The sequence below is a fragment of the Pollicipes pollicipes genome, unplaced genomic scaffold, assembly GCF_011947565.3.
Source record: "Pollicipes pollicipes isolate AB1234 unplaced genomic scaffold, Ppol_2.1 Scaffold_7262;HRSCAF=8765_pilon_pilon_pilon, whole genome shotgun sequence".
Lineage (NCBI taxonomy): Eukaryota > Metazoa > Arthropoda > Thecostraca > Pollicipedomorpha > Pollicipedidae > Pollicipes > Pollicipes pollicipes.
In genome coordinates, this window is record NW_023597055.1 from 17,014,420 (window position 1) to 17,085,577 (window position 71,158).

Below are 71,158 nucleotides of genomic sequence, written 5' to 3' on the forward strand. Positions count from 1 at the left end.
CTTTATCGTAATAAACAGCAGAAGTCACAGTGACAGAAGTAAGAATAACCACTAATGCCATTTGTTTCTATATATATATATATATATATATATATATATATATATATATATATATATATATATATATGATATATTGCTAAAATATCAAACCATCTACATCTACATATTTCTGGTTTTCCCCCCGAAGAATAAGGCTATTACTATTGTTTTATTTATGTTTTGTAGGAGAGACCGTTTCCATATACCGTGCAATCCTGTGTGCCATACATCACTGTCATGGATGTAGATTGTGCACGCAGGGAAGCCCAAAGTCATGATTACCGCAGCATTCGGCCTTCGGCCACCGCAAGCCCTACAACAACTCTTAGAAGCACAGGGTGGTCCAGATAAAAATGAACGCATGTTTTCCCCAGCAGTGACAAGCGTATTTGTCGCATAATCGTGGCTGCGGTGGTTGTGCAACACGATCAGCGACAGTAATAGTTATCAGTGATCCCTTACTAGGATTTAATACGATGTGTCTCGGTGAATTACACCCAAATTACACCCTTTTCACAAAAAGTCAGCCAACACCAGCTTGAAATGGTATGTCATTCGTCCGCGGGAAAACAAACTATGAATATTAAGAGAAAGTTCACGTTTTTTTCACGAACGCAAATTTAAGAGGCCGAAAGCCGGGGAGAAACCAGGTTTTTGGGGCATGTCAGGTCGACCATTCCGGCTAAAGCCCCGACCAATTTTAGAAAATGACACTCCTACAGCGCTGCTTCTTTCTCCGGAATTTTGTTTTAGCACCCAGGGCGTGGTACTACCATGGGTCGCCTCCTCACACACCTACACTGCGAAACAACCATGAGAGAAAACAACCGTCACGAAGAGACGAGAGCGCCATGTACATGACACTTTCATCCATTGATCCTCATCTGGCGAGGTAGGTGCAAGGCGTCATACACTCCTCCGGGCTTCAAAACAGTACCATGTGCACCAATGGAAACGGCATAAGGAATTATTTGGTCCGTTCTACACTAGAGCAGCCTCGCTGTGCGTTCAGAGCTAGAGCGACCTCGCCGTCCGCTCTCCTCTGGAGCGACCCCGCTGTGCGTTCGAAGCTAGGGCGACCTCGCCGTCCGTTCTCCCCTGGAGCGACCCCGCTGTGCGTTCGAAGCCTGAGTGACCGCGCTGTGCGTTCGAAGCTAGAGCGACCCCGCTGTGCGTTCGAAGCTAGAGCGACCGCGCTGTGCGTTCAGAGCTAGAGCGACATTGCTCTCCATTCTCCTCTAGAGCGAGCCCGCTGTGCGTTCAGAGCTAGAGCGACCTCGCTGTCCGTTCTCCTCTAGAGCGACCTCGCTGTGCGTGCAGAGCTAGAGCGACCTCGTTATCCCCCCGGGTATCGAAGAGGCGCCAGCTGTAAAGCCGGACTGGAAAGTCGATTTGCCACCAATGACGTCGCTTATCCGATCTAAGGCGACTAAATCGGTGACCGTAAAAGGCAGCATCCGTTTACGTTTCAGTGAACATCTGCGTGATGCCAATAACCAGACCGCCGCACACTGTTCGGTAGCCATTCGTCCATCAGTCAACCAAAGGCACCGCTCACCAATGATATGCGCATCACCGTCCTGTACAGAGCAAGGATGGGCCGGCGGGAAATTTCTGAGGAATTTCTACAAAAAAGCGCTACCCGAAGACAAACATCGTCATTGACAGTTGGCCAGCGCCGCCCGGCAGCCTAAAACTGGGCACATTCTGCTGTCACTGTATCCAACCACCACGTTAGCAGTAGGAGCCGCGGTGCAGCATCGACCGTTGTAGGTGTAGGTGAACTGCGTCGTCCTGTTTTGATTGTTTTCCTTCCCTTTCTAACCACCTGATCATCGCAAACTTGGAAAATTCCTACCCGCAAGTAGGCTTACCCTGTTCTTCACGTATCTGTCGGCCTTCAAGTCTTTGGCATCAAACAGGTTAGTTCATTTGGGACTTAAAGGTCATCAGTCTTCTCTCTTAAGTCCGATGTGCTACATCACTGTAGCGATCCGACAGCTTCGCAACATTTCCGATGTTTGAAGCAAAGCGCGCAATCTATTTGCGAACCTTTTCCGAGTGAATCTACCATTTGTTATTCAATTGTTATGACGTCACTGGTGACCAGTCACGGATCGTGTTTACCTGCCGCCGTTGATTTGCGTCGGGCACGTGTTCATGATCTCATCTTCGTGAGGGCTACTGGGCGGCCCGGCGCATCTGGTGCGCCGTCGATCAGCGACTGTGCACGGTAGTTATGAGTTCGATTCACTGCAACAATCGGCGTAGAAAATAGCAGTTGTAAATCGCGAAAGAATCTGAACGCGTCATCATCCCCTCCCTTCCCTCAAAAACCCAGCGTGAATGCGGGAACACTACCAGATATGGCTGGAATCGTACGTCCAAATGGTATGCTAGTTAGACCGATGGTGGTGCATTGGGGCACGGCCGCGGCTCGTTGAGGTTATATCAAGCCGCTTGACGCCAACCTGCAGACGCAGCTTGGAGGCTCATTTGGGGGGCTCCGGGGCGTGTGGTGATCGTGCGGGGCCGTTTTAAGTGAGCGCGGGACCGTGCACCCTCGCAACCTCGAGCCGCCTTTGTCCTGGCTGGGCCCGGTGCAGAGCCTTGAAATAAGAAGGCCCACAGCTCACGGTGCAGTGCTATTGATTGGTTTGCAATGCACTTTGTGTCGTGTGTAGGAGTGTTATCAAGCTGCTGAGGTACGGAAATTGGTCACGACGTCGTCACGGGCCGTCGGGTGGTAGCAGTCGGACTCGTGAAACTTTTTGAACCGTTTGCAGCTGTAAATTTATGATCTTCGATAATACTCTGACTGTGCCGAGCAGAGATGCACATGACCTTCCTCATACAAGCCAGGAACTCCGACCCGCAGCTTTTTTCCAGCATTCAGAATGCAGGCTCGGCAGCCTGCTGGAAGAACAGAGCGACGTAGCAGGACTTCGGCGCTCGCCTGCAGCGCAGCACCTCCTCCCGCTCAAGGTGTACATAGGCCAGTCTGGAGCTTGAGGGGAGGATCAGAGAGGAGACAACATGGATCAGAGGGGAGACGACGTGGCTCCTAGGGTCACAAGCACGGCTGCACGCTGCAGCTCAACACGGCAAGCTGAGGGCTAAAAACGCAATTTAATATGTTTTTCTTTTGCGCATTCAGCGGGCAGCAGGGCCAGTTTCAGATAGAACTTGTGGTTACGCTAAACGTTATGTGACATGCGATGCGATTTACGCTTTCATTTTAGTTATTTTTGTAACAACTATGAAAGCCACTAAGCAACGCTCGCGGAGTGGCTCTCGGCTGACAATGTTCGCTGATAATTGATTTATTATCGATTATCGATATCGATATCGATAACCAGTCAATCGACTCAACACTATTTCTAGCACATAGTCGGTAAATCGAGGGTTCGGGCAGAAACACAGAACATCCTAAAGTCTAACGCACCCCAATCTGCCCTTTAGCATCACTGCCGTTCAAGGAACAGGTCTGGTGAGGACAAAACCTACAAGCTGGATTTTTATGTGTAAGCGCAATCTGTCGGTTATAAAATGAGCCTGAGTGAAAGGTAGTGGTTTAGAATATGCTTCAGATATGGAAACAGAGCCCAAAATACCTTGGAGATGGCACAAGGTCTAGTCGGTCATTTACAACCATCTCTGGCTGGGATGGGAAATTCTTCGCCATCTCCGGTTTTGCACCGCCATCCCTCGGATTTAAATTGAATTAAGTTCCAGGAATTTTCATCAGCGCTGAAGTCAACTGTGGCATTGCGAATCTCTCTGTTCCATCGTTTTGAAGTTAGAGCCTGCGGCGATTATAAGTCGCGTGGTTGTAAGGATACCATGGAAGGCGAGTTTGTCTACCTGCTTGGCAGATAACTTGGCAAAACTACACAGTTAACTGACCAGATAACTGTCCAGACTATTTGTACGTCATTCTTGAAAGCGTCATTGTACAAAAAAGAAAATGATTGGGGTATTATGTACTCGTGCAATGCACAAACAATATATTGTCCTGCCTACAATTTTTATATGCAAATGAGCCGCGCGATACGCACACATTCAAACATTTCACGTGGCATGCACTAATGCACATTTCACGTGGCATGCATGCATGCACGTGGCTAGGAGCTTTCACCACTGCCACGTGCGGAAGCAACAACCTTTGTAAAAAGTCCACAACATCACGCGCCGAACTTCATGGTAGATCGGTCACAGCCGGTCCACGCCACTTCCGTCCACGCCGCCGCGATGCTGGTGGCGCCACCTGGACCGTGTTTACGGTGCTGGCTGCTCATACGCAACGTACAGTTCATTGTCCACCACGTCCTGCACGGAAACGGGTTGATGCCAGAGAGCTGGTGGATATGGGGCTTCAGCCGAGGCCCTCGGCGACAGCGGCCAGCCTTCATGGGACACAGAGCCGGCTGCCGGCGATGGGATGAAACTGTCCCGGACTTCAGCGTACATGTCGTCATCCGCTGCAGCGTCACTTTGGTGATCTCGTGCTGTGGACGCGCCTCTCGCCTGGCCGTCAGACCCGCTTGAACACTCGTTACCACCTGAAAACGGCAAGGAGTATGACTCTCGAACCTCGGCGTACATGTCGTCACTCGTCGCCTCTCCAGAGCGGGGGATCACTCCTGACTGGTCAGCACCATGACCGCGGCCTTTGTCAGGATGTCCCTCAGCGGGTGGCGTGAGAAGGCTCTCCCCGATCTCCGCGGACGTGTTATCGCGTGCCGCTGTTTCACAGTGGCCGGCCACCTCCCTCCCTGATTCATCTCTTTTGTGTTCACTGATTGAGCTGAGAGAGACTGAGAGGGGCTTTGCACAGGCCGACATGGCGCGGTGTCTCTCGCGACGAACGACGACCGCCGCCACCAGCGCCAGCGCCAGCACCAGCGCCAGCAGCACTCCGAGACCGCCATACAGCGCCAGCCAGCGCAGGCTGTCCTCCCCCGCGGACCCGTGGAAGACGCCGACACAGCTGGGGTCGACGCTGGCAGTCGAGGAATGGTTTCCGTCGTCAGCTGGGCATTTGTCGTGGAGCTGCAGGAGCACCTGGCGCTGCGGCTGGCTGAGCTGGTCAGCTGGGCCCGCGCCCACCAGCTGCCGCGTCCACTCCTCTGCCGGACACATTGGCGACGAGCCGATGATGTCGAGACCTTCCATGCAGACCCTCAGGCCTGTCGCGAACTCCAGGGCTCTGTGCTCCGGTCTTGACGCAATGCGGAATTTACGGATGATCAGCGGACGAACTTGACCCACGGAGCTATTGCTGATGCGTAGACCTCTGAGTGCATGCCGGCGAAGCCTATCAACGCTCAGGCTCTCTAACCGGATTGATTGTTCAGCCGTTACACTCAGACCGTCGGTTGCTATATCCTTAAAGCTTGAGGAATGGATTTTCAGGTTCTTAACAGCCATATTGAAACCTGAACTCTGAATGTCTGTGAAGTTGGTGTTGGCAATGACTACTTCTCGGACATCCCCGCAGAAGGCCGATGAAGAGACGCTTAAAATCTCAACAGAGAGAATAGCAAGCTTTACCCACCCGCTTTCTGCGTCCACGCACTTCGCCTCAGCTTTGGGGATCTTCACGCGTACCATCTCGAGATCGGAGATGTTTCCACCAAAACAATTCGATGGGCACCAATCCACCATGCTAACATTCATCAGGGACAACTGGCCGATAGTTGCCGCAAACGTCTCTTCAGCCGCCTTGAGCTGGCCGACGCTCTTCAATTCTACACGGGGTCCGCGTTTGCTTGCCTGAAACCTGAAAGCCTTCCGTGAAATGATGAATCTGTCAATGGTTTGGATGGAAATAGTGGTTTCGCCGCACCAGTGCCCAGAAAAAGCCGAATCCTTTGCACGAAGACGTTTTACTCGTTCAATTCGAAGTTCGAGACAACTAGCATTGCTTTGCAGGTTGAATCCATCTGTCCATATTTCTAACCGCTCCAAATCCTTGAACTTCAGCGTCTTCAAATAGAGCATGCTATAGATGGCGTTTTTGAAGATGATGACCTGCGATGTGTTGGATACCGAAATGCGCTCAATCGACATTGGTATTTCGCCTTGCGATAGTAAGATCTGAAACAGAGGACAGTGTTACGGTGCATGCTATATTTGTCTTTAAAATAACATCCATCCAGATCGCAGCGCTTACCTTACCTCACCCAGCTCTGTGTCCAAACAAAAAAATGCGTTCGTCTTTCATGAGTTCACTACCATTTAATACATGAGAGAATGGTGCAGCTTTGGTTTGGGATAAAAATATTATTTGTTTATCTGTTAGCAAAAAAGCTTCTTTGTCTTGCTTTTTGCTGTAAGTGAGTCGCTTGCCATGACCACGTCTATGAGACAAACATAAAAGTAAATGAGCTACGAGTTGAACATGCTGTAAACGGCTGTTTTCTCCACGTTGCCCGGCGGCCTGCAACACGAGAGCCGGCATGGTTGTTGATTGGGGTCTTAGGACTCGCCGACCACTGAGGTCATTTTGCGCCCATAACAGCTAAGTGACTACGTAGATGTGAATGATTGAGAATAAGAGAGGACCAGCTCACGTACTGACAGGGCTGCTAAGCCTTGAACTGAATAGCTTACGCTGCCCACCCGTTACCGGAGCTGGGACCCGAAGCGGCGCTGCTCCACTGCACCGGCCGAAGCCGGTGTCCTGCGAGATAATTTGATCAACGGCAATTCGACGAGTATAACACCGCTAAGATCGAGTTCCACCTTTGCAAAATTCCTGAAAATGCCTAAAAACGGAAGAAGCAAAGGCTATGTGCTTGTGAATTTTGACTCGGCCACTTTGTTGGTCATGGATGGAATGGACGCCCCTAGACACAGCGCCGACCAATGCTGTTTTGCGGACAGTTTAAAAGGCTCGGAGCAGATGTCGTTTTTGGGGTCGGAGATGTGGGATTGTCGGGCCTAATAAAAATCTGTTAAGCCATATGCCACTCGAAACCGCTGCACCGGAAAATAAGGGCACGTCGCATTTTTAAACAGCAAATCACGGAGCAAAGTGGGCACTCTCGAGCATAAAATATCACGCCATAGTGCACGGAATATGGCATGATACTCACAAACTCTCCTGTTGTAACTTGACGATGTCGCCGCTGCAAAACACGGACATCCAGACGGATATGAGGCCACCGCAAGGTCAACTACCAGCCGGCGACACATGGCTGATACAGATCCCGGCCGGCGCCTAGTCACCAGGCACTGTCGCTCGACCGGCGCCTAGTCACCAGGCACTGTCACCCGACCGGCGCCTAGTCACCAGGCACTGTCGCTCGACCGGCGCCTGGTCACAGGGCACTGGCAGCCGACCGGCGCCTAGTCACCGGGCACTGGCAGCCGGCCGGCGCCTAGTCACCGGGTACTGGCAGCCGACCGGCGCCTGGACACCGGGCACTCTCGCTCGACCGGCGCCTAGTCACCAGGCACTGTCACCCGACCGGCGCCTAGTCACCAGGCACTGTCACCCGACCGGCGCCTAGTCACCAGGCACTGTCGCTCGACCGGCGCCTAGTCACCAGGCACTGTCACCCGACCGGCGCCTAGTCACCAGGCACTGTCGCTCGACCGGCGCCTAGTCACCAGGCACTGTCACCCGACCGGCGCCTAGTCACCAGGCACTGTCGCTCGACCGGCGCCTAGTCACCAGGCACTGTCGCTCGACCGGCGCCTAGTCACCAGGCACTGTCGCTCGACCGGCGCCTGGTCACAGGGCACTGGCAGCCGACCGGCGCCTAGTCACCGGGCACTGGCAGCCGACCGGCGCCTAGTCACCAGGCACTGTCACCCGACCGGCGCCTAGTCACCAGGCACTGTCACCTGACCGGCACCTGGTCACCATCCACTGGCAGCCGACCGGCGCCTGGTCACCAGGCGCTGTCGCTCGGCCGGCGCCTGGTCACCGGGCACTGTCGCTCGACCGGCGCCTAGTCACCAGGCACCGTCATTCGGCCGGCGCCTGGTCACCAGGCACTGTCCCCCGACGGGCGCCTGGTCACCAGGCACTGTCCCCCGACGGGCGCCTGGTCACCAGGCACTGTCCCCCGACGGGCGCCTGGTCATCAGACAGTCGCCCCGGAGACAGACCCGGTCATGGGAGGGACAGCACATAACCTGGTCCTGCCCGCGCACCGCTTACGAATGGAATTCAGTAATGAAGCATTGCAACAGCGTTGCGCGCTCCTTGCAACATCGAACGCAACGGTGGACCGTTTTCAGCGTAATATTTGAAGTATGTTGTGATGTACTTGGCGGCAAACGATGAATTACGCTTCCGATCATCCCGGTTTTCGTGCGCTTCAAGGTTTGGCACCAAATTACGACCCTGTCTAATAATACATATGAAAAGGGGACTAAGTTTCTTTAGTATGCCAATGCTGCCATATCCTATGCCAGCCTGCAAATGCTGGTAGACCTTTTAAGGCTGGAATTCTTAATCTTTAATTCCAAATCTTTCAAAGATTTTCCACTGGAATCGGGACAAGTAGTAAGACTGCAGCATCCCGCAGCTGTTTGACATTATAGAAACAAAGAAAGTTATAAGCAAACAAAAATATTGGGAATGATAGCATAGGGTACTCTAAATCTGACAGATCGGCAGATACTGGCTCATGTCATCATCAGCTAACACAAAAGAGCGGGGAAGAGACATGTACTGTGACATTCACACACTCCTTAAAATTGTAGAAACAAAGTACGTCAGTACACAAATCGCATTGGGAACGATAGCATTGGGAACAAAAAGCCTAGCTGCTAAGGATGTGTTGGTAAACGTCACCATTTAATAGGTCTGGCCACCGGAAATGCTTTCCTGCATTGTCATTCTTAATGTGGTATGCCTGCCATGTTTTAACGCTCCAAACTTTTTCAGAAATGCATAAATTATGCTGTACCGTCATCGGCACATTGCCCCTAATCAGATGTACGGGAAATTTCTCGTTTTGATAAAACACATTGGTATTACGGCATTCGTTTTGATGAGGGCATGTTGTCAAAATATAAACGCATCTGTCCCTCCATTTCCCTTGTTCTACGAAGAATAAGGCCATTACTACTGTCTAACCTATATGCACAACGCTCCTCGCAAATGCACTTAACAACTTAACCAAAATGTCGTACACTTCCGCTCGTCAAAAAGTGCAACAGACTTCCAGCTGCCATCGGGTCTGCGTATTAGCTTTTCACAAAGGGCTCGACTTCTTTTAAAATCAAGTTAAATGGGCTAGATATTCTCAAAGCGAGAGGACACCTCTTTACGAGAACGATCTCCATCCCTGCTCAGGTGTCAGATGGATGTCCGGCTAGAGGGGTGGGATCAGCACCGGTCGGACGGGGTGGGATCAGCACCGGTCGGACGGGGTGGGATCAGCACCGGTCGGACGGGGGCGGATCAGCACCGGTCGGACGGGGTGGGATCAGCACCGGTCGGACGGGGGCGGATCAGCACCGGTCGGACGGGGGCGTTTAGATACCTTATCGAAAATTCTGCGTTGAACTCTTTCCATCCGACAGTCTCGCTCGGTTTGTGCTTCAAGCTGTGCTTAGAAAGAACTGTACACGCAATGTAGCCCTTGTAAAGCGCTGAGGCATAATGCATGGAAAGTTTTTTTAAAAAAAGGTTCTTATACCACAGCACGAGCTTTCACTGAAGTTAAGAACAAACTCAAAGGCCCTTCAATCTTTCATTATGATGACATATCGAGTTATTCAAAGATTGCAGGACATAATATCTTACCGTCTCTCCTGGGCACTTGCAGTTCGCAGAGGATGCCTTGTTGCAGTTTGGTTTGAACGTGCAGCATTTGATTTCGCACATTTGAAACGTGTCGTCGCCATGGCTGACTTTGAACAGTATTGTGACGGAATACAATACCAGCCAGAGAGCGCTGCCACCGAGCTGCGCCATCGTTGGCTCAAATTTCCTGGATGTTCTTCCAGCGTTTGTCGAACCGGTCTCTCCGGGGGTTCACCGTCTGAAGAACCGGATCAGTGAATTCCTTACGCCCGGCCACCGGGCCTCTCTGGAGTTCCTCGTGTTGTCGACCCGCAGACTCTCGGCCAGCACCCTACGGTCTTCCGCCAGCCGCCACCTGTCACCTTAAGTTTGTCACCAGTCTCGCCGTTTGGACTCTTCCGACCGGTGCCCCGAGACACGCGGACGGCGAGCCGCTTAGTCACTGGCCGCCGGACGGCCGGCGTTTCGGCCCAGGCTTCGCCGCTTCCGCTGGCCGCCGCAGGAAGACTGGAGACGCCGCCCAGCCACTACCGCCGGAAGCGGTGCAGATGTCCACCCTCTCGTCCCAGGGGCGTGTCCCGAGGAGGGGCAAAATGAACAAATGTCGGGCGGAAAGGAAAAATTGCGAGTAACCCTACGCTTCTTTTCCAGCGTTTGTGTAAATGTCTGCCACAGTCAAAAATAGAGATACGCTGATATGTGGGCTGCCAGCCTTGCCACAATAGAACGTCGGTGTCCTGCTTTGGCGTTCGCTTGTAGCAAAAACATCAATGCACTCCCTGTCGTCATCCATCAACGAGGAATAAAGCCGAAAGTCCTGGCCATTCACACGCCATGTTCCTCGCTGTTGCACGATAAGCCATCGTAAATTTGTTGCTGCTTTTGGCGATACTATTCCCGAGTACCACACAAATCTCTGACCGGCTGCTTAAGCATCGACACTTGGATCCAGCTGATTTTACTTTTCTGTTCGTTTGCCCCCTCCCCAAACAATGCTGCCAGATCCGCCTCTGCCTCGGCCCACACCAACAGCAGATACTGGCGGGCGGCAAGCCTCTTGCGTGACCGCCGGAAGGCCTGCAAGCCGACAAAGTGCTGAGGCATCGGTGCAAGTCTTAACGATGGTTGTTGGAACCAGGCTGGGTCACTAAGCATCTCCCATGGCGTCATCAGGTACGGGTCAAGCACAACCATAACAGCCAACGCTTCGCTTATATATGCCCAACATTTCGGTACTGATGTAGACCACAAAATTTAAATATTGTCGCACAGCGTTGTCAAAAATCCCGACAAAGTCAACCATGTTCGTTGTTTATCGTTCATCTTTGCAAACCCCACTGGCTTCTTACTGCAATTGATTGATCAATACCGAGGCCGCATGGCAAGTGTTTCTTAAAGGGTCGCTCTCTCATGCGTGCGGGTGTGGGAGTGCGGGTAATGTGGAGGGAGCGGGCGGGACAAGGAGCAGGAGCTCACGTACCGGCAGGGTCGCTACGCCCTGAGAGGAACAGCTTGCGCTGTCCACCCGTTACCGGATCTGGGACCCGAGGGGGCGCTAGTCCCCTATCCCGACCGAAGCCGGTGTCCCTGCGGGGTCGTGGTGTTGCTGACCCACTGACCTGCTAGGGGTCTCGAAGACGCCGGCTGTGTCTTCTACCGGGGAAAACTTGCGCTGCACAGCGTGCATCAAACACCCATCATCCGCTCCAATGACGCTCAAAACACCGCGGATATATTCACATGCTGTTACGAGATCGACGAGGCCTTCCGCCGTGCTGAACATCTTCCGGCACCATCCAGGTCGCTGAAGGATACCATCAAGCGCCACTTTACCACTGACCGACACCTGAGAGCCCAGGAAGCCGCAAAGCGCCAGGCAGAGCATCAGGCCCTGCGAAAGGAGAATGGCGGCGTTGCCCAAAGCGTGCAAAGGACAGCGAGCTACGTCATCAGCAAGTCCCCTCCTCGTTTCAAGAGCTGATTATGCTCCAGCAAAAAAAATGGTTTTAACATGGGGGACTTTACCACTCAAAAATGTTCATGGATAGGACACGACAGGTGCCGTCCGAAGAAGTTCGGCAAAAACTGAGCCAACACACCGCTGCCCTGTATTGTCACCTGTATGGCTGACAGAGTAACCGGCCTGACCATGAACGTCAGAGCCGTCACTACAGGTGTGCCTGCGCCCCCGGCTGGGAAAATGAGGCAAGGTTTTGTGATTGGTGTCCCAGTGGTAGCGAACCGCAGAAGTGGCAGCGGACATGCGAAGCAGCTACGGGCCACCATAGGTAGGCTAAGCATCATCTACATGGGCCACCTGGCTGCAGTTGCGGCAGACGGGCAATTACACAATAACATTGCCGGAGAAACCGCCAACGGCTATGAGCAGTGCTGAAAACCTGCCGTCGTCATCAGCTTGTGTGCCGTGCGTGTTGGATAACCTTTATTTCCTGAAACTGGCCGATATGAGAGCGCGCAACGGTCCCAACAACAAAGGAGTGGACACTACCACTGGAGTTATCACACGCCTCACCAAGCGGTTCAAGTCCGCGAAAGATTGCAAAGATCAAGATTGCGAACGAAGCCCTGGTTGCTGGCGGCCGAAGGATCGGCAGGAAGGTGCTCTGTCACAAGCTGTCCATCTGCTCAGCCCGCGCTCACCGTCCTCCACACTTTTCCAGCAATGTGCCACCCATGGCGCACGCTCTGCACGAGCGGACCGACTCCCGAGGGACGCAAGAACGTCTTGCGGGAGCTCCGGAAGCACCTACGCACACTACAAGGTGATACTGGAAGAGATTCACGCCCAAAACGGATGTGAAATTACGCTATCGTGGCTAAACAACTTAATTCTAACTAAAACCGTCTTCAATAGTTCACGCACGTGTCCAACCTTTTTCGCACGGTGTGACCCATATTGTTAAGCATTTTCGCTTTCTTTGCATCTATGGGAGCTGTTTCGTGAGGAATGACGCTTAAACCCTATCAATATCCGTAACACATTAACAGTGAAAACGTAACTGTGAAAAACAGTGGAAACGAAAAAGTAACGTAACAGTGAAAAATTCTTTCTCGGTTTCCTACACCATACACCACTGTGCAACAGGTGCGACGTGCAACCTTCGTGACACGCAACCTGGTGACCTGGTGACCAGGCACCGCCTATTAGTTCAAAGCCAGCTCTGGTTTCGGGTAAGCGCGTTTGCACCAAAGCGTCAGGCCTGGTTCCAACACGGTGGTATAAGTTTGCACACCACCCTTGTCGTCCGGCCCTGCTACAAGAGAGGTTGCGCGTCCAGGACGGCACCAACACGGGGAACGCCGAGAAATACATCCCCAGGAACCAACACGGAGAATGATGAGAAATACACCGCTTGGAGCCAACCCGGAAATTCGCAAGGAATATATCGCTGGGAACAAACAGGCGGCTGTAGGAAGACAGCGCATTGCAAGACCGCAAGAAAGCAAGCATGTGCATTTCGCGCAACTAGTCCAGACATCGTGCTCCATCATCATGTGCGAAAGCTAAACTATATGGTCCCCGTCTATCCACATGCAGTGGGTGTCTTCCAAGTGCGCAGTACTATAGTAACGAAGAGCGTGTCCTTAGCATTTCCTTCCCACGCAGCCGGTCTCAGTAAACGACCCACGGCTCATCTCTGGGCAGCTCATTCGGTTCATGAACAGTAACGGCAAGCGGTACATCAGAGTCGCGTCGCACAACGGGAGCAGCAACGGGACGGGCGAGAGGGGTGTAAACGGCCAGGGATGGATGGAGGGCGGCGTGGCCCGTTGATGTGCCTTGGCAATTCGCGGTGACGGGACGTCGTCGTCGACGGGGACGTCGTGCACGAGCGTTGCTCAGACTGAGGCCTTACACGTCGACGTCGACGGTCTGTGTCCGCCCGTGAACAATCTGAACGCAGCCGATAGACAGGAACTTAAGTACTGCAGAAGGATCGCACGCGGCCTGACCTTGGGCGCGATCACAGCTGCCGTGACTGTGTCTGTCGTGCGGGGCCTCGCCAGCGCCTTGCTCTCATGGCATAGCTTTATCGCCCTCGGTATTCTGTCACCGGACTTCCCGGTCCAGACCGCAATCGTCGCGGCCGGCTCTGTCGCTGCTGCCCCCGCGCGGCCGGCGCGCGTGCCACCAGAGCCCCCCACTCCGGCCAGTGCGCACAACTGTGTGACGTCCACACCGTTCAAGGGGACGCGCTGCCACGGCCGACGGCCGGCGGCACCTCACCGAACACGCAGGGGGAGACGCAGGAACGTCCCCGTGTTGATAAGCACTGTGCAATGCCGCGCCGTGCTGCAGATAAGGCAACGCGCGGCAGGAAAACCTAATATGCCGCAGCATGATCGGCCGAGCTGGCCTCGGCTTTTTAAGGGCAGATCGCGGCCCTTCTGGCATGTCGATGGCAGGGGACAAACGTGTCGTCTGGTGCCGTTCCATCCTATTCGCTCTATCTCTGCCCCAATACTGATATTATGGAAAAATTATCTGTCTTGAACGATTTCTATTCCGTCGTTGTCGAGAACCAACAGCCCGCGCCAGCGCAGCAAGAACAAGCAACACTGCATCCCACACGTTCTCTCCAGGGACCCCGTTGATAACCCCTCTCCGGACGACGACGTCGTAGAGGAGGAAGTTGCTTATCAGCCCTACACTCACGTCCGAGGAGTCGAGGACTCAAGAGGCTTCCGTTCATATACGCCCGCTTCCGTAGTGAGATTCCTCGAACCAAGAGCAGCAAATGCAAAAATACATAGCGTGTGTGAGACAGCTGTACATGACAAAAGTTAAGTTCAGCGAAAACTCAGGCGGGGGATGCGGCACGTGACGTGTCGTCCATCTGAGATCATGGTAGCGAGGGCTAGGGTAACCTGACACCAGCTAACATGTGGCCGGCGCAGAGTGAGTGGTGGTGCGACTCGAGACGCTGAGGCGCCGAGGGGTATCGCCACGTATCCGCCAGTCTCCTCCGAGTTGTCGAGACATGAAGAGGCTCCCGCTCACCCGCGCCCGTTTCAGTGATGTGGTCCCTCGAACCAGCAGAAGCAGCTGCAACAATTACCAACAGATGAAACGCAAGCAGACGTGGTGGTGGCGTAGCCGTGCCCTAGTGCAAAAGGACGTCATTATTTGTCAACCACGCAATGCGTCATTTCACTCCTGCCCTCGCGTTCCCAGTTTGTTTATGCAACCTGATGCGCCTGACACAGCTGGTATTTGCCAGTCTCCGCCGATCTAGTGACGAGCAGGAACTGGGGCGGAACCTGAAAGAGTTGCCATTTTTTAGCCCGCAAGCCCGCAGCATGCGGGCTTGATGTACTGGATGACAATAATTACGCCCGGCCGAATTACCTCAGACACAACGGTGGACTGCAGCGCATGACGCCGACAGGGAGACTCCCCTCACGCACCCGAGCAGCAACTCTTAGACCCCTTCCAAAGACTCATACACACAATACGGCCCGCGTGCGACTGGCCGGCACCCCTATGTCCCACCCCTACATGTGTCAGCGTGTCTACAGGGTAGCACACCGCGCTAAGCCGTGACCCTTCACCTCACTCCAGGGCGCGAGTTATCGCCACACTCAGCTCACATGCTGACGCACCGTCCCGGGGCATGATCTACCGCCACACTTCAAAACGCGCGGAACTTTTGGCGCGTATTTCTGACAGATTGCTGAGACAAAACGTCAATCACGTTGCTGACAAAACGCACTGCTGGGACAAAGCCACAACGGCAGATCAAGCGTAGTCGCTCGTGGTGGAGTGGGGTCAACGCATTTCTTCACGGCAACAAGACATCGCACATGATCTTGAGCCTGAAACAGTGAGAGCCCGAAGGGTTCTTGATGCCAAAGAAGTCAAAAGACCAATGAAGTCGCGAAACCAGTTTCGCGAAACCCCAGTTTCACTCTTCGAGACGAGGAGAAGGGGAAAAGCAAAATGAGCGAGGTAGGGGCGAGTTCAAACGTGTGGCAGTCGAAGATGTTGAGGCACACTTCTGTGTGCCTCAACATCTTCGACTGCCGTCACACCTATCGCATGCCAGTGCATGCGATAGGTGTGACGACATCATTAAACATGTCCCCGGCCACGCAAAGTCTATGATCCATGCGTCTTCACAAAGACGCATGGACCGTCAAACCAAGGAGACGTGCCAGGCGACGGTGACTTCTTTCTTTGGAAAGGCAGCCCTATCGGGACAGAAGGGCGCGGCAAATGATGGGCTGTCGAAGACCATGACGATGTACTCGGTGCTAGACACGTGACCTAGGTCTGTGTTTGATGGTTAAATGTGTTGCATAGAGTAATAATATTTCCGTAGATGATGGGAGCACTGTCCCAATTACTTACAAAGGCCCACTCATCATTACATTTCAGCCTACCTAATATTTTTTCTTTTGATTTCTGGGTCTGGGTTTGGGATTTGGGGATTTGATTTTAATTTTTGGGGGTTTGGATTTCTGTGGTTAGTCCCGCTTCTCATGTCAACATTAAATACTGAAGACGTTTAATGAGACCTGACCAAGCGAGTGACATCATGTGCAGAAGCTCCACGATAATGCCATCATCGCAAAAGTAATCTAGCCTATGTCCTTCCTTTCACAAGCGAAGGCTTCAGCCCAGGCCTTTGTGCAGCGGGTGCAGCTCTCGGCAACGTTGTCTAGAGAGAGTCGCTCACCCCTGGAAGAAACACAGCCGCGGCGGCCGTCAAGACCGCCGGTAACAAAGTAAAGGATACCTTAAAAAAGTTAGGAGAGCCACGTGTCGGACGTCGATGGGTAAACGTGAATAATGATCGCCTAATGCGCAGTTGAAAGTAATTTTGGACAATATGCCAGTGCGGACAGCGACTACCGAAAGCTGTCTTTACGACAGCTCTTAATACCTGCGTCCCATGACTCGGCTCTACATGATGCGCTATTATTTTAGAACAGGGACCAATAGAAGGCTAGTTGAAAGGGAGCAAACCGGTCTGCGATGTACCAGTTCAGAACCGACAGTTCTGAGTTCAGAACCAGTTCAGATATATCAAGGTGATGATCTTTGAACGGCTCGGTTCTTACGCCCGTGATGCCAAAATTCATGCGAACCTGCTACTTAAATCGAACCTAAACGGCTAGTAATTTGAACCCGCACCCTGATGCAGGGGGACGGTACCATCCCCTTTGAGGTCTGTCAGGATGTTCTCCAGTATGTTCTGAATCGCACCCAAATTGGCAGAACCCTCTGAAATATCCATGGGGCGTGTTTCGAAAACAAAAGCGTGTCCTCAGTATTCCTGGTTTCCGAGAAGTCAAATTTTTAAGAGTACTCACGGCGATCCACGGCCGCCGCAGGCAGTGAGCGGAAACTGGTTATTCCGCAGAAAGTACGCGCCGGGCCGACGCTTTGGCGTCAATAGAGGTAACTGATTTTTTTTTAATGAGTGCCACACGTAGCGCTATGGGAAAAAAACTATCATCAAAATGTATGTGGCTGCTTACATTAAAATATGTGGTTGCTTACGTTATCTATAAAAGCAACCACATAATGAAGTGTAGCTGCTTTTATGAATAACAGATGTAACTTCTGCAGAAAACATGTCAGAGCTAAGCATCAGACGCGTGTTTTATGTTCCCAAACAACTCACCAGTCATGGCGGTAAAGCGATTAAAGATGTTAAGTGCAGTAAAACTGTCAATAAAAGGCCTAAATATTTATTTGATACCAAAATGGTGAATTCAATAAAAATTGTGGTTCAGCTGTTCATGTCGACATGCCCATTAAAATTCAAACTTTTCAAAATTTACGGTAAAATATTGTTAAAATGAATTATAGCTGCGTATTACGCACACGTTTTATGTCCTCAAACAATTTCCCAGTACCTAAGAAAATCATGCTTCAATATTTGTCAGGACCTAAGAAAAGCATGCTTCAATATTGAGCAGAGATAAACATGATCGGTTGTAGAAATATGCCTAGTTTCAATTCCTAAGTCAAGCAGTGCAAAAACTCTGATAATTTTCTTTTTAAATTCAAGGGTGAACATTTTTAATAAGACGCGTGGTGCGTGCGCATTCACGGGCGGCGGGACCGCGACTAGCTGGATTCCCAGCTGCTGTTCTTGGAGGCCCGTTGGGATCCCCAGCTGCGGTCTTTCGCGAAACGTACACTGAACGGCAGGCCTGGACAGAATCCCTCTCGCTCTCGTTTGCTGCTGTGTGCATCGTTTTCCACTGTATGTGTGCTGCGTTCCCACGATTCTCGAGTCAGCAATGTCACGAGGGCGGTACTTGCACTTCTCAAGCGCACCTGGAGCAGGAGTTTTCAGATAGCGAAGGCGAAGGAACAACACGCTGAAAAGTGATTTACTTTCCCCTGTGGCTCAGCGCGGCGAGGGACGTGACGCGGTCAATATTGAGAAAAGCGGACTCGAGGGCTCCAGCTGCCACAACTGGGCGGCTGACGAATCCTACCCGACTGATAGCCGCGCCCTGCGCCACAACCAGCGGCGTCGGGATGATTTCTCATGACATCATGATGATGACACACCGACCCCGACGATGACACACGCAGTCCCAGGCATCCGCACTGGACCCATCGGCAGGAAGTGACGGACAAACTGACTGACAAACTGACTCCCTGGTTGGCAGGGAGCGACGGACAACGTATCACGACCCTGATGCGCCGCGACGGCGCCACGGTGACGCTCTGCCGGCGTGGCGCCGTCGTACGCAAGGCGGACGCAGACAGGACGCTGGCGAGTCACCTTAGCCAGAACACGCGCTGCCCGGCCGCGGACAGGAGCGGCGTGCGACAGGAGATCTTCCACGCGAGCCACCAGTCGATGGCTATGGAGCATCCGGTCTTCCTGAAGCTCCGCCCGCCTCTCGTCGCAACGAAGGCAGAGACCCTCGGGGCTTCTTTGCTCACCGAGGGCACGTCGCGCGCTCAGGGGCTGGCGGCAGCGTGACCTGATGGTCGCGACCACGCCATCCTCCGCGACAGCCTCTTAATGTGCCCGTCGCCTGGCCCCCTGTTTTGTCCAGCGCGAGACTGCGCTTAGTTCAGGCCAGAAGCTAACGTGATAGGCATGATCAGATCGCTTGAGCGCCGTCTCGGCATCACGGTGCCAGGCTGGCGCTTTATCCTTGCCAGCACCGCCAACCGCCGCCGTGCCCGCCAGACCCTCAAAAACGTCTTTGAGACGTCGGCCGCTTCTGGCGCCGCCATGACGTGCAGCATCCGCAGCTTCCTGGCGTTCATGCTGAGCCGTCTTGGGAGGTCCCCAACGGCATAGCGTGGAAGCCTATCCCGGATGTCCTCATCGCAGTGCTGGCGTCAGTAGCCAAATGGAATCAGCCGCGGGTGAACGGGCGGCCTCAGAGGGTGTCGCGGGGCACATGAGTGAGCCCCAGCCGAGCCACTCGGAGTGGGTGCTCGTCAGAAGGCAGGTCGAGAGGGCGCTGATCGCGGTCGTCCACTCAGGTCCAAGCGCCTTGCCCACCAACCCACGAGCGCTGCGCGGCGTGGCGCTGCAGACGCGCCAAATACCATACGTGGCACCGGAGGTGACAAGCGGCTGCGGCAGCCGCTTCTTCAACGATAGCCGAGTACTGGGCAGCAAAGAAACCCGGCACTGACCGGGCCATCAGCCACGCCGGTGGCAATACCAAAAGTCAGTTTTTTATTAAGGCCGTGGTGATCTCGGGTAGACTCGTTCGAGCCATGGAGCTCCTTATGACGCACCTCCGGGCCGCACTCCTGGAGGGAGGAGTGCGAGGGGCACTTTCTGCCCCGAAAATATATGCATTACTCCGTTGCCCTGCGGTTCAACAACCCAGGGATCGAACACCTCGCCTACCATGAGCTGGTGCGCGGAAACCACGGCAGGAAACCGTACCACGTGCAACTGCCGTACCAACCCGAGGTGGCCGGCGCCCTCAAAGACACGACTAGCAAGGAAGCGGCGAAGATGCGCTGCCATACGTATGAAACGAAACGGCTGTCAGCTTTTATGATAAGGCGGCCACGGCTGAGTAGGCACACAAAGCACAGAGTGCCATCAAGCAGTCGGCAAAAAACAGCCTAAACCTAGGCTTCAGCAGCGAGTCATCGGAAGACGAGCGGGAGCCGGCCGTCGCTGAAGCGACAGGCTGAGGTGATGTGGCCTCTAGAAGCTCTGGCAGCGCCACCGGCGCGGCCACGCCGCCCCACAATCAAGACGTTCGGGGAGGGCAAGTGCTTTTCTGTAGTGGCCGAGCAACCGCCCACCGTCAGAGCCGCCCGCCGGTTACACCAGGCACGCCGCATCCGTGCAAGAAGCCAATTTCTACATGGCCCTTGACGTCGAGGAAACAAAAGGCGTTGTGATAGACGGGGTGCTCAGACTCTACTGGGTCTTGCGCCGGGCCCATGTGCACATAGAATCACAATGGGCGGCAGCCAAGTTGGCCGCGATTGACTTGCGGAGAGGTAGCCCGCGTCAGCTGCGACCGACACAGCACGCAGAATGTCCTGGATGAGGCCAGCCAGTGCTTCACACTCGCTAGCACCCACAGAGGGTTGATGGCGACGACAAGGTTGGTTTACAACAGCAGCACTGCTACTATTTTCCAAAGGTTGATGTAGACATTGTCCACCGGTATTGCAAGTATCGGTGTGTTCCTCGATGGCGTATGTATGACGAGGGCTGAGATGAAGAGCGTGCTCGCAATGTGGACGAGGTGCCGTGGCGCCTCGAGGCAGCGGGTCTGAAGGCAAGCCCGGTAAGTGCCAGTGGTTCTGAGAGGAGTGGCACCTGCGTCGCAGAGTGACGAGCCAAGAAATACACTACTGAGGAGAGAGTCCGAGCTGCGGTGGACGCGCCATATCAGTCCATGTGTGCACGCCACGATGTACGCACCATGGGTTTCCCAAACCGTAGCAAGTGGACCGCCCGACATCTAGTGGCCGGAGTGTAAGCTGGTGTGCGTGGGACGGGTAGCACGGGATACAGCGCGAGGAGTGTCATTCAGTGACTTACCTGCCAAACAATGAGTTGAAAATAACTAGATGTCACCGAACCCATGATTTTGAACTCAACAGCGAAAGCGTTGTTTTGGATTTTTAAGTGAAGTTAGAGACAAAAAGCAAGAAAATGCACAAAGACAACCAAACCGGGAGGTCTTCGAAGACTCTCGAGCTTCAAGGGACCGCCAGGGCGCAAAGTCTCGTGCCAGCGACGGCTGAGAGCCTCGGCCAAATCGTGCCTCGAGACACCATCGCAACGTATCAAGGACGCCATCCACTCTGTGTAACGACAGGACACCATGTGGAGATGACAAAGGTGTTGAGATTCGCCAACAAGCTACTCGCGAATTTCGAGCGGCGCCTCGGCGTAACCGTTCCAGACTGGCGCTATCTTCTGGCAAACTGAGGCCACCGCCGGACAATACGCACGACCATAACCAAGGGTTACATCCAGTAAGCCAACCTCGACGTGGGGCTAACATGCGCCCTACGACCCTCCTTCACGTTTGTCCACCAGAGGCTGGGGGAGATCGTGAACGGTGTTTCGTAGGAAGGCATGGCTGAGCTGGTCCTCTCCATGCTCTCATCAGTGCTGAAGGAGAACAGTGGTCTGATCAATTAGAAGGGCTCCGACCGAACAATGAAGCACATCAGCGAAAACAACATGGATCACCTCACTAGAACGTTCGTAAGGAGGGAGATAGAGACGACACTCATCCAGATCTTAGAGGATGGCCCAGAAGGCCTCCCACCAATCAAATGACACGCCGCCAGAAGGTCGCAAATATGCAGCAAATGGTATACGTTGCCGCCGGGAAAACGTCGGGAGTTCGCGCCGGATTCTTCCGCGCAAGGACGCCGGAGGAATTCGGCCAGGCGCAACAGAACGGAAAACACTACACGATAACACGCGTAAGGAAAAGCCAAAATGACCTACACGGCCATCAACGTTGGCATTACGGGAAAACTCCACAGAATTGTCTGCTTCTTTTGCAACAACCTGCACGACGACATCTTGGATAACGGACGGAAACCTTGCGACCTGCTACTCCCCATACTAAACCTGTATAGCAGCGATCAACTGAGATTCAACATCGACAGCATCGCACATCTTATCTATGACGAAGTTGTGAGAGCAAACCGAGACCGACGGCACCACGTGCATTTGACGTACAACCTGGAGGCTCAGGAGCGCGCTAATGGGCACCTCACACGAAGCGGCGCGGTACCGGTGTCATAGCTACACTACGGCGGTACGTTTTTGCGACGTGCAAGATGATGCGCGGCGGGCGCGTAAGACTCAGTCAGCCATCATCAAATCGGCCAACCGATGCTACAGTGTGACCAGTTCCAGCGAAGACAGCCGACGAAGAAACGCAAGGCCTCCTACTCGGCGCCCAGTGAGAGCCGACATCCTGGGAGCCCTGGATGCAGCAGAACGACGCAGGCAGTGCGTTCTGTTTTTTCGTGTTGGTGATCAAAGACGCTTTCACAAAGTGGATAGAAGTATTTGCTGTCACTAAAACGATGGCCGCAATGGTTGCGAAGAAGATCACGAAAAGTTCTCACCAGGTTCTCGCAGTGCAGCGAATTCCTGACTGACCAAGGCGCGAACTTCAAGAGCGAGCAGGCAAAAGAGCTGTGTGTTACTGGGCGTGACAAAGCTAAGGACTATACCGTAACAGCCCGCGGACAGCGGACAAACTGAACGGTTCAACACCACGCTACCTGCAATCCTGCGTGCTCGCTGCTGCGATGGGCAGTGGGACGAGGCACTGCCTTGTGTAGCCTTGGCTCTAAACAGCTCTGTGCATTTGACGGCGGGGTATTCGGCGTATGAGCTGATGTTTGGCTTCCAGCGTGATGGATCGGTTGTCCATGAGCTGCAGGGACCTGGAGACTAGGCCGGTCGTTGTTTCAAGTCAGACGCAGGGCTCGCGCCACGCCATGATCGATTCTCCGACATGAGATGACCTCGCGGGTGGATCTCTGGTTCTCATGAACGTCTCAGGAAGGGAAAGGCGGTAGAGGGCAGGTACGAGATTCTAGGTGAAATTGGCATTAACGGTTAGAGTCGCTCTCACAAAACAGGAACAGTGCCCACAGGACGTTGTGGATGGTGCGACCCGGCAAAGACGTCACAAGGTATTCGTAAAGATGTTTACGAAACATTCCACACCCGGCCGGCATGAGGATCTCAGCCATGAAATCGTAGAGTCGCTGGTATCTGGAAGGCAGATCCTCTGGGACAAGGACGCTGCCTGGGCGACACCAGGAATGGGAAATCACCCTGGTTGACAACACAATGTCGTTTTTACCGTACGCTTTTATCCCTGTACCTGAATGATCCCGAACCTTCGCGTGGAACAGCCTGGCGCTTCGAAAGGGGGGGGGACGCAATATGAGGTCTGCGGCTGCGGTTCTTAAATATCCGCGATTGACGGACCGCCAGGGACCAGTGCTTCACCCCGACCATGCACCTATGCATGAAACCGCAGGGAACTGTGGGGCCGAAATTGCTTTAGAGTATGAAGAATGATGAATGCAGAGTGCGCTTAGAAAGGAAAGCGAATGCGTGGAAAAGAGTGCCAGTCGGTGACTTATAAGCCCCAGTGGGGGCAGCGGCAGTTCAGCATCGGGAGGGATAAATAAACCAAAATTACGACCCCAATCACCCAACGCTTGAAGCCTTAGGCACAGTGACGGGGTGATAGCGAGATGTTCGGCGGGGGTCGTGATAAGAGGGCCCTCCGTGGCCAGCGAGGCAGGTAAGACTGACCCTCGCAGTTGAGCGCATGCCTCTAAACCATGTGCCGCCCGAATTGCTACCGGCGTTACTGCGCCCCGTCTGAACTGTGCCTCCCTTGTTCCTGTGCACTGTCTGCGTTCGAGATCGCTTTTAACTTTCCAGCTGAGAGCAGGGGGTGCTACAAGTTGCGGGCTGTACTGGCCAGTCAGCTAGGAAGTGCACATGATTTCCCCTTCATTTCAGTAATATTTGATATTGATTATGAGGCATGGTCCGTGTATAAAACATGAAAGTTAAAATGGAAATGAAATGGGGTGCAACTCAGCCGCACAACAGCAGCCAAGCACAGCATGCAGTTAATGGCCCACCTAACTACTCTCAAGTGAAATCAGGTAAAGCCTTAAAAACGTCGGTTGTCAATCTTGCGTTTTCAGCGAGCTGTTCACCTACGGTTCTTAAACCGTTGCAACTCGGTTTACAGGTGTCATGTGTGTCGTCGGTGTTCTGTTCCTGCTGCTCTTGCCATGTTTTTCATGTGTTTGGCAGCAAGCTCAGTTTTGAATGACTTTAAAGTTGGGTCCTGACAAAAATAGTATTTTTGTTATTAATATTTTGACATGCAAAAGCCGCAGTGTAACCGACAGCCCACCCATAAGCCTACGGGTTCCTGCGGGTCAAGTGTTGGCAGGTTGACGGGCTGAAAAGCTACGCCTCTATCTGCCATGATCGAGCATTTAAACGCATATGGTCAGAATCAACTGATAGTCCTTTCAACCATACGTGGACTTGCTTGAAACGTTCCTCACTGCGCAGACTTAGCTTACCTGTAGCAGCTTCGTGACGTCAAAGGTTGCTGCGTGAAGGCGCAGAACATTTGGCAGCCAGTGAAGAACCAGTCACTGAGCGGGACCGCCTGGTTGTGGTTGGGACCTGTAAATTTACCTAGTTAAGACAGAAGCGAATGGACATATCTGACTGCATTTCAAGCGCCTCCAGGAACGTTTATTTGTCCATATAACAATATTGTGGAGAAAACATCAGTGGTGGTCATGCTTTCCCCGTCCTTTAGGCCCGCTTTTCACGTTTGTTTCGACATAGATGGCTCTCGACAGAAAGATACCCTGGCTGCGCCTTTGGGAAACGCAGGCATTTTCGAACAAGCAGCGTCAAGTTCATCCGGCCAGTAATTTCCCGCCTTCGGCGGCCATACACCAACAGTTTCTTAAACATACTATGGATCGTCGTTAGTCATCTGTGTAAACTTTCATCACCTTTCTAAACATCATCAACTTTCCCTCGGCGTAGCCATGCAGAGATGAGGCGAGTACCACTTCGATCACCAAACAGAAGCAAACCACCTTGTACTGGAAGAAGCTGAATGTTATAATTTCGCGCCACAAAACCAGAAACTACCACCCTGATCAGGCCAAAAAAGCGTGGCCCCTTTGTTCATTCCATAGCATATCACAGGCACAAAGACTAGACAACATCTACGGTGTTGATCTTGTGAGGAGGCCAACGGTCCGCACGCCGGCCACTCGCGATAAGCCTTCACCTCTCCCGGACGGGACTGATTTTCCCCCACATCGATGAGGTGGGGGATGAAAAGGCCACTTTTATTGCCACGACAAAAATACAACTGAAAGCGATAAAAGACAATGTTCAGGCTACCTACAAACAGACATATGCCTGTAATTCGGTCCCTAAATGAAATGGTATCACGGGATGATAAAATCCATAAATGTGACCTAAAAAATATCAGTGGAGTCCCCTCAGATCCAATGAGCTCAACCAGTGACCTTTGTGGTTAGCTCACCGTAATACTTTTTTGCGGAGATAAAATCCGCATTTTTCGAGGCGCGCAGGTCTGGCATCACATTCATCATGTCAAGTGTCAGTATCGTTATACGCTCTGAGGCCACGGAAACATATACCACACATTATGCGACCCTCAAAAGGTCATTTATGTACGAGGAGTGACCTTATCGCACATGGACCAAGCATTGCGAAACAACAACGTGCCAATCACCTCTCGTGCATCCATGCATATTACTCTATAGGAGTTAAAAACCGACAACACAAAGTCATGGAGTTCAAACAACTAAACCGACGATCGGCGACAATATGGCCTAGCAGGCTCTCGGTATTGAAGTCATAGCTCCGTGTACTGCAGTGACTTTTTCAAACCATGTCCCATGAATGTATCCTCAGCCATACCCAATTTCATGACGCAGTCGCACGCCACTTTGCCGGCGTAATTAAGGGAATCTTCCACACCTGTATGTGGTTTTGAAATTATATAACCATTAAAAAAACATTCCGGACACTTCTCTTTGGTTTCCGACCATGACGCCCACGAACATTTTCGAACTACTTCAAGGTCATCCTGGCAAGCAGAACGCCCTTAGACGTCACGTGAGTGTTGCCGTCTCATTTATCATGTACAGCTGAAGGCCACGGTAAAATAACATCGTTGAATTATTCGTGTCTGGCATACGTCAACACGGTGTCTGGGTTCAACAGACAGTTGGCTCTTAACCAATGTGATGTACTTCATGCCAGCTTCGAACGTGAATCACGTCTTGTGTTCCATTATACAGGAGTATGTGAATGCAAACCCGAGCATGTGAATGCAAGTGCGCAAAATGAAACCATGAATACATATTCAAGAACATCGATAGAAAGGGGCAGAGCACGCACAGGTGACGATGCTTGAGTTTTGCCGACAACGAACCAGGACAGCACGCACGACACCTCGAGAGGCAGAAGTACAATAAGAGAGCCGGCCATTTTGTTTTTAGGAGCAAGCCGCCTGGCGTAATCCTTCACGCTTATTCAAGTTACAAACATGAAAGCAATCTTGCAAGGTTTTGGTCAAAATAACCTCCTGAAGGTCAAACAAGGTCACTGAGCTCAAAGGAACAATAGTGACCTTTTGCTTAGAATAGGTAACTAGGTTCAATGAGGTTGCATGAGGAGGTGAGGAAACATTTATAACCAGTCTGGACTTTTTTATTTCATACCGTTGCCTAAGAACAGGTAACCACGAATGTCCCTCCCTCTATCCTAGCGACGCAATAAACACCAGAAAACATGAATCAAGCCGCGGCTCTCCCAGCTAGGGAGAGGAAACAACATTAAGGAGCAGGCGAGGTGGTGCAGACCCGGCAAGAATCGTGTTAAGCAATAAGCAAGGACAAATCATGCATGAGAAGATTAGGTAAGTTGTTCAGTGTGTTAGTGACGAACATATGTCTCATAGATAAGGCAGTAGTATTAACCTTATTCCTCGGAAAAAACAGGAATAGAGATATAGCTGGGTTGGTATTTCGCCAACAAGCCTAACTATATCTCTATTCTCCTGGTTTTTCCGAGGAATGAGGCTAATACGACTCATACATGAGAAGGCTTAAAACAGTCTTAGCCAAAGTCAGCTAATGACAGCCCACGACATTTTGGGCTGGTTTGACCCTATTGGACTAGAACGTAATGGCCTACGAACCTCAAGTCTCGACACGACTAATTCCACATACAGGCCGACCTAAACTGTGAATTTGATGTAGACCCCCCTCAGTTTTCTAGGCCTCAAGGGTCCAATTGATTCCCCCCCCCGCAATCGAGCGTGTGGCATTCAACCGGCCGCCCGGGCGCATGCTAAAAACGTAAGTGGCAGGACCGGGCCGCCGAAAAGCTACAACTTTCCTGTTACCGGCAGTTCATCTTGCTTCGGCCGCCGCTTCCTAGTAATCATGACAAAACTTCATTAAAACCATTGGGCTTATCAATGACCGTGACCATCAGTTCGGAGTTCTTCTGCTGACCGACAGTCATTGATTGCCGCATCAGTTCGGAAGTCTTCTGCTGACCAACAGTCATTGATTGCCGCTATACCAGGAGGCACTGGCTTAGCAGCATCAAGCAAACATTGGTTATATTGCCCAAACTCACGCCGGCAGGTGTTCTCATGGTGACATGTGGATGGCGGTGCCAAAATTTAAACAAAAATTAATTTAAATGTCAAGACATGCAAGTATAGAAACCGCTCCGAACTTGTGCTGCCACGTGTCATTGCCCGACATACAGTCCTACGTAAAGTGCTGCACGGAACACGTAAGCCAATCAGACAGATTACGATGACCTTGGACCAATGAGCTATCGACCCATGCGATACTAAACTTCATGCAACCTTGAGCCTTACTTACCTCTCTTATTAGCCTTTTACGTTACGAACCTTTCATACCCATACAAGGGGCAATATGAGGCGATATGTTTCATATGAGGCAGCCATCGACTGGTTGAGGAAAATTGCTATATTCGTTGTGATAAACACCGATCTCAGCTGGCAAATTTACTTCGCATGATATCCAGTATGAGCTATAGAAGCGCTTGGCGTAGCCCTGTGCTCTAAACAGCCCTTAGAAGTACACTGCACAGGGTGCCTGGACGTGATTGCCTCATGTTATATGTGTGTCATCATAGTCCCCCATATTTGTGGAAGGTAATCTTCTTGCGTAATACGCGGTATGGGTTCTCGTAACCTTCTCGTCCAGCGGCCTGTGTTTCGTGCAACCCTTAGCATAAGGCTGCGTATTTAGAGGTAGTGTCTCGACTTTACAAATATATAGCATTTTCTGCAGTCATAGGGCTTGGTTTTTGACTGATTTTTATCTGTCTGGTTGTACCCACGGGTACAGCTTGAAATATATTAGTCTTCTTAATACAACAAACATCCGCTTGATTTATTATTTTGCTAGTACTTGCAGACATATTACAGGCACTCCTTAGCGAAAGAAACCATGTCTTTCTGATTAAACTCCAACGATGATTTGCTATTTCAATGAACTAGACATTGATCAATACAAGTCAATTAGAAGCTTGAAGCATGGTGTAACTCAATCCTAATTGAACCTCAAAGCCTTTGCTGTATCCATTACATGTTCCGCCACTTTTTTCATTGGTGGAATAAATTTGCATGCACTGCTGTTCACAGTTAGGGTGGTAGAAGGCAAATGTGTCAGTTGCATACCTATGTATATACCGATGCATCTACTTTTGTGCTGGGATTGATATCCCTCATCACATCGTGAGTGCTGAGCGGCATTAGCACATCTCATTCACAAAATGCTGAAGACATTCTATGTTGACAGGACTAGGACAATGGTACTCAAACAAGATGCCACCGAATACATATGGGGTAAGTAACAGCCACAGATTGAATAACTTTTAACCTGTTTTTTCATCCCAAGTAACTCAGGTGGGGCCCTCTACTTTGATTGAGGGCTCTCTCCGTTTGGTCTCATTTGTGGCTGACTTTTCACTCCCATCGAGACTTGTACTGTTAACCTGCCCGTGCACTCTTGATTGCACGGGGTATTAATTTATAGTCTTGAATAATTCCCCTTTGCTCCCAGGGTCCTGTGCTTTGGCCGGGGCATCATAGGTCAGCCTGTCGAGGCACTACCGATCGTTTAGGGGCCCACCACGTGGGCCCACCACGTGGGCCCACCACGTGAGTTCTTTTTGCTTGCTCTGAGGACCTTTTACTTGTTGTTGGTCTGCTGCGGTACCCATGACCGCTCAGGTTCCGTCCCTATTGGCCTTGGTGCCTTCGCCTTTGAGCAGCACTCGAATACGCGCCAATAAATTTTTACACGCAATTGCCGAACGTAATTCGACATGTCTCCGCCGTCGTATGCGTCATTTCCACTGGCTCTTCAGTGTGTCACGCTCATTTGTATTTACTGCCAACCTTCACGGGATATTGTATGCGGCCAACCTACAGGGATATCTTACATATCTCTGTAGGGTGTAGACTCCCTCCCCGTAGCATTAGAAACTACGGTGATATCCGATATGAAAATCCCTACTTGGAATTCATTCCGCTTAGAAGTGAACCGAGTTGGCATCATCACGTCGCACCGGTGGACCATGAAACCGCCTATCTAACAGCGGCCGCCGTTGAGATTCGAACCAAGGCTCACCGAGTGTGAGACCAGAACTCTAACCATTCATCGACTGGAGACGCAGAGCCGGGGGCATACGGCATCACATTTTGCATACGGTACCATCATATGACACATTATATGAGAGGTAACGGCTAGTTACATCATGGGAAGTACATTGTGCAGCATTTTTTGGTGTTGGTGGCATATTACGACTCTGTTTGTGTCGTTTTAGAGATATGTCATGTATCCCATCGTTCGTGAGCCTCTGGAATGCGAACATTTTAATGTCACAAATTGCCACTTGGTGAAAAACTGTATATATGCAATGCACATATTTGTGCCAAATTTCAAGGTGATCGATGAAGCCTCCCATCCATTTAGCTGACATGCAATGTATATGTGTTTACACGTGCGAGGCTGTCATTTTCAAAGTTTGAATGCCTCTGGAAGGCGAACGTTTGAACGTCATGCTATAAAATTTGGTGGCTAGGTTTAACCATGTGAGGTGATTATTCGTGACGAATTTCAAAGCAATCAGAGGAGTCCGCGAATGTCTGAAAACCGACATCGAATGTGCCATTTCTGATTTGGACGTCACATTTTCATGCCGTACCGTCATATGACACATTATATGGAAGGCAACGGCTAATCGCATCATAGGAGATGCATTGTCCGGCATTCCTTGGTCTTGGTGGCATATTACGACGCTGTTTGTTTCTTTTTAGAGATAGAGATGGTGTGTGTGCACATATGTATACATGTACATATATTAAAGTACCTTCCGCTAGTTAATTAGGCACTGTAAAAAAAAACGCTGTACTGCAAACCACTTCCCGGAGACAGCTCACATGATGCAGCTTCCAGGGTGTCTTGGTTGCACGCAAAGACGGTTGGTGTCATAACCGTCAGTCGGGGTTTGAGTTGGTCGTTGGTTGATGGCTATTCCAGCACGGCCGTAACAGCCGTACCTTCCTCAAAACTGCACGCTCGATGCTTGTATTTAAACTTTTCTGCAAACACGCAAGTGACAAAATCGTGCATTCTTTGATGACGCTTGTAACAGTTCATCTACCGCCATAAAGTCTCAATGTGGCGGACGGGAGTGCGGCCGGCCGCGGCGGCGTTCGTGCTCTAGCCGACAGAAACCGGCGGTAATGACCTGTATAGCGCATGCAGCTTCCCTCAACAACGCCCAACATGTCCGCATCTTGTGGAGCAGGGCTTCCTTAAAAACGTCGTACCTGACGTCGCGTGCCTCCTCCCTCCTCGCAGCTCGCTGCTCGCCCCCGTTCTTACTCCTCTAATGAGGCCACCATGCTGTCCTGTCCATGCTGTCCCGACGGGAATAGGCGGCTTAGTGTCGGGCCGGACTCTGCTGGGTGGCCGAGGGTTTAGACCATTGTCGCCGACTCGATGCCACTCACATCGTACAGCTTTTCTTTTTCCTACTGGTTGTCGGATTTTCCGCTGCGTGCGCGCCCCGTTGAAATATCTCGCTATGGGCGCCAAATAACCCTGGCCGTCCGCCGCCCACAAGCCCCATTCATCATCAAACTGTCGTGGCCTTACAACAGAGTGGAGGGACTGTAGCAACCATCCGCAGCTGGCATCTGATTCGTGGCATCGCCGCGTGGTAGCGGTTAGCTGCCCCGCTGGCAGTACCAAGGTTGGCCGCCAGGCGGCGGCGGGTCGCTGCCGGGGGAGAGACTGCTCGTACATGGGGCATTGCCAGTAATTGGTGTAGCCGCACCCCCTCCAAAAAAAAGTGTGGCATCGCTGCAAAACCGTTGGAAGTGTCGCTTCCGGACTGGTGAGCGAGGCCCGTGCCAGCCCGGTGACCGCTGAGCTAGCCCGCTGATGGCTGGCCCGGAGGGCTGGTAGTGAGGAGCGAGAGTGGGCGTGGTGTTGACCGTACGAACACCGTTTGTCGCGATGGGCGGTGCGCTCGATATCTAAGTTATCCAGCGCCACGTTGTGGTTCTGACAATATGTTTTTTTAAGGGCACGGCATGGTTGCTTGTTATAACGTTGTTACGTGTCGATGGTATTATTGAGTCAGCCTGTGACAACACTTGAAGGCCAGCTGAGGCGGATTTCGTAGACGTCACACAGCAGCCCGCCGGCGCCTGGCAGCCTGTCACCGAGCTTCATCTCCGTCACGTGACCCGCACCTCCGTCACGTGACCCGTATACCTGCCGTGGCATGCAGCTGGATATCGCCTGCATTTCCACTCTGTCAGCTGGACCTCCGCCACCTGACCCGCATCTCCGTCACGTGGACTGCGGCATCTCGGTCATGTGACGCTCCTCGCACGTGTCGCTCCCGTGTGATGGTGCTCTGCTTATGACCGTTATGGGGCAATGTTTGTCCTGGGGGCAACGTCGTCGGTACGTTGTTTTGATCTGACGTCTGAACAGTCCGCTGGCGTTTCGTAACCGTGTCGAACCGAGCGGTGCTGGTAAACGTGTCGAACCGAGCGAGCGGTGTTGGTAACCGTGTCGAACCAAGCGGTGCTCGTAACCATGTCGAACCAAGCGGTGTTACCTTGTCGGACCAGCCGGCGCTGGTAACCGTGTCGAAGCAGGCGGTGCTGTGCTCGAGTACTTCGTGACGCGCGGTTGTTTTACGTTGAAAATGTCCACACATCGCATGGCCACGCCATTTCCCATGAAGTTATTATTTTGTCGTATGTGGAGCTTGTCAGGCGTGTGTGTTCTTCGTGGTATTTGTTCTGCTTTGTAATGCCAGCGTACGTTGCATCATGCTAATAAATAGACATGTTGCATTTTAGACACGTATGCGTTCTGACGTGTTGACAGTGGAACCGAGTGGCGATTTCGGACTGCACTCTGTGATGCACTAGAAGACTGGCGGTCGCGCCGGCGAGTCTTTCCAATAGAGATGGGACGCCGATATAGTGGTTAACGCGTGTGCAATAGCCGCGGCACGTCTGGGAAACCAGAGATACGGGGTTCGATTCCCCGCGGTACCCGCGCATCGTATCAGGGTGAGAGGCAGGCGACGCCATATAGCCTCAGCAGCTGAGTGCGTCGTAGAGCCCCAATGACACGCAGAAAATGTAGGTTCTAGAAGCAGTCGGGTTATCGAATACGAATCGCTGCTCCAACTAAAACGGAGAAAAAGGCCAGCGTGGTTACCACGGAGGACGCATCTGCCAAAGCAATCAACAAGTTCGGTCGTGTATTGCTATCCCTAAACTAAGCTGCGCGTTTCAATGGCGGCGATCGGGCTGGTCCGTCATGCGACGTCAGTGGTGGTCCAGATACAGCTCGGTTTCTGCACATTTGCACGCCTACACACACACACACACACACACGGACAAGACGGGTGCAGACGGCCAACACCTGTCGACGGAGGCCCGCAGTTGGATACGGCCGGTGGAATTAATTAGCTGAATCGATCCTTCCATCTTTTTATCTGATTTGTACTGAGTCGCGGGCAATGTTAAGTGCAAGCTTCTATAAAAATCGTCAGTTTGGACTACCGATGTCGGCCAGGTGCTCGTAATCATTTAGTCAGCTGTAACTAAGGTCTCTCATTAACTTCTGTCACGCTCAAGCCGCGTAAATTATCACTGAGTGGCACTTCCTTAGCTCTAGTCATGGGCGCAAAATGGCCGACGCCCACGTGCCCTTCAACTTCATAAAATGGCCTGCCCTGTCCCCAAGTAAACCTGAAACAAATTGGGCTGAGCGTTTCCTTCGTGATCCAAGTCAAAGACTACCCGAATGCCTGAGCGACGGACGACATCGCCCTCTGACCCCTGACTTTTAACCTTCCTCCCGCACGCAGGCAGGGCGCGCGACACGAGCAGAGGTCGCCGGGGTCGCCACTCCGGGCTGACACAGACCGGTTTGGTCCTGACGCTCAGGCGCGGCACTGTGTCGGCCAGCGCGGTCCCCGTCTCCCTTTCCCTCGGTCCGTGCAGCACTACAGCCTCTCCGTGTGGTGCTGCCGACCTCGGTTCGGTGCTCCTGCAGTCTGGGTGGTGTAGTCCCGCAGCCTCCCCCGGTCTGAGTACCCATACGGTCTCCCGGGGCGGTGTCATTTCACCGTCTCCCCCCAGCGCAGTCAGCCTCCGGTCTTGCTCAGCCTGCGCAGCCTCCTTGCGGTGGTCCCTACGTGGGGACGACGCGGGCGCCGTCAGCCGGCCGGCACACGTAGAAGGTGGCCTTGCCCGAGAAGCCCTCGCGCATCCGCGCTATGCAGGCCTCCACCGACGTCTGCTTCAGCTGAAACATGGAGAGGCAGAGATAGAGGCAAAAGATGGCTGGCACCCAGTGAGACAGTGAGACAGTGAGGCACCCAATGAAGCAGGCAACACGGGGCGGGAACCAGGAAAGGCACGCTTTAAATTTGGGGCGCAAATTTTCCGGCACGGAAAAAAATCAGAGTTCGAAGACTAGCGGTCTTCTCGGCGAGTATTCTGAAGAAAGTCCCGGTCTCCAGCACTTTCCTCGGTATGTAAGCAAACACCGCCCTGTCCAATCACTTGATGACTTCAACTGATGACGTCATTTGACATCCGTCTCTGCGTGAGGCATGGACAAAGCTTGACAAAGAACCCCGCGTTTTGGGACATCCCTGCGCGCCCTGGCGGACTGGCCGGACTGGCGGGGCCTTGGGCTTGCGAAACTCGGCAAAGATACACGGACATGTGGACACAAGGGGCTTATGCGGGACAAGTTTGAGCTATCGCACGGCCTGCTGCAGCTTAGGCCTTCTCATCACGAGCCCTACAGGGGGCCGGTGAAGGCGCGGCAAGACCGGCGCTCGCTCAGGCAACCAATCAGGCCGCTCCGACAAGCTCTGCTTGGACGCGTGGCCGTCCTCTGGCGGCCGCTGCTTGCTTCACTGACCAGGGTGACGGTGCAGCCGCCGAAGCCGCCGCCGGTCATGCGCGACCCGAACACGCCGTCCACCGAGGAGGCCAGCTCTTGCAGCTGGTCCAGCTCTGCACATGACACCTCGAAGTCGTTCCTGGCAGGATGGGAGGATCGCTGGCTGCAGGCCACACACTGACGCTGTTGCGCCCGCCAACGTCCAGCTAGCCTCGGCACAGGCCTCTGACGTCTCATGTGACAGGCATGTCTTTCACATGCCCCTCACGTGCTTTACATATCCTCGGCATGATCTCTGACGCAGGGGCAGAATCCCGATTTGAAAAATAACGTCTGCCTCAACCTGGCGCGCGGGTTTCCTCGCGAAGGCACAAACACTGCTTCCTCGACGTGTTGCGTGTTTCTTAGCCGTTGCATTAGTGGGTGTGGCAATCACATGAGCAAGGCGTGGCTCTCACCTGAGCGAGACGCAGCCCTCACCTGAGCGAGGCATAGCTCTCTCTCTTCAGCGAGGCGTCACTCACCTGAGCGAGGCGTGGCTCTCATCTGAGCGAAGCGCAGCTCTCACCTGAGCGAGGCGCAGCTCTCACCTGAGCGAGGCGCAGCTCTCACCTGAGCGAGGCGCAGCTCTCACCTGAGCGAGGCGTGGCTCTCATTTGAGCGAAGCGCAGCTCTCACCTGAGCGAGGCGCAGCTCTCACCTGAGCGAGGCGCCACTCACCTGAGCGAGGTGCTCCTCTCACCTGAGCGAGGTGCTCCTCTCACCTGAGCGATGCGTGGCTCTCGTTCATGAGCCGGCCAGCGGTGGCGTAATCTCCGTCAGCGAAGGCCGTGGCCGCCGCCTCGGTGCGCGCGATCTCCGTCACCACGTGCCGGGCTCGCCGGAAGTCCTCCTCAGAGATGTCTGCCTTCCGCTCTGCAGGTTATGGTGGCCGTTACAGCCACGGGCGCGACCACTAGCGGAGGGCTCGGTGGAGGGACATGCTCATCTCAATTTAACGAGACGTAAGCGTTTCATCTCCGAGCCTTCGCCGTCATATCAATGTTACCCGCAGATTTATCAAACAAAACAGTGAACTGACAGCCCCAGGCCAGAACTTGGTCCCCCTCTATCCTATGGTTTAGGAACGACATAGACAACTGGGCACGGAAAAGCCAACAGGAAATGAATATCTCAAGTCGAATAGATAAATTGGAGTTTTTCGGTTACCCCTGCAAATATCTTGCAGAATCTACGAAAGTTCATATTTTCTTCCCAAATGCCGTTAAAATGAGCTTCCTTTCCTAGAAGCTGCAGCTGTAAACCAGCGGATGGGCAGAGCAGTCACGACAAAAAGGTGGTTGAAACCCGCGGTGTTGTAGAAGCGCTTCACAGTCTGGAAGGTACAAACCCTTTCTTGAAGTCATTTTTTCTTACATTATAAACTTATTGCCAGACTTTCTCGGAAAGGGGAGGAAGTTCATCGTTTCTCCTCCCGACCTCTACGACTTCTTTAACACGCGCTCCGGTGGGGGTGAAATTGACCCCGAAGGTCTTCAGGAATGGTTTCCGAACGGCGCGACGTAGCCTCGCCAACTTCTGCACAGCTGTCGAGAATCGAATATCGGATCTGTTCATATGAAAATTACATGTACCATGTGAGGTTGCTGACCTGTGGCATTTCAAAGTCAGGTCATGACTGCCAGCGAAGGGTGTATCCAGGGAGTCGTTTAATGTGATGCAACAACGGAGTGTTAGATGAAGCCTTACCTATCTGCAATAGTTTCTTAAGTAATAAACCAATTCAATTTCGAACTGCAACCAGTCTCAGTGACCTAATGGAACCAATTCCAACCAGTTCCATGGTCAGGTACGGAAATCACACCAAGGTCAAGATTAACCCGCGTTTTTACTTGAGAGCCTGGTTTTATGAGGAAGTTTCTGGTGCTCATTTCAAATATAGTAATGACAGAGACCGCATTAGAAATGTTCCATGGACTTATTTAAGGTCAGGGTAGATCACCAATCCAAAATGACCTACACCTGCAGGCTAATCTACCCCGTGAATTTGGCCTCTCCATCTTCCTTAGTTTTCAAGATCTTAGCGGGGCAAATTTGACCCCACCCGAGCGAAGGGTGTTCCACCGGCCACCCGGACGCGTGTGCACACCGGGGAGTAATACATGAACGGTGCAAAACGGCGAAACCGGGGAAGTACGATGGGGGTGCAGACGCAAGCGAAAAAGACCAGAATTTCGATAGCACATCAAGGCGGAAAATGAGGAGCGGACATCGGCACAGCCATACCAGGCCTGTACCAGCGTGGCACCGCTTTGGCCGGGCAGAACCATACCGTCGAGCAGCGCCATCGAAGCATCTCTCAGTGCCTTGACCCCGAGCAGCCGGGCCGTCTCGTGGCAGGCGCGCCGCCGGCTCGGGTACTCGGACCCGGTCAGCGCGTGACGCACGTTCGAGTTGGTGATCAGCACCGATATCTGGTGGTCGGCCAGCGGAACCAGCGTTGACTCGAGCGACCTGTAGGCGGCGCCATTGGCGGGGGTTACGCGTCAATGGAAAGTTTGAACACAGTGAGGCAGGGGAAAAGTTTTCTCCATTTGAAGGAAAATATTAACAAAAAATATATGCTAGCCATTGGCTAAGCAAAAGGCAAAACACTTCAAAATGGTCTACGACCGACCTCAAAATCAGCTGACTGGCGGCCTGTTTCTGACGCACCACTCTCTGCCTCCCCCCCCCCCCCCCCAGTGACGGATGCGGGATTTTATTAAGGAGGGGGGGGGGGCACAGAAAATCGTGGAGCCGCTTGGCACCGACGGCTTTCTTAAAAAAACAAATTATCGTGTGCCAGCCATTTAATCTTAAGATTTGTATGTATGCCATTTGGTATCCTCTTCCTGTGCGCAGCTCTCGAAACTAGATGTGCTACAAGCGTACATACATGGAGTACGTTTATTTTATCCAAATAATGGAGGATCCTGTCATTCTGAGGCTAAGCATTTCGGGTAACATGTGGCAAAATGAGCTACAGTTGGCTGATAATAGCGTTAAAACTAAACATGACACTTTATTCCAAAGATAGTTTCGGCTGGCCGGTTACTCTATCATTAGCTGATAGTTGATGACAGATTTTTCTGTTTTGCATGTAAAAAAGTTTCATACAAGTTGAAAGTTTTTTTTGAAAATTGCAGGAAGTATCTGCTGTGTCTGTAATGAAGGAGTGCAAGACATATTGACATTCAAAATGTATTGAGAACGTGTTGCACAAGTATGCTAAGTGTCACGAAAGCAAAAACCAAAGGAAATGACATATACGATGTCGGCGTCGCGTAAAATAATCTTCGGAAATTGCGCGTATACGTTCATTGGTGCAAGCCCGACAGATACTCTAACACTAACACACGAGGAGAATTTGTCATCGTGTAGATCTATGACTTGTGTACATGAATTATCCTAGTCACGTCCGTAGACACGACCAGGCGCGACACCCTGGCGTTCGCAAGTACATGTGGGGCTTTCGGTAACGCAGTAAGACCCTTCAGACTTCATCGGAAGACCTCACGATCAATGTACACGGCCCGGAGCGTTTAAGAGTGCCCCGGCCGACTGGCGTTTGGGTCCTCGCTTACGACACAGACCCTCCGATAAAATGGAAAACACAAGACCAATAGTGACGGTACCTGAACGATCGAGGGTGCCGCGGGAGGCCAACAGAGGGACGCTCGTCAACAGTGTAGGGTTCTCAGAGAAAGCGAGAAGAAACCAAGACCAGTTTGACGTGCCCCTAAACGATCGAGATTGCCCGGGCAGGTTAAGATGTGGGGCATTGGCCATAGTACAGGACTCTCTGAGCAAACTAGAACAATCTGAGACCAGGGCATGGCAATCCATGCCCTCCAACGATTGAGAGCACCTTGGCAGATGAACGCACAGGACCCCGGACTACAGCTTATGATCCTTCGAGCAAAGATGAAGTGCCCAAGACCATTATAGTGGACCCCTGTGCGGTCAAGAGTGTCCGGGCAGGTAAACAAAACCGGTCTCGATAAGAGGGAAGGGCCCTTCGGAAATGAGTGCAGAGGGTAGGTGCCAAGGACCAATAAAGTGGGCCCTTGAGCATCGAGTAACTCTGTGCGTTAACTTACATGGGCCCCAGCAACAGTACACGGTCCCGCGAGGAAGTGGGAAGGCCCCTTAAGCAACCGAGACTACGCCGGCAGGTTAAAGGGAATATTCCACATTTGAAGATATGGAAGCAAGGCATCATATATGATGAAATAAGCTCCTTTGTAACTATTAGCATCGTTTGAACTTCAAAGGACTGTTCTAGACAATGCAATTTCACCATAAAGTAAATATGGTCCTCAGCACGCCACCATCTGATTGCGTCATGGAACATTTTTAAGGCGTCAGAATGACCACCAAGCCGGCCATGCGGAATTTCCAACGTAGTGGACGGCATGACCCACCCGTAGAACTTCAACTTTTTGAGAGGTGTCACGCTTATTGGCGCGCTGTTTACAAAACCCAAACAGAGCCAGACAGGGCCCTCGAACGGAGCGCAGGACCCTCTAAGCAAATAAGAAGTACCCAAGACACTATGTGGAGGGCCCCCGAACGATCGAGCGTGCCCGAGCAAATTAACAGACGGACCCCCGACGAGAACGAACGGCCCTCCATTTAAATGGGATGTTCTACATTAAAAAATACTGCAGCAAGCATGATATATGATAAAATAAGCCCGCTTTACTGCCATTAAGCTTTTAAGAGGAAACGGCTGCTCTAGACAACACAATTTTCCCCTTTAGTAAATATACTACACAATACGGCATTGTCTGATAACGTCATCATACCTTGTACAATATTGATTGAAAGCCAACTGACGACAATAAATCGAACGCCAGATATGGACGACTCGACAATGACATTTTTATTGGCCTTGAGCACCACACGGCCAATGGAATGACAGGATTTAAATGACGTTATAATTACGTCATAGAAACCTTGGTGACCTTGCAATAGCATCCCCGAAGTAGTCTGCGCGTCTTCGCGGGCATGTAGCTCAGAAACTAGAAGGGCCTTTAGAGGGGGGGGGGCCGTGAACTGCACGCACTTATCTTCAAGATGGCGATTTCAGCTCAAAAGCTTCTACAAATGTAGAACACTCCCTTTAAACAGGAAATACTCAAGACCCCATGTGGAGAGCCCTGAGCGATCGATTGTGCCTGGACAGGTTAACACCTGGCCCCAACAAGAGCAAAGAGCCATCAGCAAGTGCAAGGAGGTTGAAAGGACCCTAGAACAAAGAAGTGGGACCATGGGCATATCACGAGTTTGTCGGCAGGTTAACCGCGACCACTGTGAACGGCCGCTGAGCAACTGAGAGTCCCCCAGTAGGTCACCATATGGGGTTCCCGTACGTAGCGTGTAGAGCCTTTCGGCGAATGGGACGAATCGTTGAGGGCCCCTAATGCATAAGAGTGCCCTGACATGTTGGAAAATATGGCCTCAACAACAGCGCGGGACCCTCCGAGCAAATGCAAAGAAAACAAGGGCAATGTGAAAGGCTCCTTATCGATCCTGTTGACACTGCAAGTGGGCATATAGTACCCAAGGCAGCAGCTTAGGGCTTCTAGATAGCGTAATGAGCACTAAGATCTTCCGAGTCACCGCGCTTTTCATCAGCGAATAGGTACTTGTGTCTGCTAATGGGCCCTTCACTTTCGATCGCGACTGTTCTTGGTCGCTGGAGTCCAAAAGACGCCTGATTTGGTTGCGTTTTGTGTTAAAAAGAAACCGCGTCCGTTTGGCCGTCTATCAGCCATTTCAGAGAATATTACGGGCTCCTTCGAGGCTCAAAGCGGTCCATGCCCCGTGCCTCCCCTCTCCCCTGCATCCGCCACCGTCCTCCCCCACACTTGCATTCCGCAGGACCACCGTGCCCTCCCCCGCACCTGCAGTCGATGAGGAGCGCGTTATCAGCCTGCCCCATGGCCGATATGAACTGGTCCATGATGCCGCACGGCATGCCCGGGAACTCGTGCTCCGCCTTCTGGCACTGCAGCGCCTTCTCACGCAGGCTGAAACAGGCGGGCGGACGCGGCTCAACTGTGCAGGCTGACACAGGCGGATCGGGAGGGTTCAGACGTTCGGGCTGACACAACCGGGACAGAGAGGGCTCAGATGTGCAGACACAAACAGGCGGGAATCGGTGTGCAGGCTGAAACAGACGCCCCAGACGGAGCCCAACTGTGCAGGCTGAAACAGACGCGGCAGACGGGGCCCAACTGTGCAGGCTGAAACACGCGCGGCAGACGGCGCCACGCAGTCTAGAGGCGCAAGCTGATTCAGGGGGCGACTGCGAGGGACAGCTCTGAAACACGCAGATCAGGCCGCGACCAGCGTCACGGGGGCTGGGGCGGATGGGGGGGGGGGGGGAGAGGTGGTGGGGCTCCCAGTCTGGCTGGACTAGACTGCTCTCTGTTCGTCCCCAGCTAGTGGCAGCACTGTAAAGGAGCCGCACGGGCCTTCCGCGAAAGTTCCTTATAGTGTTATATTTAGCTGTTTAGAACTGATGCTGAATGATTCTTTAACATTTGATTTCATTTCAGAACCTGGTACATCGGTCCATTTTGGCCGGCCTTCCGAGACGATCAACGCGGGATATCTGCCAGCTGTGAAGGCTGAAACATCCTGGTCACGAACTGCTCCGCCACAGCCAGCCGTGTAACCCAGTTCTTTTCGGAGGGGGGGGGGGGGGCATTCGTCAAAAATAGGGCGAAAGCTCACGTATTGCGATGACAAAAAAGTCAACCAGCGCTGTCCGAAAAAAAAACATTACAATGATATTAAGCCTGAGTGCAATGCAATGCAAAAGCAACTAAATATAAAAATAAAATGGTGCACCTCAGTAGCGCAATGTTCCAAATATTTCAGATAACTCATTGCTCATATTTAGGTTTGTTCAATACCACAGCTACTAAACCGTCTCCAAGCAAGTCTCCAATGCTAACCCATACTCAGACGGGACCTTCGGCCACAGCTCGTAAAATCTGATCTGCCACACAGTGTCTGTGCACCCCAGTGCCTACGAGCACAGAGCCAGCGCGCTACTCGGGTCGCACCACACGCGACAGCGGCCGGGTCGCCGCGGGGCGGCGCTGGCAGCGCTGGGTACCGGGCCGGACGTCGCGTCCTGGCGGACCGCACCTCTCCGCCGCGCGGCCGGTGAGCGCCTCGAGGAAGGTGTAGAGCGCCACCTCGAGCGAGGCCGAGCTGGAGAGGCCGGCGCCCAGCGGCACCGTCGACGTCAGCACCGCCTCGAACGGCTCCACGCCACCTGCCGACCGGGGCAGGATCACGTCCAGCCGTGGGCGGGTGCAACAAGACAAAGCAGAACGATGGGCCATTACCGGTTACTGCATGTGGGTAGTACTAAATGCGTTTGCGACGTAATCGAGACATCACATCTGCAATACAAAAACACGCCGAGAAACCATAATGCTGCTGCATGCGTGGATCGCGCCCGTCTGAAGAAATAGTTGGATCAGCCGCAAGCCCGGTCAGACCGAGCTCTTGCGCTTCGTTACCGCGTCGCCGCCCACGCCGGCGTTCAGGTCTGCCGAGGCCGCCGCCGCCGGGCGGTCGGGCGTCGGCGGCACCTGATCGCGGTCAGACCCAGCGTCATCGCTGGAGCGGCGCCAGCTGGCCCGTTCCCCACCCATGGCCGGTTCAGGGGTTCACCAATAGCCGTCCGGGAGCCTGACAAGCCTGGCGGAGGAATGTGAAGGTGGTCGGCCACTTTAGGGTCTTCAGGTAAGCGTGTGAATCCACGACAAAGCCGTGGCTGTCCCATTCAATCCCTCGCCCGAAAACCTGACGACAGTCGGGAAATTCAGACCATCTTCCGGTGCACTATACCGAGCATGGCTGCCTCGTGCCTGATCCTGGCACGCTGCCAATAATCCGACCACGCAGTCCCGCCCGCCCCTCCCTCCCCCCTCCCACCTCTCCCTCGCGTGCTGCTCGTGTTCCGGTCCGATCTAAAACGCGGCCCGGTCGAGTACCGTTAAAGACGGATACAAGGCAAGGGGTTTAGATCGGCCCTTACCGGAGGAAAGCATCCATTTTTGAATCATTTTTCGATTTTAGTGCAATCTGCGCCACCTTTGAAACTTCCCCTCCCTCTCAGACATGCTTTGGCACCTCCCGAGATCTCATGCTGTATCCACCCCTGGTTTCGGTGTCATACGTATACGGGGAGCCGAACTCTTGGCCGAGAGGGTAACGACCACCTTTTCATGACGCCTTTATGTGGTCGAAGGGCAGTACAAGGAATGAATCTTTAGGTACAGGTAAAGCATTGTCTTTAAAAGAGGTCACTCTTGACTTATGCGATTTTTCCACAAAACGCACCTTTTTTGCGCCACTTCCTGGCCGTCAGTTGTTCTGTTCTGTTCTGTTCTGTCGCTGCTCGCATGACAAGCTTATGCTCTGCTGCACAGGCTTCTTTCTGGGCCCCAAACCTGGCATGGACCTGTGTCCACCTAGTATGCAGTGTTTCTACCAGATGGGACCAAGCAGAGCCCCAGCTGGAGCCCAGCGTCCGCCCAGGTCACGCCGATGCCCTGGTATTTGTCCAGCACGTGCCCGGCTGGCGCTCAGTTAGGTCACGGGCAGACAGCCTGGCTGTGGCCCAGCCGTGGCCCGTCAGAATATGTAGCAAGGGCCATCTGGGACCGTGCTGGGTATCCTGTAAATGCCCAATCGGTCTGCCTGCCTGGGGCACGGCCGGGGCCACGATAAAATGCTGGCTAAGCCCGGGGGAAATTGCGCCGAGCGTTTTACAACGTGTTTATGTTTTCACCACCATGCTCATAGTCCACGCCCACTGAAACATCGTTAACAAGCCAGCACACAAACAAAAGGTTCAGTAACGGACGCCGGGTCTTAAGTCACGAACTGGGTCCTCGCCGGGCGGGCATCGCTCTCCGCCAGTTCATCAACTTTTGCACCTTCCCACAACGTGCGCTGTTGCTCTTCGGCTGTTACCCGAGCTGCAGTAACGCTCGTCAGCTACGTCCATGAAAAATTCCTCAACTCTCCTCCATCCCAAGACCTTTCCGTCAAGAAAGAACTCAGTTTTCGCCGCTGGGTTAACGGGCAGCATCGCTGCAGGTACGTGTTTTCTGAGGCGCTCCGCCGCTTTGTACAAGGACGGCAACACCCGTAGACGACTGGCGGGGGGGGGGGGGGACATCTCAGGTCCATCCTTTCCAAGCAACGCCATGAACGAAATCTGAAATGTCCACGTTTCTGAGGAACGTATCACCGACGCACCGTCTCCGTTGACAGGTGGCGCCACCCGCACCGTCACTCCATCGCCTCTCCCAGCTGCTGACGCACCTTTAAAGTTGGCCACGACGCCCTTGACGTAGTTGGACCAGGCGGGCGGGCCGGGGGTGAGCGGGGCGGCGGCCGACGGCGGGGCGAACTGCACGGACAGCGGCTGGTCTGCGCCGGCCGCCAGCGTCGTCACGTGACACTGGCCCGAGGCGGACGGACCGCCCACGACGACCGTGACGAGTGGCAGCGCCTGCGAGGGCAGCAGCCGTCACGTTAGACTGGTCAGGGGCGGGGTCAGATGTGTCAGGTACTGTCAGGGGGGGGGGGGTAGATGTGTCAGGCTGGCCAGATATACTGTCAAGGGGCGGGATCAGATGTGTCAGAGTGGCCAGATATACTGTCAAGGGGCGGGATCAGATGTGTCAGACTGGCCAGAGGTACTGTTGGGGAGGGGAGGGGCGGGGTCAGATGCATCAGACTGGGCCGAGGTACTATGAAGGAGCAGTCACCACCGGGCCGAGACTACGGGCTATGTCAGACCGACATGCAAAGCCCAAGGCATGGCGCACTGGACTGACCAGGGATATGTTCCGTGTCCCGGATCCAGGAGAGGGGCACAGGACACGGCCGACTTCAGACTTCACCACGGGAGACAGAGGTCGGGTCACCCGGGACCAGACGCCCTCCTGGACTGCGGCAGATCAGGAACGGCATCCCGGACGGCGGCAGATCAGGAACGACATTCCGGACGGCGGCAGGTCGGGGACGGCATCCCGGACGGCGGCAGGTCAGGGACGGCATCCCGGACGGTGGCAGGTCAGGGACGACATCCCGGACGGTGGCAGGTCAGGGACGGCATCCCGGACGGCGGCAGGTTAGAGACGCCCTCCCGGACTGTGGCAGGTCAGGGACGGCATCTCGGACGGCGGCAGATCAGGAGCGACATCCCCGACGGCGGCAGGTCAGGGACGGCATCCCGGACGGCGGCAGATCAGGAGCGACATCCCCGACGGCGGCAGGTCAGGGACGGCATCCCGGACGGCGGCAGGTCAGGGGCGGCATTTCGGACGGCGGCAGGTCAGGGACGGCATCTCGGACGGCGGCAGGTCAGGGACGGCATCTCGGACGGCGGTAGGTCAGGGACGGCATCCCGGACGGCGGCAGATCAGGAGCGACATCCCACGGCGGCAGGTCAGGGACGGCATCCCGGACGGCGGCAGATCAGGAGCGACATCCCCGACGGCGGTAGGTCAGGGACGGCATCTCGGACGGCGGTAGGTCAGGGACGGCATCTCGGACGGCGGTAGGTCAGGGATGGCATCACGGGACACCTTACTCTGCTCGAAGCGGTAGCAGTCACGCGGCGATAAAGACAGAGGACAACCGGGGCGTTCTGCATGGGAGGTGCTGAGGGCAGCGTAATTAGCAACTGAGCTTGATTCCCTGCGAGGCTGTAGTTTCTGGGCCACTTATTGCCATTGTGGTCGCTTGTCATGTGCGACGACGCGCGCCGCGCAGCCCCAAAAATTTTGAATTTCATTACTTTGGCTGACTTCCCGGCCTTTGTTCAGCTTCGTACCTCCGTGGCAAAGGAGGCCAAGTGGCTCACGGGCCGAAAGTGCGGAATCATTCTTAATTCCGCATGCATTTCGTTTGATATAATCCCTCATGTCTATTGTCCGTTAGCTTTGATGATTTCACGCGAGTTACGAAGTTTGCAGTGGAGTATCACAACGCTACTCCAAATACTTACACGACTTATCATCCCCCACCATCTGTAGCGAAACCCATGCGGAGGACCGCAGCGATAAACACATTTGTCACAATCTGATCCAGTCCAAATAAATAAAACAACAAAGCTTGCACGTTCTGTTCTGGTTCTCTGCTGTCATGCGTCCCTAGTCTTGTCGCTGTCACGACGGCCAATGTCGCCGCTGCAGGGACGAGTGACCTCATGAGTAAGCGGTCTCACCGCAGTCAGATGGGCCGCTGCTCGCGGCACCCACGGCCTCTGCGCTACTGCAGTCAGATGGGTCGCTGCTCGCGGCACCCACGGCCTCTGCGCTACTGCAGTCAGATGGGCCGCTGCTCCCGGCAGCCACGGCTTCTGCGCTACTGCAGTCAGATGGGCCGCTGCTCCCGGCAGCCACGGCCTCTGCGCTACTGCAGCCAGATGGGCCGCTGCTCCCGGTAGGCACGGCCTCTGCGCTACTGCAGCCAGATGGGCCGCTGCTCCCGATAGGCAAGGCCTCTGCGCTACTGCAGCGTCATGAGTGGACGAATGAGCGGGACGGGGCAGTCTCACTGCAGTCAGATGGGCCGCTACTCCCGGCAGTCACGGCCTCTGCGCTACTGCGGTCAGACGAGCCGCTGCCTGCAGCGTCCACGGCCTCTGCGCTACTGCAGGCTCTCGAGTGGACGTGCGGCGTCTTAGCGCGATTAGTAAATAAAGCCTTCGACGGGATGGAAACGTGCGCGCCAAGGCCGTGCGCTGGGACCACCCCCGACCATCGTCCGAATGACCCGCTGACCTTGAGACGAGGACAACGGGACCAGACTCCAGGAAACGGGGGCGCGAGGCACACAGATGGGACCGGGGCGGTTATTCGGCCGACAGGTGCGCAGAGCGGCGGGTAGATGTATAAATGTAAGAAGATGGCCGAAACAAGAAACTTTGTGAAGTCTGCCTTTTATCAGCTAAAAATCCATTGTCAAAAGTCGTTTTGCTGTTATGGGGGTAAAATGACCTCAGACGTCAGCGCGCCTTAAAACTCCAATCAACAACAAACGTAAGGATTCATCCGTACCGTTCATGCATTCATTAACATTCATATTAACGCAAGTCACGGACAGCAGGGTCACGCCATGAAATAGACGCAAGCTTTTCATCACGGAGGACGTTTGTAAGTAGCCAGTTCCTGATCAGCCCGGACTTTACTTTCACTTTCAAAGCTCGAGCACAAAAAGGTACGCTGTGTGACGTAAAATTCAAAAATTACCGCGGAAATCGCGTGGTGAAGAGGGCCACTTACACGTGCGCTACTAAATTGAAAATAGGCCAGTTAGGCGTGCGCCACTAAATCAAGCATGGGCTCATGCTCACGCAATCGTCGGTATCTTTTCGCATAGCAAGATCATATCAGCTGGCCTTGATCCTAGCAATGTCTGATAAGGCAGCAACGTCTTTAAAAGCGCCAGCTTTGCTCGCCTTCAAGTCCACCGGCGCACGGGATCTCAGTCATGCACAACGTCCTTCGCTGAACTTTTTAGCACACCACACGAACAAATTACAGATATATAGAACAAACGAGGCCAAACAGACGACAGAGGATGACACTTTGGATATTATCACCTGCTGATAAGCCCTGCAGCGTACGGGACAGATTGTACAACTTTGCCACAATCAATGCCAATACTGCGCACCTGGACAGGGAGACGTAGGGTTTTCTTTCTGCATCGCAGTGTGTACGCGACATTTTGGTATTGAGTGCCAACTGAGGGTAAAAGGATGCCGAAATATCGCAGTGCAGCTGCATTATAGCGTCAATGGCGTCTGGGTGCTATTCTTGCATCCGGAACCCATTGAACTGAAGGGACCACGTCCCGGGTCAGACTGGAAGGTCACGTGGAGGGCACGTCTGCCGGGAAGCGCGTCTGGGGGTCCAACGCGGAGCGGACGGCCGACCACGCGTGCTCCGCGGAGGTAGGCATTGACTGACCATGGGGAAGACGAGGCCGTCGTTGTAGTCGGTGTGCTCGCCGATCAGGTTGACGCGGCCAGGTGCGCAGGCGGCCAGCGGCGGCGGCCGGCCAAACTCGGCCTGGAAGGCGGCCCGCGCCTCCTTCAGCAGCGACTCCAGCGGCACGATCGGCTCGGCCATGGCTGTGCAGCGGTCAGCTCGGCAGGGTCAGCTCGGCAGCTTCAGGTTCGGCGGTCAGCTTCGGTGGTCAGCTCAGCAGTGTCAGGCTCAGCGGTCGGCTCAGCAGCAGGGCAGCTCTGCCGGAGGAACAGGGCTACGGGTCAACGGGTTTTGTTTCCAGCTGACAAAGGATTGTGAGGCATCTACACGTCACGCTAGTCATTTGACAGTTATGGCGGCGAAATGGTTATAGAAGGCGGCGCACGCTAAACCCCATAATATCATCAGCATCAGTCATCACAGCGTGACAGATGAAGCGGCCTGGTGAACGAAGGAAGCATGCTCTGAAACAGCATTCAGGCCGTGGAGCTGATTCTCCTCTGCACAGCATGGAAACGGAGATGAAATCGTCATTATGTAAGTATGAGCATCGCAACGGAGGGAGGGAGCATCAGGTATTATTGCTGCTGGACAGCGTAATGGAGGGAGGGAGCATCAGGCATTACAGCTGAACATCGTAATAGAGGGCTGGAGCGTCAGACATCACAGCTGACACAGCTCCGCCCCCCCCCCCGCGTCCCTGCGACCCGATCCCGACATGGGTCACGTGGTTACCAACCAATCACCGCTCGCCACGCAGGGCCGCGCCTCTGCGCGACGCCGCGGGCAAGGTGACCCGAGCCGGTGGCACGGACCGGCCTGGATGGACCAGGCCAGGCCGGCCCAGCATCCAGCAAGGAGTCCATTGCTCTATCAGGCAGTCGCATGCAGGATGTTGTACATGTCTCCTTCAGTTTCACAAAATGAGTTGGGGGGGGGGGGGTACGGTGAGAGTGAAACAATGATCTAACCTACCCCCAAAATATGCCGACAAACAGGACTCTCCCGAGATTTTGCCACCGTTATAACCAAAGTTGAGCTGGGATGGGGGATCGGGCTGGAGTCGATAGGAAATTACGCCTCTGTACGCACGTGCACGCTCCCGGGAGTCCGGCGTCAATGCCGCGCGGTTCCCTGTACCGAACATGCCCCTGAACTGCAGTGTCAATAATGGGCAGGTAGTAGACGTACCGACTCATACACTCTCCACCCTCCGTGGTCAATGTTACAGAGTCGTGTTCAACGACATATGGTCTGGACTCCCGTGTCACTATCGGCCACAGCGCACAAACGCACAGCAGTCTGATGTACCAAACCCCTGTGCCATTCCTGAGCTCTTGCCAACGGACAGGCACACACATCAGCTCCCCGCAGCGCAGACAACACCGAGGCACTCATGCAGTGCATCCCGCGCGTGATTTCCGTCCGTTGGCCGCTTATCGGAGCTCAGGCCGGTTTTGGATATTCGGCGTGGCGGTCACAGCCAGTTCCAAACATAAACACGATTGAATTAGTGCATGAACACCTTCATAAAGGCTGGAATGAATAGCGGGAGGTGAGTTCTGGATGACTGACCTGCCGGGGCAGTATGTCGGTTGTCCGGGCAGTACGTCGGCTGTCGGGGCAGTACGTCGGCTGTCGGGGCAGTACGCCGGGTCTAGGCCACCCCTCCGCTTCACTATCACGCCACCCCACCGACTGCCGCCGCAGACATTCCGCTGCCGCCGACGCCAGCTACCGACTGAAGCCCCGCCCCCTGCCGACGGCTCCCCCCCTCCCCCCTCCCCATCGCGCACCATGTGACGCCCGGCATCGACCCGCCCGCCAAGGTCGCATCGCTGGTTCGTTGGTTCAGCGCCTGCGGCAATTTTCTGGCAAAGTGCGCGCGTCGATGGCGATGTTGTATTTATGTTTGTTTGAACGTGTGTTTGCACAATATGTGTACCATGTGTAAGGTCCGTTTCAATATCGTTAAAGAATCACGTGTGTTTTTTCATGTTCGACCCGCTATTCCAATACGCAGATACAAATAAGCACCTTATCTGGCTTGGTTTTAGAGAGAAAGCACCAATGCAAAGCTTCAGTTCAGTACTTCCCGACATTTTGTTCACGGTTTGATGCAGCACATAACGAAAATATGCCATCTTTTTATGACATAAATGTGCTATCTTCTTTCACTCATCGTACAATCAGACGCGTAAGATGTGATCGGCAACACCAGTTTTCTCGAAAGCTTTCGGAAAAGCTCAGAATTTCAATTGCAGGAGGCGTTCCGGCATGAGATATCCCATTTGATTCCCTGCTCGCCACAAGGAAAGTATGACTTTTCACTTGGCTTTGCTTTTTCCATCGTATGCGTTCTCCAAGTTGTAATGGTGCTCTTCTTATATAAGTTGTGAGTTGCAATACACTCAATCGCCGAAATGGTTGTGAAATGAATGCTATGAGAGTTTGAAACACTTTTTAGGGTGAAATATTCAAACATGAGGCTACCATAACGCGAATTCAGTGGAATGTTATACTTTGGCTTGCATTTCTCCTCTATGGCGTTTGGTACAAAGGTTTTATTGAAGCACACTCTGGCATGAAAGGAAGCATGGCCTCATAGGCCGTAAAACCATAATTCCCCCTCCCTCCGCCCCCAAAAATGATCGGTGGGCATGGGACCGGTGTGCTGTTTTGTATATACACGCCATATTTTCAACGATTAATTGCGTAGTTTTCTTGTTTTGCTGCTGTTGGAGCACACAACTGTGTCTACAGTCAACGCGTACCCGCAGCGTACGACGGTAGGCTGGTCTAACATGAGTAGCTCACTCCTGGTGGATGGTTAACAGCCATCACATTGACGTTCGATGAGCGACTTACTCACTATTCTGTTCAATTGGCCCCCGCTGACCTCTTGACTTCATCATCACGCCCAGCCTACCGGCCACAGATTAGCCTGCTCCCCGCACACAGCCGTTCCAAGGCACAGCAACATAGCGCCGTCAGCGACGCGCCGACGTTTTCACACTCGACACATCGACCTGAGCCTATGCCAATACCCAGGGGTCGTGTGCTACAGGTAGATAAATGAATGGGTGGATAGACCCTGAGCCAGTCAGAGCCGCTAATGGATGAATGGATGGATGGATGGTATATATATATATATATATATATATATATATATATATTATATATATATATATATATATATATATATATATATATATATATATGAATGTATGGGTGAGGGCGAGATAACCACTAGGTGTTTTAAATGACATTCTGCAAACACAGTTTGGCCTCTCCCAAAACCACAATCTACATCCCCTAAACGGGCCCTTGGCTGAAATGGTATGGAAGCCCCCTACTCCGTGCTGGAGACTCTGACTGATACAGGGGCCCTCCATTGTCTTAAAGTGGACCTTCATAATAAGCTCAATATCAATACGCTCTCGTGGCTCCTTCCACTACCGGAGGCCCCACCAACACAAGAGACACTCTGGCATTCGGGTTCCAGCACCAGATCCTGCTCAGCAGAGGTTTTCCTGGCCGGCTCGGTACCCTTTGCCGACACACGATCCCCTGTTAGACACTGTTGGCCCCTAGCTGACACCGGGCCCCTCATTGTTGCAAGGGCCGCAACCTATGCAAATCGCGGACCCCGGTCCTGTTCCTACTCGGGAAATGGGCCTGAGGGGCTTAGACCGACACGGAACGAACTGTTCGGTGTCGGTAAGCTCTGTCCGAAAAAAACAGGCCCACATTGTCCCAGGGGGTTCTCAATGCCTTTAGGAGGTCCGCTGAATGACATTTAAGGGCGTTTGATGGATCTTAACGTGACCTTCAGCCAGACCTTCAGGCGCTTCAGCCTTCCAACAGGAACCATACGCCTCGGAACAGGCCCCTTGATCGTCGGTTCCGAAGGGTCCATTGGGTTCCTCTTCGGGTTCCCTCGAACACTGCCCCTGGTCAACTCAGGGCCACTTGCCAACACAGGAGCCCACAGCTGAGCACTGTGGGACCCCTGGCGAACACATGGGGCTCCTCATTTATCCAGGAGCCCCGACCAACGTGAGTCGTGGGTCCCGGATTTGTTCCTGCCCGGGAAATGGGCCCTCAGGCCCAGACCGGACAGGACAGGACCGAGTGTTCGGTACCGATAGCACCGATGTCACGCTGAGTGGTACGTCCGGAGGTGCTAGAGTTAGCTTAGGGTCTGCATTGCCTTCATTGATGTCCCACTTCTTTCTCCTTGGCCCATTCAGGCAACGCTCAAGTGATGAGCGTAACGTTTATGTGCCGTACCGGGACCGATTAGCACCATTAGCTCAAAAACATGCTCCTGTTCTGTCCGTATCACACGCTCGCGTCAAGCTTCTCCGCCTCTACTGTCAGTCTCCTAGGTTGTTGTGTGGCAGAGTAAGCACTAGCAACGGAAGTCAGCAAGTCGGCAACGTGGGGCACCGTCAAGGAAATCATGTGACTGCCACGACGAAATCATAAAATTTAAAAACGCTGCCTCTTCGCTGTGTCCCAGCCCGGGCCCCCCGTTCCGCCGGGCGCAATGGTAGGTGCGCCCAAAGGAAGCAAAGATGAAAAATGAATGCGCTAAAATGTTGAAAACTGGCGTGCAGTGCCAGTTTTGAGGCGCGCTGTTCTGAACCCCTCTTACCAGAGACTCAATATGTAGCCTAGTACAGCATAAACTTCCGCAAACATGTACTTGGCGTCCCGTTACGCCACCCCAGCCTGGGGCAGAAACACGGCCTGTGTGCCGCGCACCAGCGCGTCCCAGGGCGCGAGGTGACGCGGACCCGATCGCCCGATTATCCGTCAGCAAACAGCTGCTATCTAAATCCCTGCCATTCGGCTGATCGGCTCCTCGCAACGCGCCGTGGCACGCGTACAGCGCCCGACGGCGTCTGCCGCACCAGATGGCAGCACAGCTGCGGGTAATTGTGACGTCACATGGGTGTCTGTCGCCTCGGTGTCAAAATGACCATCGCCCGCCCGCCGATGGCGTCGGTAAAGCCTGCGGGAAATATACGGGAGAGGGAGAGGATACAATACATTGACGGGAGATAGATAATATATCAACGGGAGAGGGGTCAGAGGCAAGAAACGCCGCCTGGCTGGAAATGCGTGTCGTGGTCCGCTCTCTTCCTTAGGTGGTGTCTCTCGAGATCCCTTGTGCTGCGTTGGAATCGTCTCGAATTGTGTTACTGGGCGCCATCAACGTTGCGTTAATTGTGAACAGCAGGCAGCAACTATTTGTCGAAAGGAACGCGCGTGCGCGTGCTCGCACGCACACACGCACAAAAACGCACAGCAGCAGAATGCTCCTGCCGACAGACTCCGCCCGCCGGCGCCAGGTCCGGCAGTAGCATTCTGGCATGCCAATTGCTTTTTTATTATTTTACTATCCATTAAAAACGAAATAAAGTTAAGCGATGTGCAATAGCATAAGCGCCGTGGGCAACAGATCATCTGTCAATTGAAATGGCACTGCGGTTTGCCACTGGGAGAATCAAAGTAGGACGGGTGTGATGCGTTACGTTACCACCAGCTAATATATTGGCAACCGCATTGGTTTAGCAGCGCCATGGATGCGGGCAGAACCATGGGCGTAGGGTTGCCACAGTACGTCATAGTACGTCACGGTGTCATGGTGTCATGTAGTCGGTGTCATGGTGTCATGGTGTCATGGTGTCATGGTGCATCACGGCCGTTGGTCCATGAAGTCCTCACTCGCCTGAGCAGCACACACGACCTGAACGAGGTCGTGCTCGTGCTCCTCGCCGCACGCACATTCTCCCGCTGGCATCAGCGGCATCAGACGCGTGAAGCACTTCTGCGTCAAAATGCACAGAGGCGGATCCAGGCTAATCTTGGACATGACAGCAGTGCAGCAGCAGAAACCGTCGGAAGATACGGACGCTGGGAGGCCCTCATAAACGCTCTTTTCCGACGCTTATAATTTGTTAACACAAATTCGGAAATGCGTAGCTGGGAAATTGATGACGTCCAGTTAGGCATTCATACAATTTGTAGTTCGCTACCGATTAGAGAATTACCTTGTTATGGGCCCAAAGTAAACTCGGTTGTCGGCGCCCTTAAGCCACCATTATCATCATCATCTCTAAGTTCCACCCATAAGCAATGTAGTTCAAATAACTGTATCTTTAGCTTAAACCCGTTGTATCCCTTGACCGTTTCACAAAACTGAGAATGTATCATTGTGACCATGAACATACTTGGCATGAAGCGTTTTCCCGACATGTGTGTACGTAACTAGGTAGTTACTGGGACGTTTTTCAGTATCCTAATTCGTACAAACCTACTGGTATAAAACACGTTTGTCTTATCAGCGTTCGGTTCGTATATGAACAATGACATTGCTGAGCTCTGTTTAGTAAGGAAAACAAACTGAGCAATATCCTTGAATGCGGCTGCGTAAAAAAACAAGCAGCAAACATCATGACGGGATGACTACTAGGCAGCAAGAGGAAGCTTTCCAAGGTCGATCTATGATTAGAGGAGCCGCGTGCAAGTGGCGCCACCTATAACGAGACGGCCAGGCTGCGCGATGCGGGGTGAGTGTAAGACGTTCATAGGCCGTCCGTGAAGGGGGGGGGGGGGAGGGGGAGGGCGTAAGGTGACTTGAATCAACACCTGAGGACAATTTTGGAAAGTGCAGCTTCTATAGCGTCAACAGCGTACGAGGCTATTTGTACCTGCTGCCTACATAAAACGTACAATAGAACCACCAAACTTCCTCTCGTTCAGGGGGGGGGGGGGGGCGGAACCTAGTCGGAACTAGGTCTGACAATCCCACGGTGACGTCACCATGGAAGTGCCCGAAGGCATTTACGCGTTTAAGTGCAAGACAGCACTGGTTGTTGGAAAATCGTTCTCGATTATTACTAAGGCGTTTTTTTCAACGAAAAGGGTCTCAAGACGTTTATTGGTATGTCTCCTTGCCATACCCGGGGACAAAACAGTTGTGGCTGGTCACATATTCCAACACAAGCCCGGATCACCGCACCATGCCTTGCATCCAAGAAAGGGGACTTTTACCACAATGTGGTGTGATTACCATCCTTACTGTCACATATTGTTTCAGGCGTGGGCCGTTTCGAAGTGGCGACGGGTATAGACGAAGTCAGATAAATGCAAATGAGATATTTTGGGGTTCAGCCAATACGGAGGCGATAGCAGTTGTTTTCAATGCTGAGAGAGGCACCTGGCATTTTCATAGCCTGATGACCCGAGGCGTCGGAAGGACAGATGCGATGCAATTTTACCTGGTGTCTGTTATAACAATGTCTGGGGCGCTTGTAAGCACGTGTTTAGGGTCGAATGCGATGGTTTCCACTTAGTTCATTTTCTGAGATATTGGAGATTACGTCCTCAAGCTATGGGAAGATTTACAACAGTCATGTTTGCCCTCCCAGCAGCCATGTTTGCTCTCATGGTCTCTAAAACGTCAGCTCTCAACGTCACAACACAACACATGGGTTTATACCAGCTCAGCGGAGGTGTCCACCTCCGTAACACCGTTCGGATTTGATTTACACATCGTGCACAGGTCCGCATAATGTTCGTTACGCGTGAGGTAACGCAGAGCGTGTCCCGCTCACCTGCCAGAAAAGCGTTGAGAGCAACGAACACTGTCGCCTACCTTCTCTAGTGGGCTGCCAGTGCCGCTATGCCACAGAACCGCCGCATTGAGAGCAGCCAGCTCACAGGAGACCATCGCAGCTCGGTAGCATAATATCGCCACCTAGTTGCTCCAGCGCAGTCAGGTCCAGAGAAGAGGCTTCCGCTCCAGCGCAGTCCGGTCAGATGACGGGCCTCCTCCTCCGGTGCAGCAGATGACGAGGCGGCTCCTTCAGTGTAGTAGATCACGGACCGCCTTTTCCGGTGCAGCTGGGCCACCGCTCACCTTGCAAACTGAGGCCTCTTCAGCTTCCCGCGATGCTGCAGAGTTTCCTTTCGCGCATTCGGTTCAGAAAGCTGAGCCGGATGAACGTGCGCAGCCGGACAAACCGGCGAACCACCCGGACATCCAGCGGACCTGGCTCCGCGCACAGGGTCGCTACCATCGACTCGGTGACTCTCGGGCAGCGAGAGTGTCGGTCTGGTTCGAGATGGCGACGTGTGCAGAATGGTCGACTCCATGGTTTTAAACTTCTCCATCCACTTGGTGGTTGGGACACCCATCCCATTCCTGGCTGAGCAGCCGGGTCCACATGGTCTGGACCGGCGCCGTTTCCGCGGCAAACGCCGAAGAAGTCCCGAGGCTGGGGCCGACTTTTCGACACTTGGCTGACAGGTAGCCGGCCGCACGGGTCATCCCACACTGCTCGGCCGAGACGTCAGTCTTGGGGCTGTTGGTTATACAGTGGAAGGTGATGGGGTCGGTCGCCTTTGGTAGGCTCCTTCCGGGAGCGACTCAAACTCTCCCACGTCGCAGGTGGTCTGCTGATCCTTGACAAGATGCTCCTCCAGGAAATCAGCGAGGATGGCGTGGCCCATGGCACCACCGTCTTCTGCTCGTGGTAGAGGTGCGGCCGCTGGCAGACGCCGCGTCAGTGGGTTCAAGCCCAGCCTCAGTGCGTACATCAGCGTCAGGCTGCGCACCCGACACTTGGATGGGCACTCGCGGTCGGGCTTGTTCTGAAGGTAACTCCGCAGCATGTCCGGGACAAAATGAGTGTCCCCTGCTTTACAGTAAAGTTCCGCATCCTGGTCCTCAGCGTTGTTAGCGAGGACAGTGGGAACCCGACGTCCCGCAAAAACTCATATTGGCTGCGCGACAGCCGGGTGCGGTAAAACAGCGCCTTCAGGATTGAGTCGTCGTCCCACGGCCGAGGGCGAGCTGAATCCAGCAGCACGGCGATCTGCAATAGCAAGCAAATACGAGACAAATTATGATACGTTTGCGCCTGTAAGTCGGCAACAGAAGTCAAGAACAGCTTCAACGCCATGACACGCCGGCATTGAGGATAAATAAACCGCTTAATGTGTACTCGTGTGAGAACAGAGGCCAGTTAAAGGCCATTCGTTGCACCGGGCCGCGTGACTTAACACATCATATTCGAACAGAATGTGGGCAGGATGTGACTCACATATCATTAACAAACTTAGGCCGTGAGGCGACAGGAATCAAGGCATAGAGGACAATACAATGGTGCCTGCTGGCCAGTAAAAATGACCTTTAGTTTGGTCGGGTAGTGAGCAGCCACCTCCACGCACTTCGCCGCGACCTCTTCCGTCTTGCGTTGCAGAGAGTCCGTTAAGTCGGAGATCTTCTGCCGAAGCCTGGCCAGTTCGCCGGGATCGGGACAAGATGGACCAGGTAGTGGACTAAACGAGGCATAAAGGGTATAATTTGCAGGCTTTTGGATTGATTGTTATGGACACATGCGCATGACACTCCTCCTGGGTAGGGACATGTCTGGTCAGCATTACAATTACTTGTACCAGAAGAGCAAAACGAAGACAGTGGACAACGATGATTGAGAGCAAACAAAATACAATATGAGCATTAGCATTATCAGCTCAGAAAAATCTGAAGATATCCTCAACCTGAGAAATGGATTGATTCACTATTTTCAAAAGGTGCAGGTGCATTCATACAATGCTCTTTACCATACCTTCTTTGTGATTGTTGTTATCACATACCATTGGTTATAACAGAGTGGCAAGCGGAGATATTTACCATGCATCCAACGGCATGACTAGTTTCTTTGGATGGAATTTTAACATGGTGGCCATCCTGGTGCTAAAAATATTTGCCTTGCTAAGTTGGCTATGGTCAGTCCACACAAAATTTGTTGGTACCTTTCCAACTTTGTTGCACATGTTGTCATACAGGAATGTTCAAAAATTGCACGTTGCTCTTAACATTGCATGTGCCTTACCTTTCCTGCTCAGCTGCCTGGACCTGTTCAAAAGCAGGTTTGACACCAGAAGCATGTCCTTCCAGGGACTCCAAGACAGTGTCCTGCCTGTCTTTCAGGGCAGACAGGAGACCAGCAAAGCATGGCCTGTAACATACCATTGTGAACTGTTTTGCTGGAGCCAGACATGGATCAAACAAGTCAGAACATCTTACGATTGCAAAAAGGCATTCGGTAAACATCATTTGCGAATTAAGTAGGCCATTCTTTGCATTTTAACCATTGAAATAGCTTGCATTATTTGATTTACGAACTAACAACAAGTTCAACAACGGTAGTTTCAATGACAAATCATAATAATATAACAAGCATGGGAGTTAGAGACATCAAATCACATTCGTCATTTCCATACAAACCTACCATAAGCAAATCATGAATGGTATCTTCTTCTTTCTTCTATATCACTAAAGGAACAGTGTGTGTGTGTGTCTGCACATCTTTTTGTGTGTGTGTGTGTCTGCACAATTGCCGGCATCTGGCAATTGCGGGACAAATTGCCAGATGCCGGCGCCTAATAAAACAGCCGCTACCGTCAAAAGAATTCATGATCTGGCGTTGAAAACCACATCGGCGTATTGGTCGACTCATTCTCTATGCCATACTTTTGTTGATCGCATTTTCACACATGTCACTCGCAAATGAGCTTATGTTAGTGGGTTGCACTGCAGCTTTTTGCGCCGCGACGGAACGGCGCCGCCTGGTGTCTCGGCTGACGCCGAATGTTGCTTCAAGGTTAAACGGCTGTCTAATGTGATTGGCTGCCGTAATTCATCGCCTCCGACCGATTATGCCATCTCGCACCAAAATCTAGATACCGGTGGGGGTTGCAGCGACACAGCAATGACTGTGTACCATGCGAAATGGTGCGTTCGCACGTATCAAGTGGCATGGGCTCAATGGTGGGTTTTGCTCTCTTCCACGGATTTGCGCGTTTTGTGCCACATCTCGGCACCCATGGCACGAATACACGCGGGATTGGCACACTTCGATGATGGAAAGAGCGAGATGGTGTTTCACTCTTCGATACAATGTAATGCTGTATAATACAACGGCAATGCTACCATTGGTCAAGAGGCTGACAGTTGATGGAAGGGGCAAAAATCACCGGCCACACCCCAGGACCATTCGCTCATCCCATGGAATAGGTTTGGCTGTGTTGCAAAGAGCGCGGCGAAATGCGCTCTCTCTCCTGCCGGCGGCCGCCAGTCTGCCAGTACCGCGCACGTCCTGCGGCCGAGTCTAGACACAACAAAACAGCTTGCTGGTGCAGGTATTGCAATAAAACCTACAAACAAAAATGCTACTCCTACTCCTTCTGTATCTCTCTCCCAAGGTTCTGGAAAGGTCTTGCCTCCACTTTGAGACATCTTGAGGGGTTTGTCATGGGGTCCTTCCCCGGGTTGAGCGGCTCATACTTCAGATCGCGTACATAATCTCCCGGAGAAAAGTGAAGGGGGCAAACTCAAATATTTTGCTGGTAATAATTTGATCCCTCTTAGCAACTTTGACCCAGCCTTCTGCTGCTTTTTTGTCACTTGGTGAAGAGTGAACAATAGCATTGAGTGGCCTCACGCTTTTCCCATCTCCTGTCTTGCAATGGGGAACCAGAAAGTATCTTCCCATTTTTTTTCAAGCTTAACGCCTTCAAAATCTGCAAACGCGTAATGTGCGTAAGCTCACCGGCATGATTGTAGACAGCTTTTTTAGGTTCTTATCAATGTTAAAATTTAAAGTTAAGGCATGGTAATGAGGAGTTCAAATGGGACCTGAAGCTGTCACCCTTTCTTTGTGTCGCATATAGGCCCAGGCCTTAGAGCAGGGATCCAAACATCACAACATAACTAGTTCCGAACAACACCCCTGCAACCCGGCACCAGCAAAGGACAGACTGGCAAGGATCAGTTCAAATAAAAAGCTAAAGGAAATATTCCATAGTCAGGTCATGGGAGGCGCCAATGCTCCGACACATAACTGAACATCCCGGTTTTGTTCGTTTCCTATTTGTGCAGCAAATATGTCTTCACAGGCGCTTTCCAGAAAAAGTAAAGGAAGTGCTGGGAGGGTCGTTAAATGAGTTCGTTTCTTTCATAGTTGTTTATGACGCAATTCATGTATTGGCTACATAACATAAGTGAAGCAGCCTCACCAAAACACATCGAAGTGCCTTACCCAAGTTGCGAGCCTTATTGTTGTTTAACGTCTCTCCCGCGCAAGAACTGTAAAATTGCCAGTTTTTAGTCACTAGTAGAACATTGCTGGGTGCCATTCACAAGTGCGTGATATCACGTGCTAACGTTTTGACAGTGATTATGACTCAACAAAATTGTGTTAAAATTTCATCACTTGTACTTTTATTGATTAAAATTGGTATACAGGTGCTCCGAGGCCAGCATTGTTTCAAACCTAGTATATTTTGGTATATATCCTGCCTCGCAACGTGTTGCTATAGGGCCATGCACTCGTTCACGAGCATCGGTAATTTAAATGATTGTTTTAACACGTTCTATTAGCAGAGCACAGACCGTTAGTAATTAGATGGACACACATGCTTCGAGGTCACTTTGAAATTCGAGATATACACAATAGTTGGGCTACTTTTGGGAAATAAATAATTCAAGACAACAGCTACTTGATGGTATCAGGTGCGCTACAATGGTCCGGTCATTGATCAGTAACAAGTTAGGCATATCACAGATGAGATGCTTGTAGAGAGACTTGCAAGATGTCATGTACTCGTAGGTATATGTTGTTGTTGCGTACTATTGGTAACTCCCAAAATTCACACTCAATACCCCTTCTTAACCGCATTGCTATCTCCATTCATGAAAAAAGAACGACTCTGTATGTGAGGGAGCCTCATCGGCCTCATTTAGTATTTCGAGAGACACATGATCAATTTACTTATCAAAAACGGCATTCAACTTCTTCCACTATGAGCTGCAATTTTTGTAAAGAAATAAAAAATGCTGTCAGTGGCGAATGCATGAAGTAAAGCGAGGGAATCAGACATTTTCATGTTCGTTGTTAAAGGTTTATGGTTTAACTTAGCATAAAAACGGAGAGCATAAAATCTGTCTAGCTGTATCTAGCACAAAATCCTAACGGAGAAAGATACAGAAAGAGAGAGCACATTGCTTGGCCCAACTTAAATGGACTTACTGGTTAGCTTAAAGGACCTAATGGTGGTTAAATGGACTTAAAAGGTCAGCTTGCATCTGGCTGATAAGGACCAACCCAGACCGTGGGCGACCGTTCCGCAGGCATGTAAATCCTCCATATCCCTATCTCGCGAAACGGCGGGGGCACAATCGTACGTTGAACTGGCTACACTACTTCGGTGGTGGGCTCAGGATACACGCAACAAGCTATGCTTAGCAAGTGCTCTGAGCCCAAACCATCCCTGCAAAACATTCGGAATATATTTATGGTAAGAAACGGTGCACCATGCAATCAACATTGTGGTCTCAAATGTTGTTGAAAATATTGTATGTTATGATCATGCTCACAGTATTCTTCGTATTACACCCAATATCGTCTTCCTTGACAAATTTTTCGCAAGCATTCAGCAGAGTATGCAAATTGTAAGGTGCCGGCGATAGAAAAATCATGTCGTCGGTGAACGCAATGTGACTTACGCTGCCTAGATAGTGACGACCTACACCGTTGCCATCAAGAGCTATGGACAATGTAGCAGTACAGATATTAAACAAAAACGGCAGTAGTATACGGTCCTGACGAGCACCTTTTGAAACGGTAAGCCCTTCTGTGACATATTTGCACGAATTAATATGAAACAACGATTATACATACCATCAGGTAAGCTCACTAATCAAATGCACTTGCATTCCCCTTCTCAGCAGAAAATCAAAAAGTTTCCAGAGGTTGACCCGTTTCAGTGGATGAGTTAGAAATGATTGCGACCAAACAGCAGATTGCGGCCATGGAGATTTGTATAGATTCTGTTCTGTGTTGCTTACAAAGTTTTAGAACTGACTCGACGTACCGCTAAAATCATACCCTCTACTGGCCATCGTCCCAAATACGGAGTTCTGTGTCCCAAAATGTTGTTCCGAGAAGGATACGCTTAGCAAATTTTAAATGCAACTGTTGAAGATTAAATGCATCAGGATGCTGTGCCAGTTATCAACTCCAACTTCTCCCATTTTCGTTATCCCGAAACCGCATCTGTCATTTATATGCATCACTGTTTGCCGCATGTAGCATACACACGAATTTCTCTGGTTATTTCGATGAAAAATATCCACATAGTGGATAATTACATTTGACGTAATTTCTCACATGTAAAGAAGCGAATAAATGAGCAAAAGTGTGTTCAAAAATTTGTCCTAGATCCACCTCTGGTAAGGAGATACAGACAATTTAGCACAACGTATAAAAGGACAGTTCTAAACTTGTCAACGATTTAAAACGATCCTTTAAAAGCTAGAGGGGGCCGGTAAAGCCCATCCATGTAACGGTTGGCTGAGAAGACTAATTGAGGTAAGGGCAATGTTCGTACTTCATGACAAGCATACACACATACTTATGACGGCCTTGGATTGCACTTATCTCCCTTTGCACAACAACGTTTGAGTTCGTGCAAAACGCAAGGTAGCAGATTGCAACTGCTTGGCGTGGAGAACCTCTTCGGTGAATTTTGGTTACGTAACTGTGGGCTCCCTTTATCAGCGGCCTTAAGACGGTGCACTGAGCGGACTTTGTTCGCCATTACGGGGGTCATGCCAAAGGCCTGAATGTGCCGTAGGCCTGCCTAATGACGACCTGATTACAAAGATTACATGGCGGGCCCAAGTGACATCATTAGCCCCATATGGGCTCAGCAGTCTCATTTTCAGCGACGAGAGTCGGTGTGCGTGGTCGGCGCCTCGCTCTCATCGATGGCGCGGATTTCTTTTTGCAAGCCATCCACGATCCTGACCGCGGGCGTGCTCTGCATTTCATGAATGCGTGCGACCGCAATTCAATCAGAAAGAACGACGCCTTCGATCGTCTACGCAAGCATTTCATTAAAAAGTTGTGAAAGCATGTATCATAGTTAGTAATAAGTAATAGATTTGCAGTGGATCCCTGCCGATAAACTTGGGTGGAACGTGGTAATGCATATAAAGCCATCTCAGACATGGACAGAGGTTATACATTGTCTTGATTCGTGGTACCTGAAGATCGAACATTAACAAGTTTTCGACAACAGGCTGTGCGAACTACATCAACACTGCAGTGGGTGGTGTGGATGATGCCAAGCTATGGAGAGGGCGAACGGCTGCAGCAGTGACTATGCTCACGCTTTGAATATATTAAATGGCAATGCTTCCTTACCTGTCCCGGCACGTAACACTACCCATGCCTTGGTTGCGAGATGACCAGCTCGCCTGGAACACCAGAGGTACGCGGTTCAATCTCTCACGGTGCCCACCCTAGTTTCTCCCGCCAGGGAGAAAGGCAGGCGGCGCCATATAGCCTCAGCAGCGAAGTGCGTCGTGAAGTCCCAGTGCCTGAAATGTTAACAACCGCGAAATTAATTTTGCACAATCATCACTGATCAGACGTAGCGCGTGGGCAAAAAAGGAAGTATTCACATTTGTAATTTGGACGTTGGAAAACGACCAAACAGCTGCTGAGGCTACATAGCGTCGCATGCCTCTCACCCTGACAGGCAGGGCGGGCGCTGTGGCGAGGCAAACTTTGCACCTCTGGTTTCCCAGACGCGCTGCTTACCCGCTGCACTGCCACATGCTGCCACAATGCGTCAGCTGTCAGGGAACACAGGAAGCACCAAGTCGTCAACACGCCCGTTCCGTCGGGGAGTACATGGGGCGCATTATACCTGCTGCGTCAGAGAGTGCAAGGGGAGTGCAGGGATACTGACATCTGCTGCGTCAGGGAGAACATGGGGGCGTCTTACACCTGCTCCGTCAAGGAGAACATGGGGAGCCCCACATTTGCTGCGACAGGGAGTACATGGTGGCCTCACACCTGCTCCGTCAGAAATAACATGGGGAGAGTCACACCTGCTTCGTCAGGGAGCACATGAGGAGCCTTGCACCGGCTCCGTCAGGGAGTGCATGGGGAGCCTTGCACCGGCTCCGTCAGGGAGCGCATGGGCGCCTCACACCTGCTCCATCAGGGAGTTCATGAGGAGCCTTGCACCAGCTCCGCCAGGGAGTGCATGGGCGCCTCACACCGGTTCCGTCAGAGAGTGCACCTGCTTCGTCAGAGAGTGCATGGGGCGCCTAGCACCTGCTGCGTCAGAGAGCGCATTGGGAGTCTCACACCTGCTCCGTCAGAGAGTGCATGGAGAGTCTCACATCGGCTCCGTCAGAGAGAACATGGAGAGTCTCACACCGGCTCCGTCAGAGAGTGTATGGGGCGCCTCGCACCTGCTTTGTCAGGGGGTGTGTGGGGAACCTCACACCTGCTTCGTCAAAAAGTGCATGGGGAGTCTCACACCTGCTCCGTCAGAGAGTGCATGAGGAGTCTCACACCGGCTCCGTCAGAGAGTGCATGGGGAGTCTCACACCGGCTCCGTCAGAGAGTGCATGGGCGCCTCACACCGGTTCCGTCAGAGAGAGCACCTGCTTCGTCAGAGAGCGCATTGGGCGCCTCGCACCTGCTTCGTCAGAGAGTGCATTGGGAGTCTCACACCCGCTCTGCCAGCGAGTGCGGACGACAGTGAGCCGTCGTCACACCTGCTGCGGTCCGGAGAACCAAGACCGTGGCACCTTCGCCCGCTGGTGCAGCGCTCGTCGGTCCAGCGCCCGCTGGTCCGGCGCTCGTCGGTCCAGCGCCCGCTGGTGCAGCGCTCGTCGGTCCAGCGCCCGCTGGTCCGGAGCTCGTCCGTCCAGGGCCCGTTGGTGCAGCGCTCGTCGGCCCAGCGCCCGCTGGTGCAGCGCCCGTCGGCTCAGCGCCCGTAGGTCCGGCGCCCGTCGGTCCAGCGCCCAGTAGGTCCGGCGCCCGTCGGTCCAGCACCCGTAGGTCCGGCGCTCGTCGGTCCAGGGGCCATTGGTGCAGCGCTCGTCGGTCCAGCGCCCGTAGGTCCGGCGCCCGTCGGTCCAGCGCCCGTAGGTCCGGCGCTCGTCGGTCCAGCGCCCGCTGGTCCGGAGCTCGTCCGTCCAGGGCTCGTTGGTGCAGCGCTCGTCGGCCCAGCGCCCGCTGGTGCAGCGTCCGTCGGCCCAGCGTCCGTTGGTGCAGCGCTCGTCGGCCCAGCGTCCGCTGGTGCAGCGCTCGTCGGCGGTCCGGTCGGCCGGGCGGCGTCAGTCTGCGTCGGCCGGCGGTGGCGCCATGAGGCCGGACGGCCGGCTGCTGCTCGGCTGGTTGGCCCTGCTCTCGGGCGGCCTCTGTGGCCACAAAGGCCGGCTCGGCCAGCTGCTAGCCACCCTCTCGGCCGGCGAGGACGTGGCAGTCGTGCACGACCGGCCACCCAGCTACGTGCGCGCCGTGTGGGAGGCCGTGCACGCTCGCGCGCGTTCCGTGCAGCTGGTGCAGCTTGCGGGCGACTGGGCGCAGCGCCCGCGGCCGGTGAATCGCCGCCACATGGTGACCAAGGTGTGCATCTTCTGGTTACGGGACGCCAACTGGCGGCAGTTGAAGCCGCTCGACCCGGAGAGCTTCCTCGACGCCTGGGGGAACCGCTGCGGTCGGCTGGTGGTGGTGGAGAGCAAGAGGAGCATCTCCGACTCGGCCAGCATGCTGCTCGTTAACTACGACCACGCGCAGACCATTTCGTCGGTGATGATCGGCAACGGGCCCGACAACGTGACCGTGTTCGGGCACCGGATCGACTGTGTGCGGCAGGAGCTCAGCCCGCTGCTGCTGTACGACTCGGCCAGAGGCGACACCGTCCGCCGGCTGTTCTGGCCGAACCGGGTCGAGCTGCGCGGCCAGCACCTCCGCGTGACTTCGACGGCCGCGTCCAACACCCCGTACGCCTCGTTCGCTAACCCCGATGACCAGTCGGCAATCGTCGGCGTCGAGGCGGAGATGCTGGAGGCGGTGGCGCGCGGCTACGGCTTCAACTTCTCGATGGTGCATCCGGCCAGCAACGACGGCCTGTTCGGCGCACGCATGCCGAACGGATCCTGGACGGGTGTGATCGGCATGATCGTGCGGGGCGAGGCGGACCTGGCCGTCGGCGACATCTCGGTGACGCTCGAGCGCGAGGCCGCCGTCGACTACACGTACCCGTTTCACATCGAGCCGGTGTCGTTCTTCATGCTGCGGCCGCCGGCGCTGCCGCGCTGGCTCGTTCTGGTGACGCCGTTCAGCAACACCACCTGGCTGGTGCTGCTGTGCTCGCTGCTGGTCGGCACGGCAGTCATGGCGCTGCTGCCGGCGATGGTCCCCGGTCGGTCGCCCAGAGAGCGGCTCGTCGAGGCGTCCACGTTTGTCTGGGGCGCCATCGTGGAGCAAGCGGTGGTGCTCGAGCCGGCAGGCTCGGCGGCGCGGCTCGTGGTCTCCACCTGGTGGTGCTTCAGCCTCACCATGACCATCTGCTACCAGACGCTGCTGACGTCGAAGCTGTCCGTGCCGCAGTACCCGACGCCGATCGACAGCCTGAACGCGCTGGCGCTCTCCGACCTTCGCGTCAAGTCTGCCGACAAGATCGCCGTCAGCCAGTACCTGGAGACGTTCCGTGGAACCTCCTCCGTGCTCGCCCGCATCCCCGAAAAGCTCACTTTCTTTCCGGTCGAGGGCCGCGTGCGACGACTCCGTCTCGAGCCCAACACCGCCTACGTGGAGGAGCTGGCGCTGCTCCGGCAGTCGGTGGCCGAGCGGCCCGACAGCGAGCGCTACTACATCTCGCGCGCGCGCTTCTACCGCACGGGGCTGGCGTGGCCGGTGCGTGCCGGCGCCTGCTTCCGTCCCGCTCTGGACCGGGCCGTGCTGCGCCTCCTCCAGGGCGGCCTGGTAGAGCTCTGGATGCGCGTGGACGTGGGCAGCACCGCCCGCGACCGGGCCGGGGCGCGCGCCCTCACCATGGACGACCTGAGCGTGGCGTTCCTGGCGCTGGCGGCCGGCTGCTTGCTCGCCACCGTCTGCTTTTTGTTGGAGCTCGGTCTGGGCGCGCGCCGCAACCGCCGCCGCCGCCGCCGCCGCCTCGGCTGACACAGGTTAGGGTCTCGCGCATTCCAAGCCGGGAGTTGGAATCTGGGCCGGGTTTCGCTGCCAGCATAACGCTGAAGGTAAAAATGGCCGCAGAAACCTGCCCCTGGGGAGCGGGGTAGCTGACTGAGTTGTAGTAAGTTTATCTGAACAAAAAAGCAGCTCTCAGCAGGGGGCTTTTTGTCGGTTTTTGAAAGGTTTGGAACGGTGTCTACAACATACGTTTGCGTATAAATACATGTGTATGCGAATGTATTTTAAGTTGTTAAGTTAAGTTAAGTTAAATACAATGTGCATTGGTGTAAGCCGCTTGATGAGTCTGAGAAGCTGGACGACGAAATTATCCAGAATAAGACACTCGTAATTCAAGACCTTAGCACTGTGCTGGGCGCCACTCTCTAGCACAAGGACAACATAAGCAGAGGTAAGAATTCATTCAGGCTGAATGATAAATTAGCCGCTGAGACCACAACACTTGTAAACCCAAATATTCGGGCGTCGATCTGTGTCCCGTTGTGAGAGCCCTACCCCTCCCTTCCCACCCCAACGTTGGCTTGGCTCCCAATGTTTTTGGCTGGAATGCTGCAAAAAGCGTGGGTAAAAGGTAACTGTCATGCAAAGACAATCTTCTGTGGACTATCTATCTATCTAGACTATCTAGACTATCTTCTGTAAAGACTATCTTCTTATCTACTTTGCATTGACATTATCATGGAGGATGCAGCGGGGCAGCGTGATGCCCGCAACCTAAATTACTTCCTCAAATGACTGCTAATTTTAAATAGTGGGGGTCAAATGGTTTTAGATTACGTGCTTTTCTGCAAGTCAGATATAACCCCAGACGCTCTTTCCCGCACACTTAGCATGATACTGACGCCACTGATTGAATGTCCTCATGGATACTTTCATATCACGTGTCGTTCTGTCTGTTACCCATGGAAGGCTACTGACCTAGCGTCATTTTTTGCTTGATTTCCAACTTTATTTACTGCATGGTCTCATGAGAAAAAAAAATCGGGTAACAGAATGGCGCAGAATTCAGTAATATGATTTTTTGAGGCATCGCCACTCCAGATTAAACATTAAGCTATGAAACGGGTGTACAATATACATGACGGAAAACAACAAATCGCTACGAAAGATTTTGAATAGGATTCTCTGCTGAAAATAATAGCTTGATTGCATTCCCAACCAATCTCCCAGTACTGCAATACAAGTTTAACAGACCCATTCTGCTTCGGGCGTTTGTCCAAACAGCACGCAAAAATCTTCACTGTGCCGTGTCACACAAATACACGACTCTCGGCGCCCTGTGGTCAGGTTGACATGTCAAGTCAGCGGCCAAATGGTCTTCTTCGGCGAGTCATGTGTGAGCGCTTGTCCTCCGAGACGAGCCTCTGCCACCCGTTCCGCCACATCACGAATGTGGTCAGCATAACTTCAGTCCATCTCAGGTCTACCAAGGTTAGGCTTCGGCGATGTGGATTGGTGTTTATTCGCGGCAATTTAGTTTTTTTACGATCATTTCGCGCGTTGCAGCCAACAGGTTCGTCGAAAGTCAGGGCCCGTTAGCTGTCGCATCACTAACCTTATTTCTCAAGGAGGTCACCTGTAACCTAGAAATCAGCCAGGAACATTGAACTCGGATAAACATATGCCACCATTAATAATAACATTTGTTTTGTTGTTATACATCTTTACACGTACACTCGCCTCACACTTTCTGCGGCAAAAATACAGGAAATTGTTGTTTCATCGGGAATCCTGTAGTCCTCATAATTCAAGGTATTTCACTGCACTCCATTATGATTTTCAGCGAATTAACAGATTTGGGCTTAAATGCAACTTTCAGACTGCAAAGGAGATGTGCTTCGCCGTGCGCAGCAGAAAATGCTCATTTAACAGTGCGTAGTCATTTAATAATGCGTAAATGTTGATCTGTTAATACGTTGTAATGCTGACATAGAGCTATTTCATTGCGACGCACGCAGTAGGTGAGGGGCTCAGTTTGACCACTGAGGTAAAAAGCAAGAGAACCGGAAACACTAAATTGACAAGGTAGAAAGGCCCGTGCATAAGCTAACTTAAGTCAAATCTTGAGATAGAGGAGATCAAAATATCTGGTGACCATTGGACCAAAGATAGTCAAACTCCATTTCGGTATCCGAAGTACTTCCCAGACCTCCTTACACAACCACTTCAGCCCCGAGATACATGCTCTAAGCAAAGTTTTGCTGGTGTTCATTTCGTGTCGTACCGGTCGGACAAAAATCTCTTGATACGGATCATTTTAGGTCAGTGTCCTCCTCTGACCTGCAAAAAGTCTAGATTACATGTTTGTCGACGTCCCTGTAATCAAGAAATTCGAAAGGAGCGTAACAAATTATCGCTTATAGCACGTTTAGTGAAAAGCAGTTTGGTTTTGCTCTCGGTCCAACCTTTATACTAACCAAGTTCAAAGGCATTAGTCATAATCCTAACCTCAGTTGGCTAACTGTCTACGGAACTATCTAAGAGATGAATGGATTCCTTCAAAAGGAGTATGTAAAGGGACGTGGGGCATATTTCAAAGACATAACCTAGCGGGACTACATGATTAGTTACGTCTAATAACGGACACCGGGTACTGCTACTGCATCACCGTCAATACATAATGAAGATTTCAGTCTTGATAATTTTGGAGTCCAAATTGCGCTGCCAACACTTTTTAGCAGCATTACGCTTCTTCAAGGCAGCCGTGACCTTCGTTGTCATAACAACCACCGTGCGCAACTCGGCTGGAGCAAAAAAACAACAACAAAACAACAACAACAAAAAACGCGTGATTTGCCCAGCTGACAGGAACCTGTTACCGAAAAGCGCAATGGCTGTTGTTTGAACCAGTGCGTCGCATGAATTATGTGACACTCTCATTCCTGCAGCCAGAGTGCGCCTCGAAAAGAGCTATGGTGATAAACGTCGTGGGGAGCAAAGCCATAGCTTAAGGTTTGTTAAATTCGCGAAATAATAGCCTTGTGTTCGCGAAACTTTTTGCCTAAATAGTGTTTCAAGCTTTTGCAGCATCTATTACCTAAGCGTTTTGACACATTATGTGTTGTAAACATTACAGCAACACATACCTCGGAAAAGCAGGGCGCTAATTTTTTTTCTTTCATACTGATGAGCAGGGAGTCAAATGGCATCGCTCCCGCAGGGCTGCCTGCTTCAAATGGAAATTCTGAGCTATTTAGAAGGATTTGGAGAAAACTCACGTCACTCTTCGAACCATACGTGTCTGATGTAATAATGGATGAAAAATAAAAAATGTGGGATACTCTCTTTTGCACTGCGTTGTGACATCAGTTTGAGCGATTCCACAGGAACTGTCTTTGCTGGAAGTCTTGGCCTGACTTTGGTCTACCAAAATGTTAGCTACCTGGCCATGTTATCAAACTTTCCTGCCCAAAGACCGATCATTGGATTGTCCATAGCTATGCAAAGTTCGACGCCGCTTAGGGGCACCAAAACTTTGTCTTTAACGTAGTCGGATATTTACCTCCCCAAAGAAACATGTCATTGTCATATATAGCTGTACACTTACAAACGCTAGAACGGCTACGCCGCGCCGGTCATTTCAGAAAACCTTCGGAAGGGGCAGAGACCAAATTGATCTCCGACCCAAACCCGTGTTGATAGCAACCAGGCACGTGGAAGTCCTATTGATAGTACGTGTTCTGTACACCACAATGAAAGTAAACTCATTCTCATCGTTGGTTTTACGGTGCATGTTTTGGCATTTAATGGAAGCGGCGTGCTTTCAGCCTAAGCTCCACACAAGTGTAGTAAATGTCACTCTTGATGCCATGGACAATAAATTGAGTTGGTTTAACACGGTACGGCGTCAAATTGAGACCAAAACGTTTTGGGCACCCCTTGCATGTCATCGAAAATCTTTACCCGAATAATGCAGCACTATTTTGCAGAGAAATGGAGTGGACACTTCGACTTAAGTCAAGGACAACAAAGAAACTGGAGCAGCGTTTGTGATTTAGGGCGATGGCTTGGCCCTCAAACCCGGTAGCTAGTTATTTTTTTTTACTATTATTTGGATAGCTAACTAGATCCGTTAATGTAGCAGAACGTTTGCCTCTCCCTAGATACATTTATAGATCAGATACATAGATCAGATCAGATACATTTATAGATACAGATACATAGATCTCCATACATTTCTCGCGTATAACGAGGCATCTACCAACACAAGAACCCTTCCTCCGCTCGTAACAAAAAGCCGTGGCTGTTCTCGTCACCAAATACCAATCGCAACAACTGAGCGGACAAACCATGCAATAATCTTTACACACCTAGGGCGATAAGACACGCCATGGTTTTTGAGGCTAAAGTGGAAAGCTCTGGAATACGGGGATGACCTAAGCCCTATATGACTAGTCCTATCCCCGTCTCACATAATCAAAATTCGTGCTTCCGCCCACGACCCCCATAGAAGAGCACCTTCAGCAACCTCAAGTGGCCTCTAAAGGAGCACCTTTTCCTGCGGATCAGAAGAGACGTAGCGCGTGCCAGTGCCTGCTCCGTGGATCTACCCCTGTGTGACTATTAGGCCGCTTAAATTAAATACTTTTAT

The 71,158-nt window shown here is 52.6% G+C and overlaps 3 protein-coding genes across 3 annotated transcripts; 1 reads left to right on the forward strand and 2 right to left on the reverse strand.

Annotated features, from left to right (window-relative positions):
* Positions 1 to 4,007: 4,007 nt before the first annotated feature.
* Positions 4,008 to 10,292, reverse strand: LOC119114356 (uncharacterized). The gene is made up of 2 exons (XM_037238556.1): positions 9,809 to 10,292; positions 4,008 to 6,138 (listed from the first exon to the last, which is right to left on the reverse strand). Exons 1-2 carry the CDS (start codon positions 9,977 to 9,979, stop codon positions 4,318 to 4,320), a joined length of 1,992 nt encoding a protein of 663 aa, XP_037094451.1. The 5' UTR covers positions 9,980 to 10,292; the 3' UTR covers positions 4,008 to 4,317.
* A 22,419-nt stretch (positions 10,293 to 32,711) lies between these two features.
* LOC119114349 (galactokinase) lies at positions 32,712 to 49,189 on the reverse strand. The gene is made up of 9 exons (XM_037238549.1): positions 49,037 to 49,189; positions 47,441 to 47,718; positions 43,782 to 43,971; positions 41,586 to 41,715; positions 40,331 to 40,456; positions 36,712 to 36,893; positions 35,144 to 35,294; positions 34,398 to 34,518; positions 32,712 to 33,770 (listed from the first exon to the last, which is right to left on the reverse strand). Exons 2-9 carry the CDS (start codon positions 47,600 to 47,602, stop codon positions 33,657 to 33,659), a joined length of 1,176 nt encoding a protein of 391 aa, XP_037094444.1. The 5' UTR covers positions 47,603 to 47,718; positions 49,037 to 49,189; the 3' UTR covers positions 32,712 to 33,656.
* Positions 49,190 to 62,791: 13,602 nt separating this feature from the next.
* Positions 62,792 to 66,547, forward strand: LOC119113510 (glutamate receptor ionotropic, kainate 4-like). Its single transcript, XM_037237814.1, has 4 exons — positions 62,792 to 62,818; positions 64,825 to 66,129; positions 66,193 to 66,487; positions 66,543 to 66,547. Exons 1-4 carry the CDS (start codon positions 62,792 to 62,794, stop codon positions 66,545 to 66,547), a joined length of 1,632 nt encoding a protein of 543 aa, XP_037093709.1.
* Positions 66,548 to 71,158: the final 4,611 nt, after the last annotated feature.

Coding starts and splice junctions, on each gene's coding strand:
- LOC119113510 (XM_037237814.1), top strand. CDS start 62,792: ATGACCAGCTCGCCTGGAACACCAGAG. Junction 62,819..64,824: donor GCTCGCCTGGAACACCAGAG/GTACGCGGTTCA, acceptor TCGGCCGGCGAG/GACGTGGCAGTCGTGCACGA. Junction 66,130..66,192: donor TCTTTCCGGTCGAGGGCCGC/GTGCGACGACTC, acceptor CTGCTCCGGCAG/TCGGTGGCCGAGCGGCCCGA.
- LOC119114349 (XM_037238549.1), bottom strand. CDS start 47,602: ATGGCCGAGCCGATCGTGCCGCTGGAGTCGCTGCTGAAGGAGGCGCGG. Junction 43,972..47,440: donor ACGGCCTCGTCTTCCCCATG/GTCAGTCAATGC, acceptor CTGCCCTCGCAG/GCGCTGCCACTCGTCACGGT. Junction 34,519..35,143: donor GAGAGCCACGCATCGCTCAG/GTGAGAGGAGCA, acceptor CCATCCTGCCAG/GAACGACTTCGAGGTGTCAT.
- LOC119114356 (XM_037238556.1), bottom strand. CDS start 9,979: ATGGCGCAGCTCGGTGGCAGCGCTCTCTGGCTGGTATTGTATTCCGTC. Junction 6,139..9,808: donor GCAAGTGCCCAGGAGAGACG/GTAAGATATTAT, acceptor CCTCTGTTTCAG/ATCTTACTATCGCAAGGCGA.